Below are 72,089 nucleotides of genomic sequence, written 5' to 3' on the forward strand. Positions count from 1 at the left end.
TAAAAGATATAGATATATGTGGGAATATAAATGATAAGTGGTTGCATTTTATGCTCCGTACCACTTTGTTTTAGAACGGATTTCCGTTATTCCCTCTATCTTTTTTTTTTTCTCATAATACCTTCATCCTTGATATACATGTATTATGGCTTTAGTTTCCCTTTTATTCCTATTCTTTATTCAAGTTAGGATTCATGCTTCTCTTAAGCCAAAAATAATGTCTAGATAGTTAACTAAAGATTAACATTTGCTAAAGAAAAATTTCATATGTCATATTTAATACCTTAATACCTAAGTTCATAAAACATATAATTATTTAAATCTCTTAATCATGGCATATTATTCAAGACTTCTATTTCAACAAGCAAAATATAAGCAAATCAACATGTAGAGACTAAAACATTGAACTAAGGCAAAGAAGTTGACCTTTTTAATGGTTAAATTTTTTTTTTTTTAAAAGATGAGTGAAATGAAGATATGACTCCCTCATGTATGCATAAAGAATATAGGCACATAGGATGAGAAATGCAAATCTAATGTGCTAATAACCAGTACGGAAATAAGATCTCGTTTTTGACGACTGGACCTAAAATTCAGCGTGAATAACATAGCAATAATTTGCTTTGTACTCAAACATTTCCGACATTGTCGTCGACCGTTCCTTTTGGATTTTACAGTCGGCTATTTTCTCTCGAGTCCCTAATTTTTTCCTTGGAATGAAAGAATTTCAAAGCGGGATATTTCTTATTATTATTTTTGTTTTTGTGTCCTTACTTTTTGCCTTGGAACAGATGGTCCCAAGCAGGATCTTATTTTCATTAATTACAAATTTTTTGCAATCCCACGCTTACTTTCAAATAATGCGAGAAATGTGAAAATTCAAAGGAATCGCAACCCCCTTATAACTCCCTTTTCTTTTGGGTATCAATTCACTATAAACGATTGCATTATGTTATTCAAAACGAATTAGAGGTCCACTCTCAATATCAAGATCAAACGTCCATACTGAAAATTAGCTCTTATTAATGCATGGCTGAAACGAAAATATCACGTGATGCATGAATGTCACAGCATATGAACAGTTTATAACACGCAGGGAACGTGTTGACGCACGTTTTTATGGCCCCGCCTGATCCAATGATGATACGAGGATGTGGAATGAAAGGTTAATGCTATCTAGAAGTCTTTTAATCCAAGGATTAAAATTAAACCAATTTTAAAGTGTCTGACTGGGTCAGAGCTGCGTCACGCAGCTGTGAAGGTGCGTGACGGCACTATAGCTGCGTCACGCAGCTCTAATGAAACTCAGATTTGCATGTCGCCGTCAAGAATGACGACATGTCGTTTTATGCTAAACGACACGTAGTTGTGGTACAACAAGTGAGCTGCGTCACGCGTCTGACTAGTTCTGTCACGCAGCTATGCTCTGTGCCCTACTTCTATAAATAGATCTTTTAATTCACGTTAAAAACAACTTTGGAAAACTTTGGCAAACGTTTTGAAAACCCTAAAACGTATTGTGCTGCTACATTCTCCTCCAAAAGCTCTTTTGAGTTCGTTTGAAGGAGAATTTGCCTTTAGAGATCAATTTTAGGTGAATTAAATCAAAAAAAGAGAGAAAATCAAGAGAGAAAAGAGTAAACACTTAAATCCTTGGTGACAAAGCTACTGGATCGCCTTAACCGTCGTTCATTAAGCCGTTTACAATCCTCAATCTGAGGATTAGGTAATTCCTTTATACTTTTTGTGTTTTTATTCATTGATTATTTATTTTATTATTGTTTTAGTGGTTTAATCTTAATTGAATTGTATTCTATTCGTTTTTGGTCATTCGAGGTTGTCCCAAAATATATTTAAATAAAAAAACGCTTTAAACAAAGAATTTAAAACAGAATTCGGACCAGAGCAGTTGCGTCACGCAGCCAGTAGATCCGTAACGGAGCTGGCAGTTGCATGACGGAACTGTTCATGTCCAAAATTTCGTTTCTTTACCTAGAAGAGCTGCGTCACACAGCTATCGGCTGTGTCACGCAACTGTTCTTCCAAAGAACAGCTGCGTGACGCGACTTTTCTAGGGTTTCTGAAACAATTTTTATTCTTTCGAAAAAATAATAAATTTTGTGCAAAAATAAAATTTAATTTTTCCAATAAATCCGAAACTGACCAATTGTGAACAGATTGCAATTTAATTAAGTTTTGAATATTAAAATGTAAATATGCATGATTTTTGGGTTTATAGGTTTAATTTCAAATCGGGTAGAATGTATTTTAGGTTCGGTTTGTTGCCCGCCTTTAACCATAAGGCAAGAGCGGGTCTTTTATTTGTTTGATTTAACCACTTTGGTTTGGATGGTTTGGATGATTTGGATGATTATGGATGCAATGATTGGTTTTGATTGGGGCGATTAATTAATTTTCCATATAAGAACTCGGTTCGATTCATTCGGGTTGGGTTTAAGTAAATAAATAATTTGGCTTTTCTAACTAAAATGAATTAGAAATCATAGTTTAAAAGAGGCCGGTTTTTCCGGGCGTCGGCTTCCAACGGGCCGGCGTACCCAATTCCCTTACCCAGAATCGCCTTGGTGTGCCTGACCAGTTTTCTAAATAATTTGGCCTTAAATAAAGTTGGGTTTAAAATGGAGTCATTTTTATAAAATAAAATTGGAAACGGTCCCATTGCCGAAAAAATGGGCGGCGACTCAAAAATATTTTATAAGACCGATTTATCGGCATCGTATCCAAAAAATGTTTTGTCACCACTGTTCATCATAAGATCACTTTTCCAAACAAAACATAAAAGCGAACGTTTTTTGGGTCGCTCAGGGGCGATGCGAAAACAGATTGGCGACTTCACTGAGGATGCATCCACTAATCCCCGGTTATTTTTTTAACTAGTTGGTTGCAATTAGGAATTAACTCTAAACCTACGTTTTCTAAAATTGGAAATAAAATTGGTTAGAAAGCAGTGGAAAATTCTTTAATCGTCCTTGTTTGTTTATTTGTTTTCCTTTATTTTTCTAAGTTCTTGCATTCATACTGCATTTCTCTCTTCTCACCGCTTTCTACCCAAATTATCCCTTGGTATCATTGCAAACTTTGGAGGTGGATCCAGCCTAAACCTTGCGTTTTAGGCACATCCATCCGAGAATTAGCAATTTTACCAACCGCAAGCCTTGTTGATACGGATTCGCCACCACTCAACCATACAGCTCGAGGAAGCATGGGGAGCATCTAAGTTTCTCACATTGATGGAAGCACATGTTGAGATCAAATATGAAATTCCAGCATATGGCATGCCCTGGCCATACTAGAGCCTAACTTTGGCGTAATAAGTTAGCCCATTTTTGTTAGTTTTGAGTTGTAATGTTGTTAATGGGTTGGGCCACCTTTTAATTTTTATCCTTAGTTGGTTTGGATTAATTATTCCTTCTCCTCAGTTGGTTTGGATTAATTATTCCTTATCCTTAATTTGTTTGGATTAGTTAGTCCTTATCCTTAGTTGGTTTGGATTAATTACTCCTTATCCTTAGTTGGTTTGGATTAATTACTCCTTACCCTTAGTTGGTTTGGATTAATTATTCCTTATCCTAGATTTATTTAGATTTAGCTAATCTTTAGTTGATTTGGATTAGTTAACCAAATCCTTAAGTTGTTTAGATTTGCTAGTCATATCCTTAGTTGGTTTAGATTTGCTAAATCCTACTCCTTAGCTAACTCTAAATCCTTTAAGGATCTGGACCTCTTAGATTAGTATAAATAGCTTGTTATTTTGTAATTATTCACATTATTATTCAATCAATGAAATAGACTTCTTCTTCATGCTTTTGGCGTGTCCTTGCTTTAGAGAGAGTGTGAGATTGCATTCTTCTAATTGCATCAAGAATCAAGGTAAACTTATCAATTCTTTGTGGCGTTTATCTTATTCTTCTACTCTATTATTGGTGTTCTTGCTTCTTTTAAGCTTTGGGTGCCATAGAGGGGAATTTATTTAGATCTTTGATCTCTTCCAAAACTTGTCATAGAGTTCATGGAATTTATTTCCATTGGGTTCCGCGTCACTAGTACCTTTAAAGGTGCGTCAAAAGGAGTAGGCCCATGTGAAAGCCCGAATCCTATTTGCGGAACCCGGACCTTGTAAGCCCAATGGACTAAAGCCCATGCATGTAGTTGAAAGCCTTAGTCACTTCCCCATAAGGAAAACCCGAGTCTGTTTGCTGTTTTTCTGTCGCATTCATTCCGAGAGTTTGTTTCGCCAATCTCAAAACCCCCTGCTGGTTGTCGAGATTAGACCAAATCCTAGGAAACAAATGTCGGAATTTCTACCAAACGGAACTCATGTGTGGGAGAGATAAAGTTGGAAGGCATGCATTTTCCCAACTCCCGTTCCCCTGCGTGTTATAAACTGTTCATATGCTGTAACATTCATGCATCACGTGATATTTTTCGTTTCAGCCATGCATTAGTAAGAACTAATTTTCGGTATGGACGTTGGACCCTTGATTTTGAGAGTTGACCTTTAATTCGTTTTGAATAACATAATGCAATCGTTTATAGTGAATTAATACCCAAAAAGAAAAGGGAGCTATAAGGGGGTTGCGATTCCTTTGTATTTTCACATTTCTCGCATTATCTGGAAGTAAGTGTGAGATTGCAAAATTTGTAACTAGTCACAATAAGATCCTGCTTGAGACCATCTGTTCCAAGGCAAAAAGTAAGGACACAAAAAAAATAATAAGAAATATCCCGCTTGGAAATTCTTTCATTCCAAAGCAAAAATTAGGGACTTGAGAGAAAATAGCCGACCGTAAAATCCGAAAGGAATGGTCTGATACGGATCAAGAGAGCAAGGTGAAGGATCCTCTAGCTCTACCCGTGGGACCAACCACAAGAGCTCGTGCAACCAAGCTACGAGCAGCCTTGAATGCATTTACTCAAGAACAAATCACATTAGAGCTTCAAGATCATAATTATGCAAGATGTGAGATTGAACTTGAAGAAACGCCAAAGCTTGTTATGATGCTTGAGGCATGCAAAGAGGCTGCCCATTGATGCATTCTACATGAATCTATACTTAGGCAAATTTAGGAGGATGTTATTTTATTATGAGCTTAAGTATGGGTTGTGTAGGGCCTCTGGCCCATTTGTCCTGTTTTTGTTTAAATTCTATTAGTGGACTTAATTAATTAGTGTAAGGCTGGTTGGGCTTATTTTCCAGAGTTGGGCCAGCCCTAGATTAGTTTATGTTTAAGTTAGGCTTGTTTTAATTAGTTAGTTTGGACTTATATTTAATTAAGCCCATTTGGGCCACATTATGTTTAGGCCTGGGCTAACTTAAGTTAATAGCTAAATTAGGGTTAGCTTAGGTGACGCGGAACCCAATGAAAATAAATTTCATGAACTCTATGACAAGTTTTGGAAGAGATCCAAGATCAAACTAAACCCCTCTCTATGGCACCCAAAGCTTAAAGAAGCAAGAACACCAATAATAGAGAAAAAGAATAAGATAAACGCCACAATTAGATTGATAAGTTTACCTTGATTCTTGATGCAATTAGAAGAATGCAATCTCACACTCTCTAAAAACATGAACACGCCTAAGCATGAAGAAGTAGTCTTTAATTCATTGAATAATTGATTGTTAAAAAATTACAAAATAACAAGCTATTTATACTAATCTAAGTGGTCCAGATCCTTAGGGGATTTAGAGTTAGCTAAGGAGTAGGATTTAGCAAATCTAAACCAACTAAGGAGTTGACTAACAAACTCATAACAACTTAAGGATTTGGAAATCTAATCCAAATCCACTAAAGATTGACTAAATCTAATCAAAATAAGGCTAATTATTCAAGGGTGGCCGAAATATTGGAGGCCCAACCCATTAACAAAGCAAAAACACAAAATAAGCTAACTAACTAAATGAGAGGCAGGGACAAGCACGGCCAGGGTGTGCTATTTGGCACGGGCGTGCTTCAATGTAGGAGTTCCCTCGTGAGAGTCAGAGGGAAGCACGGCCTGGGTGTGCTATTTGGCACGGGGGTGCTTCAATGTAGGAGTTCCATCGTGAGAGTCAGAGGGAAGCACGGCCTGGGTGTGCTATTTAGCACGGGGGTGCTTCAGAGTCAGAGGGAAGCACGGCCTGGGTGTGCTATTTAGCACGGGGGTGCTTCAGAGTCAGAGGGAAGCACGGCCTGGGTGTGCTATTTGGCACGGGGGTGCTTCAAGGCAGTTGTTTTCCTCAGCAAGTCAGACGAGGGCACGGCCTGGGGTGTGCCATCTAGCACGGGCGTGCTAACTTAGCATGGCCTAGGCATGTCCTGTGTTGGAAATTCAGGCTCTAACTCAACATGTGCTTCTATTAATGTGAGAAACTTAGATGCCCTCCATGCTTCCTTGAGCTTTATAGTTGAGTGGTCTCGATTTCGTATCATACCCCCTTTCCTCAAAAAGATTCGTCCTCGAATCTTAGTTAGAAGTTGAGGTATCCATGCTCCCTTGTTCTCCATGGTTGCTCCATATTTCTTTGCATGACTTCTTGTAGTTGGTCCACTAGGAAGCATTAATGGATTTTTCATGTTGTTCTCCTTGCCCCCTTGAGTTCCATGGATGAGCGATGGCGGATTCATATCATTCCCCTTTTCCTCGAAAAGGTTCATCCTCGAATCTGCATTAATGTCAAAAGGAGACAAATTACTAACATTGAAAGCAATGGAAACATCATACTCACCTAGTAAGTCTATCTTGTAGGTGTTGTCATCAATGTGCTCCAAGACTTGTAATGCTCTATCTCCATGTTTATCAAACTCAATCTTCCTTTGGTTGGGAAACTTTTCCTTGCGAAAATGTACCCAAACCCAATCTCCAGGTTTAAACACATCATGCCTTTTTCTCTTGTTGGCACGGTTGGCATAGCTTTTGTTCTTCATGTTCATATGAACCCTAGCCTTAGCGTGCATCTCCTTCACTAATGTAGGCTTTTCTTCACTTTTATGAAATCCCTGCAACAAAGAAACAAAACTAGAAGGTAGAGAAGAAGTGTTAATGTTAGTCAAACTATGCAAAAACTCCTTAAACCGAATCATCAAGACTGGTCTACCCTCTCTCACACTGTTTGGGATCTCTCTCTTTTTCACATACATAATTTGTTTCTCTCTTTCACTCACTATTGGGCCATTAATTTGTTTTGTATCTTTTATGGCCTCTTTTCCTTCATCCTTACTCTTTTCACTCTTTTGTTCCGTGGCTTCTTCCTCCTCTTTTTCTTTACTCTTTTCACATTCTGGTTCTTTTGAACTTGAAGCCTCATTCTCATTTTCTTTCAAGGTCGAAACCTCTCTTTCTCTCTCAATTATCTTCCGTTGATCTTCATATACTTCTCGAGATGATAATGGATCAAGAACCATCTTTCTATCCTCAATTGAATATTGGCAATCCTCTTCTGGAAACACATCTTCAAATTCTTGCAAAGGATTAACAAACACACTTGGCAAAGATGGTTTAGGATCATTGATGGTTAAACAAATTTCTTTGCACAAAGGCACAATTATAGGTTGAATTTGTCTTTCCTTTTCTTCTCCCTCTTTCTTTTTATTTTCACTCAGTATATTTTCACTCATTTTATTTTTACACTCTTTTTCTTTATTGAGAGTTACAAAACTCATCTTTTGATTTCCATATTGATCTTCACACACTTCCTTTGAGGAACATGATCTTGGGCTAGTCATCCATTCATCCTTTGTGAATGAATACCTATTGAGGTAATCCATATTTTTCCTTCCTTGCATCCTTCCTGAATTATTGTTCAAATTCCTAAAGTAACAATTAGGATTATCAACCTCCTCACCTTTAGGCATTTGAAATCTAGTTGGTGTAGTACTTGGACGAGCTCTTGTTGTATTAGAGCGTTGGGCGGCTTTAATCTCCTTCAAACCCTCCCTCATATCTTGGAAGAAACTGTTGAAGCTTTTAAACTGTTCTTGGATTGATTCCATTACAAGTTTTAATTGGGAATCATCTATTTGACATTCACCCTCACTATTATCTGTACTCATGGTTAGTATTCAAAAGAGAAAAACACAACAAGAATTTGAGTTAATGGTAAATCACTCCCTCACGTGTTTACACTCTTGAATCTCTCCTTGCAATTCTTCCAATTGAACTTCAGAATCTTAGTTCAACCAATTCAACTCAAAGCACGTTTAGAATCAAGGAATAAAACTTAACAATGAAAAGCAAGCACAAATTCTAGAAAGAAGACTCAAAACGTTATGGACAGTAGCACAAGAACACAAACAATGCACTACTTTAATGATCAATTAGAGTGTAGTGAACAAGCAAATACACCCTAACAATGTAATAGAAGCAATAGAAAGTTCACACAAAAACAAGAAACTAGAATTTAAAAGACAATATTAGGATATAATGTATGAATTTAGCTTACTACAAAGCAAACCAAATATGGACCTAATTAATTCTACCCAAAAACAAAGCAAGCAATCAAAGAAAAACAAAAGAAAACAATGGACAGAATAGTGCAGGGGCGTGCTATAAGGAGCACAGGCGTGCGTGTATTGGTCTAGTCCAATAGATGGAAGGTAAGACCTAGCACGGGTGTGCTTGAGGTGTAGCACGGGCGTGTTGCCTTGTATCCCTTTTAATGCAACCCAATTTAGGTAGGATTCTTAGATTTGACAAGGATTGTAGTAGATTTTGCTCAATCTCAAAAAGATATGGTCAACTAATTTTTGTTATCTTATCCACAAGTAGTTAAGATTGGATTTTATCACAAGATTGTAGTGGATAAACTAAATCCCATAAAATATGGTCAAATCCCTTAGGATTAGGAACAATCCCACAATGTATGGTCAAATCTTCTAAGGATTAGGAATAATCCCACAAAATATGGTCAAATCCCACAAAATAAGGTATAATCCCCTTTGGATTAAGATCAAATCTTTTGGTTGCAGGAACAAAATCAAGATCCACACACACAAATTCAATGGTGGACGAAATTTTCTATACTCTTTTTTTTTTTTTTTTTTAATCAACAAGGTCTAAGATCTAACTTCCAGAATTGAAACAAGAACGAAATTTATGAATTTTAATTGAAGCAAAACGAATTGAAACTAAACAAAAGAAAACAAACACACAAAGAAACAAGATGAAGAAGATAACAAACACAAAAACAAGAAGAACAATAAAACAAATAAACATAAACCCTAGAACTAAGATAAATAAGAATTTACCTTAATCTTTGGCTCTGATACCAAACTGACGCGGAACCCAATGAAAATAAATTTCATGAACTCTATGACAAGTTTTGGAAGAGATCCAAGATCAAACTAAACCCCTCTCTATGGCACCCAAAGCTTAAAGAAGCAAGAACACCAATAATAGAGAAAAAGAATAAGATAAACGCCACAATTAGATTGATAAGTTTACCTTGATTCTTGATGCAATTAGAAGAATGCAATCTCACACTCTCTAAAAACATGAACACGCCTAAGCATGAAGAAGTAGTCTTTAATTCATTGAATAATTGATTGTTAAAAAATTACAAAATAACAAGCTATTTATACTAATCTAAGTGGTCCAGATCCTTAGGGGATTTAGAGTTAGCTAAGGAGTAGGATTTAGCAAATCTAAACCAACTAAGGAGTTGACTAACAAACTCATAACAACTTAAGGATTTGGAAATCTAATCCAAATCCACTAAAGATTGACTAAATCTAATCAAAATAAGGCTAATTATTCAAGGGTGGCCGAAATATTGGAGGCCCAACCCATTAACAAAGCAAAAACACAAAATAAGCTAACTAACTAAATGAGAGGCAGGGACAAGCACGGCCAGGGTGTGCTATTTGGCACGGGCGTGCTTCAATGTAGGAGTTCCCTCGTGAGAGTCAGAGGGAAGCACGGCCTGGGTGTGCTATTTGGCACGGGGGTGCTTCAATGTAGGAGTTCCATCGTGAGAGTCAGAGGGAAGCACGGCCTGGGTGTGCTATTTAGCACGGGGGTGCTTCAGAGTCAGAGGGAAGCACGGCCTGGGTGTGCTATTTAGCACGGGGGTGCTTCAGAGTCTGAGGGAAGCACGGCCTGGGTGTGCTATTTGGCACGGGGGTGCTTCAAGGCAGTTGTTTTCCTCAGCAAGTCAGACGAGGGCACGGCCTGGGGTGTGCCATCTAGCACGGGCGTGCTAACTTAGCATGGCCTAGGCATGTCCTGTGTTGGAAATTCAGGCTCTAACTCAACATGTGCTTCTATTAATGTGAGAAACTTAGATGCCCTCCATGCTTCCTTGAGCTTTATAGTTGAGTGGTCTCGATTTCGTATCATTAGGTTATTTATATTGTTGTAAGAGCTGCACGGCAGCCACTTTTGATTTTTAATAGAAACAAACGTGTTTTCTTTGTTCTTCAAGAACAAACGTGTTCTTCATCCTCGCATGAACAGAACCGAATTTTCCTTAGTAATTAGGCTTGTGAGTTCTACAAGATTAATTGCGCCAAGAATCTCAGAGTTGTTTTCAAGAGTACTTGAAGGTAAGTTTCTGATTCTTGTTCTAAATTCCTTGTTTTTCTCTCTTCAAGAGTACTTGGGGGTTAAAGGGATTGACGGGTACTTCCGTGATTGCATGCTTTTCGCTAGATTTCCTTGTTGATTTGCAAGAGTACTTGTTAATTGGCTAGGGTCGTATTACGGTCGACGACAGATAATGCCAGAAATGTTTGAATACAAAGTAAATTATTGCTATGTTATTCATGTCGAATTTTAGGTCCACTCGTCGAAAACGAGATCTTATTTCCATACCGGTTATTAGCACATTAGATTTGCATTCTTCATCCTATGTGCCTCTATTTCCCATGCATACATGCAAAACCTCCTTTAACTCAGGTCCTTTTATCTATCAGCCAAAATTGATCCGTCCCGGGAAACTACTTCGAGAGTTTGGCACCGACAGCCTGGTCAGAGCGTCACCCAATCCCCGAGCGTGCTCCGATTAGTTTTGTGGTCAGTTCAAGTTCGTCTGATCCGGTTCCTGATTTAGATCCAGTTGTAGTTGAGATGGCTGACGGTAATGTGAATGAGACTGGTTTTTCTCCGGCCGAGTTAAGGGCTATAACTGATATGATAGCCACTGCTTTTGCTCAAGAGAGGGCGCAGAATCAGGTCCCCCCTTCTTCAAGTAATCAAACGCCTTCCCCTGTAGTTGAGGAAAGGGAGGCTCCAGAACCCACTTTGGGTAACCAAGCATCAGCTAGTAATGATGCTCCAGTTGAGAACGATCTGATTAAGTAGTTAGCAGAATTAAAAGATAAGGTGGAGAAGATGTCTATCTCAAAAGAAAAAGATCCAGTCATCAATTTTCATATGACTGAGTATGTCCTGAAGCCCACAAGCTCTACTTCTTCCAAGACCTTCAAACATACTTTATTTGAAGGAGATAATGACCCGAGGTCCCATTTGTCTGAGTTCATTCTAGTTGCCCAAATGAACCGATACGACGAAGAGGATGTGTTGCGAGCATTTCCTCAGACATTGTACAAGAACTATCGGAAATGGTATGACGGTCTGGATCTGGGGATACAGAGGGCTGGATTGAATTTTGAAGAACCGTACAACGAAAAGAAGAAGAAAAGTCAAGGGTTCGATAATTACCGGTCTTCCTACAGTGATCGTAACAGAAATGTTGGTCATGCAGCTACAAACCAGTCAGGGAGTAGCAATACAGTTGGGGCTGTTAATGAGAAAAGGAGAAGGGAATTCACTGATTTGGGTAGGCCTTTAAGCACAGTCATGAGATCCTGCATCGAGAATGGCGTATTGTCAAAGTTGCCAATTAATCCATCTAAGCCTATTCAGGGTAGGTTTGTTGATCAAGACTGTGAATATCACCAGTGTAAAGGTCATCCTACTGATAATTGTTTCAGGCTCAAACATGATATATTTGATAGATAGTGGGAAGATCACTAAGTCTTCGGAGCGCAGTAAGCCGACGCCCAGAAACCATTAAAGTTAATTTATTGAACAAGCTTTTAATCCTGCTTTTTGTTTTTCTGAATGTTGTTTTAAGAACAATATGGATGGATTTCCTTTACTATTTCAATCAATGGGAATGAATTTTGATTACTTGTTTTCTTATTTTCCTGATTGTCGTGTTCATGGCATTGATTATACCACATGCATATTTGGCATAAATGCATTGCATCATTTTGCATTTAACCTAAGCACCACCGAAAATCCCAAAATAATCGAAATCGGATCAGAATTTAAGCTTGAGCTCAGAAAGGAACTCAAAATGTCTCAAGAGGAATTCAGAAGTCTTTGCCTGGAGTTTTGCTAATATGCCGGGGATCAACAAGTCAATTGCAAAGCATTTCATCCCTACCGATTCGAATATCAAGCCAATAAAGCAGAAAAGAAGATGGGTCAGACTAGAGTGGTGAGACAAGATGAAGGCTGAGGTTCAGAAGTAGCTAGATGCAGGTTTCTTGGAGGTAGTGCATTACCCTGAGTGGTTAGCAAACATAGTCCCTGTACTCAAGAAGGATGGGAGACTAAGAGCCTGTGTCAACTACAGAGATTTAAACAAAGCCTCGCCCAAAGATTACTTCCCTCTTCCACATATGAATGTTCTGATCGACAGTGCTGCAAGAATGAGATGAATTCCATTACGGACAAAAAAGAGAAAAAAAAAAGAAAAATAAAAATAAAAATAATATGATAGTTAAAAAAAAAAAAAGAAGAGCCGAAAGTGAGTTTTCCAAAAAGTCCGTTTTATCCATTGACTACCAAACAGGTGGCTGGATTTATCGAGCGGAACATTTTCTGTCGCTATGGTGCTCCTCATCACATAGTTGCAGACAATGGTTTTCACTTTCGAGCAGACGTCATCCTGGAGGGAAATTCAGGCCCAACTGGCATGGACCGTTCGGAATTCAGAAACTGTTGGCCAAGGGTGCCACTGAATTGGCCACTACGGAAGGGAAGCCTTTTAAACGGATCGTTAATCAAGACCAGATGAAAAGGTTTTATTTCTGAAATGATGATTTCGATCAAGAAAAAAAAAAAAGAAAAGAAAAGAAACAAGGGCTAGGTTGAAAACCCGAAAGGGCGACCTAGGCAAGAAATGAGCTCGCTAGGTTGAAAACCCGTAAAGGGCAGCCTAGGCAAAAGTTAGAGTTTATAAAAAATAAAAAATAAAAATTTTTGAGATTAACGCATGGTACTTAGTTTAAATGCGAAATCTATGCCATGCATTTGTGACATACTTACGACCGGTTGCTCAATGTCATCAACCTGACTAGAAGGAGAATAGGCAAATGAGTAGTTAGAATGAACGACCATTGTATTAAAGTAGTTTCTCTTTACTTCTATATGATGTTGAAAGAAGTAAGATCAATAAAGAGCTTGATTTTCAAATTTTTCTTCCCTTTTGTTTCTGGGGTATGATTGTTGATTACAAGACCTTCCTCTCTGCCTATTTGGTCAGAATTGGCTCATTCGTTTTGAAGATTTTTGGCTGTTGATCCTGCCCGGGTATTGGATTCTCTTAGACAGCGATCAGGAGGTCAAATGCTATTTTCCCCGGTGGTTTCCTTGGATGGATCGATAAAGAAAAACTATGAATAAAATTCTTAGCACTCAAATAGGTTCATGCATACATGAAGGAGTTGCATATTTTATCTCTTTCTGAATGTTGCAGGTGATAAAATGGTCACCACATCTTTTTCAAAAATGTAAGTGTCTGTCCTCGGTTAAATAGCCCACTTTATTGTACTTTTATTTTTTTAATCCAAGGGCAGGAGGCCCAGGTGCTAATCCAGCAAATAATTTCGAAAAAAAGTATTTGTTGTTATCTTTTGGTGTCTTTAAGTGCAGCAAACAGAAACCAATAAAGAGGGAAATGCTGGGATTATTCATTGTAAAAAAAAAAATGTGTGCATACAAATAAAAGAAATGTAAATAATATTGTAATGTACTCAAAGGAGTTACAAAATATACAAAAAATGCAATCAAAAAAGGAGGGAGAGAAGCCTAACGTCGCCTCCGACTGGGACCCGCTGTCGCCCGCCTAATAGAAGATGGTGGAGATGGTGGAACATCGTCAGACGAATCATCATCATCATCCTCCTCCTCTTCATCTGAGGAGTCTAAGGGAATCCCCTCAACCTCTAGCCTGGTACGGAGCCTGCATTCTCCATCTGGAGACGAGAAATGGCAGCGTCATGGCGGGTCTGATGTCTCCGTAGCCTACCAGTCTCTAACTCCTATGGAATGAAAAGGGAAGAAAGATAAGAGGAATACACAAAGCAAGAGAGCAAAAAGTAAAAGAACCATACCATCCCGTGGTGCTCCGGGTACAATCTGGCGATGTAGGCTCGGGCGAAGCAGAATCTCTGGTACAACTCCTGATACCTCTGAGCAGGCACCTACAAGCAAAAACAAGGCATTCAGTGAAGAATCCTCCAGGTAAGTATTTCTAACTTAGTAAATTCATTTTTATACTTACATGTGTTGCATGCTCAGGATCCAGCCGTAGCTGTGGCGGCATCTGCCTGAGATCAGCTGGAATAGCAAGGGTCGGTCCGAACCCCAGAGAAGGATCTAAGGAAACTTCCATACCCGGAGGGAAGGGGACATCACTTGGCACAATACCAGTAGGACCGGTAGGAACGTCAGCCTCTGCCTGCACCCTATAGAATGCAGGAGTCCGATGCCTCCTCCTATCCTGCAATGAGTCGGAGAAACCCGGTTAATCACTCGGTCAAAATTTTGGGAAAATCAATGATGAGGACAAAAGAGTTACCTGAGAATACTCTCGAACATTCGGAAATCTGGTCCTCAATCGGCTAGAGAGATAGGAGGCATAGTCGCCAGGCTCCAAGTAATCATCGGCTGGGAAGCCACCATACTCTAACAATATGTCTTCTGGAGTCATCCCATCCAATGTGCACATGTGGCGAGGGGGAGCAACAGGCACTCGCCTCTGGGCTGTGACGATATGGATCTCGAGGAACCTCTCTCTCAGATAATACCGGTCCAGCCAATAGCCCCGAAGTAAGACTCTAGACCGGGTCAGGGCCTCCGCGCGGACAAGGGGAGCATAGGATGTCCAAGCATCCCCCTCCCATGGAGTCAGGAAGAGCTGCAAAAGAGAGAAGTCAGCCAAATGGGCAGTAAAGATAAGAGGGAAGATGATACTCGGAAGGTTCTTTATACTCACATCAGCTAAGGCCCTATCATTAAGATAGCACCTCCAGTAGTGCGGATCCTCCAAGCTGGAATAGGTATGATAGCGATGCACCACATATCGAGGAATCCGTCGGGCCTCACTGCGGGTATCTCTCTCCGGACCCCCAGGGTAGATCCTGTACTCGTATGCCCAAACCTGTAACAATTTCAAAAAAAAAAAAAAAGAGAGAGAGAGAGAGGTTGAGTGTCAATTGGGCTAAATGATAAATACAAGGAAAATTCCAGAAGGACAGATATCTTACCTCGAGGGGACGGAGGAACTACCAGTTAGACTCACCACTACCCCTAGTCCATACATCCAGACCATGGTAGAGGTGAGCCAGTGCCAGTGAAGCCCAATCGTAGGTGCCAATGAGGCTCAGGTCCCGTAAGCAAGCCAGTACGGCAGGGTCTTCCTTGTTCTGGGAGGTGCAGAGGAGCTGTGAGGATATGATGTAGAAGATGAAGGACCTCGTTGTCTGGTCTCTCTCCTCTCTGGTATACGCTGGGGCAGCAGGCCGGACATCCTCAGGCAACTCCCTCCAAGCTGCAAGCCTCGCTCGAATCCGCTTGGCCCAGAATTTATACACCACCTCGTAAGAGACGTAGCCCTACGCAGTGTACCTGGTGCATGTAGTAACACCAAGTAAGGTGGCTACGAGCTCGGCTCCCAAAGTGGCCGTCTGATACCGAGCATCTAAAGGAACTGCATCGCCGTCAAACCCAAGCCCGGTAATTGCAGTATAGTCGGCGGGAGTCAACGTAAGCTCTCCGAAGCCGAAAATGAAGGAGTGTGTACAGTCGTTCCACCGCTCCATCAGGGCATAGTAGGTGGGAACCGGGGCTGAGTCCTACGGAGGCCCGATGCGCAATCGCCAAATCCAGCGGCAATCACTCTCGACTGCATGGGAGGGTCTAATAAATCCCAAAAAGCAGAAGCATCAGTCGAGGACCCGCCGGCCCGGGCCTTGCTCAGATCGACCTGTGTAAGAAATTTATTCAAATAAAGAGTTAAGCTAACAGTTGTTTGTTTTGTTGCAGGAAAATAAAGCCCTCTGGTCAGGCACAGCTGCGTCACGCAACTGTAGACGCGTCACGCAGCTAGCAGCTGCATCACGCAACTGTTCTTCCAAAGAACAGCCGTGTCACGCAACTGTCGAGAAGCACAGGGAAATCACACCCATTTTTCATTCGTGTTTTTACATCGCCTAAAATCAACTAGATTCAACATGGCATGTCATTCCAAGACAACAATCAAGATCTTATGATGCACAAAATAGTTGGAATCAAGGTTCAGAACCGTTGGAGGAACGAATAGATGCGTCACGCAACTGTTCAACAAGGAACAGCTGCGTCACGCAGCGGCTCAACAAAGAACAGCCGCGTCACGCATCTCCTTCCTGCTTGACGCGACTATCGCAACTTTCAGAAGCCAAAAACGCACCAAATCGAAAGAAAAAAAAAAGCTTACCTCGCTTTGGAAGCCGCGCATCTCATCGGTCTCATGTCGAATCGAAAAATCGGAACCCGGCACCGGAAGAAACTAAAGCGGCCGCGTACCGGGGGTAAGCGCGTTACGACTCACAGGAATCCGAGCACCCTCGAAGATTGGGATGTCCAGAATTACACCGAAAATCTCCATCTCGGGTGTATAAGCGGAAGCAAGAATCTTGGGAATTTGGGCCACGAAAGCTGGGATTCAGAGAATAGCTTAAATTGTAAGTTTAGAGTAAAAGTTACAAATGAAGAGTGAAAAGCTTATTTATAAGGAAAAGGGGCCAGTGGGCCTAAGCCCATCAAGAGCCCAACCAAGCCCAAGTCAGCTTCTCTAGGCAATTTGGAGTCAGTATGCGGCTCGTATACTGCAAATAAATTTTGTCTACTCGCCACACTGGGGGCAAAATCATCAGATACCCTCAGGTAAGTTTTTCTTTCAACACCGCATCAGGAAGGGTATACCTGAAAATTTGGGACTAGAAAAATTTGGCAATTTTTGCTAAAATTTCAAAATTTTTTGCAATGGACAAAAAATAAAGTTTTCAAGGTTTGCTTAAAAGATAATATTTTTGGTTCCAGAGTGGAATTCCAAACTAGGGGCAAAAATAAAATCTTTTGCCCTGATGCAAAATTTCAAATTTCAAAGTTTATGGTTATTAATGCATGGGGGCATGTGATGCTCCAACATCTAATGAAGGCGAGATCTGTTTATACACAGAAATTGCTCTTTTCTCTTGAAAATATTTTCAGGTCAACCGGCGATGGTTTCACGAAGCCGTTTGGTCCCACCGAGCTGTGATGATGTATTACGAAGCTGTTTAGATCCTTTTTCTCAATTCGTAATGGTGGATTACGAAGCGGATCGAGTCAATCCTTTTCCTGGTTAATGATGGTGGATTACGAAGTTGATCAGGACAATCTCAAACCCTCCAAAGCCGATCAGACTGAGCTGAGGAGGTGAACAACAAAGCTGATTAGACTGAGCTTTGCTGTTTAGATCTTTTTCTCAATTCGTGATGGTCGATTACGAAGCGGATCGAGTCAATCCTTTTCCTGGTTAATGATGGTGGATTACGAAGTTGATCAGGACACAATCTCAAACCCTCCAAAGCCGATCAGACTGAGCTTTGCTGTTTAGATCTTTTTCTCGATTCGTGATGGTGGATTACGAAGCGGATCGAGTCAATCCTTTTCCTGGTTGATGGTGGATTACGAAGTTGATCAGGGCAATCAAATCAAAACCCTCTGAAGTCGACTACACTGAGCTGAGGAGGTGAACCACAAAGCCGACTATACCGTGCTTTGGACTCTTTTCAAACCCTCTGAAGCCGACTACACTGAGCTGAGGAGGTGAACAACAAAGCCAACTACACCGTGCTTTAGACTCTTTTCAAACCCTCTGAAGCCGACTACACTGAGCTGAGGAGGTGAACAACAAAGCCGACTACACCGTGCTTTGGACGCTCTTCAAACCCTCTGAAGCCGACTACACTGAGCTAAGGAGGTGAACAACAAAGCCGACTATACCGTGCTTTGGACTCTTTTCAAACCCTCTGAAGCCGACTACACCGAGCTGAGGAGATGAACAGCAAAGCCGACTACACCATGCTTTGGACTCTTTTCAAACCCTCTAAAGCCGATTACACTGAGCTGAGTAGGTGAACAACAAAGCCGACTACACCGTGCTTTGAACTCTTTTTAAAATCCTTCGAGCCAATCAGACCGAGCTTCAGAGGTGACTTTAAGGCCAATCAGACCGTGCTTTGGAGATGATCACAAAATCCTTCGAGCCAATCAGACCGAGCTTCAGAGGTGACTTAAAGGCCAATCAGACCGTGCTTTGGAGATGATCACAAAATCCTTCGAGCCAATCAAACCGAGCTTCAGAGGTGACTTCAAGGCCAATCAGACCGTGCTTTGGAGATGATCACAAAATCCTTCGAGCCAATCAGACCGACCTTCGGAGGTGACTTCAAGGCCAATCAGACTGTGCTTTGGAGATGATCAACCAAAAATCCTTTAGGCCGATCAGACCGAACCTAGGAGGTGACTTCAAAGGCAATAAGACTGCGCTTTGGAGTTGTTTACCGATCCGACTGGAGCCAACAAAGCCGATCAGACTGAGCTTTAGACGTGACCAGATGATCAAGACAATTTCAATCAAAATCCTTCGAGCCAATCAGACCGAGCTTCGAAGGTGTCTTCAAAACCAATCATACCGAGTTTTGGAGATCGTTACCAATCCGACTGGAGCCAACAAAGCCGATCAGACTGAGCTTTGGACGTGACCAGATTCAATCCCAGGTTGAAGGCGCATCAATGGGCCACTTTAACATTAATCGTTTACACAATTAATGATAAAGTGGGGGGGGGGCAAACTGTTGACGCGTGTTTTTATGCCCCCGCTGATCCAATGATGATACGAGGATGTGGAATGAAAGGTTAATGCTATCTAGAAGTCTTTTAATCCAAGGATTAAAATTAAACCAATTTTAAAGTGTCTGACTGGGTCAGAGCTGCGTCACGCAGCTCTGAAGGTGTGTGACGGCACTATAGCTACATCACACAGCTCTAATGAAACTCAGATTTGCATATCGTCGTCAAGAATGACGACATGCCGTTTTATGCTAAACGACACGTAGTTGTGGTACAACAAGTGAGTTGCGTCACGCGTCTGACTAGTTCCGTCACGCAGCTAACGGCTGTGTGACACAGCTATGCTCTGTGCCCTACTTCTATAAATAGATCTTTTAATTCACGTTAAAAACAACTTTGGAAAACTTTGGCAAACGTTTTGAGAACCCTAAAACGTATTGTGCGGCTACATTCTCCTCCAAAAGCTCTTTTGAGTTCGTTTGAAGGAGAATTGCCTTTAGAGATCAATTTTAGGTGAATTAAATAAAAAAAAAAAGAGAGAAAATCAAGAGAGAAAAGATTAAACACTTAAATCCTTGGTGACGAAGCTGCTGGATCGCCTTAACCATCGTTCATTAAGCCGTTTACAATCCTCAATCTGAGGATTAGGTAATTCCTTTACACTTTTTGTGTTTTTATTCATTGATTATTTATTTTATTATTGTTTTAGTGGTTTAATCTTAATTGAATTGTATTCTGTTCGTTTTTGGTCATTCGAGGTTATTCCAAAATATATTTAAAAAAAACGCTTTAAACAAATAATTTAAAACAGAATTCGGACCAGAGCAGTTGCGTCACGCAGCCAATAGATCCGTAACGGAGCTGGCAGTTGCGTGACGAAACTGTTCATGTCCAAAATTTCGTTTCTTTACCCAGAAGAGCTACGTGACACAGCCGATAGCTGCGTCACGCAACTGTTCTTCCAAAGAACAGCTGCGTGACGCGACTGTTCTAGGGTTCCTGAAACAATTTTTATTCTTTCAAAAAAATAATAAATTTTGTGCAAAAATAAAATTTAATTTTTCCAATAAATTTGAAACTGACCAATTGTGAATAGATTGCAATTTAATTAAGTTTTGAATATTAAAATGTAAATATGCATGATTTTTGGGTTTATAGGTTTAATTTCAAATCGGGTAGAATGTATTTTAGGTTCGGTTTGTTGCCCCCCTTTAACCATAAGGCAAGAGCGGGTCTTTTATTTATTTGATTTAACTGCTTTGGTTTGGATGGTTTGGATGATTATGGATGCAATGATTGGTTTTGATTGGGGCAATTAATTAATTTTCCATATAAGAACTCGGTTCGATTCATTCGAGTTGGGTTAAAGTAAATAAATAATTTGGCTTTTCTAACTAAAATGAATTAGAAATCGTAGGTTAAAAGAGGCCGGTTTTCCGGGCGTCGGCTTCCAACGGGCTGGCGTACCCAATTCCCTTACCCAGAATCGCCTTGGTGCGCCTGACCAGTTTTCTAAATAATTTGGCCTTAAATAAAGTTGGGTTTAAAATGGAGTCATTTTTATAAAATAAACTTGGAAACGGTCCCATTGCCGAAAAAATGGGTGGCGACTCAAAAATGTTTTATAAGACCGATTTATCGGCATCGTATCCAAAAAATATTTTGTCACCACTGTTCATCATAAGATCACTTTTCCAAACAAAACATAAAAGCGAACGTTTTTCGAGTCGCTCGAGGGCGGTGCGAAAACAGAACGGGAGTTGGGAAATGCATGCCTTCCAACCTTATCTCTCCCGCACACGAATTCTATTGGTAAAAATTTCGACATATATTTCTGAGGATTTGGTCTAATCTCGACAACCAGTAGGGTTTTGAGATTGGCGATATAAACTCTCGAAATGAATGCAACAGAACAATAGCAAATAGACTCAGGTTTTCCTTATGGGGAAGTGACTAGGGCTTTCAACTACATGATGGGCTTTGGTCCATTGGGCTTACAAGGTCTGGGTTCCGCAAACAGGATTCGGGCTTTCACGTGGGCCTACTCCTTTTGACGCACCTTTTAAGGTACTAGGCTTACGGTTGGTGAAATTGCTAATTCTTGGGTGGATGTGCCTAAAACGCAAGGTTTAGGCTGGATCCACCTTCAAAGTTAACAACTATACCGAGGGCTAATTTCGGGTAGAAAGTGGTGAGAAGAAAGGAATGCAGTATCGATGCAAGAACTTAGGAAAATAAAAGAAAGCAAATAAACAAACAAGGACGATTAAAGAATTTTCCGACGGCTTTCTAAACAATTATTTCCAATTTTAGAAAACATAGGTTTTTAGAGTTAATTCTTAATTACAACTGACTAAAAATAACCGGGGATTAGTGGGTTCGTTCCCCAGTAAAGTCGCCAATCTGTTTTAGTACCCCCCCGGGTGGACTCGAAAACATCCCTGTTTTATTTATTATTTTTTATATGTTGTTTATTTTGATGTGGAAAGTAATCTTATTATGAAAAGTGGTGATAAAACATTTTATTGGATACGATGCCGATAAATCGGTCTTATAAACAGTTTTTGAGTCGTCACCCATTATTTCGGCAATGGGACCGTTTTCAATTTTATTTTATAAAAAGTGACTCCATTTTAAACCCAATTTTATTTAAGGCCAAATTATTAAAAAGACTGGTCAGGCGCACCAATGCGATTCTGGGTAAGAGAATTGGGTACGCCGACCCAATGCGATTCTGGGTAAGGGAATTGGGTATGCCGACCCATTGGAAGCCGACACAGTGAAAAACTGGCCTCTTTTAACCTACAATTTCTAATTTATTTTAGTTACAAAAGCCAAGTTATTTACTTACTTAAACCCAACCCAATTGAATCGGACCGAGTTCCTATATGGAAAATTACTTAATCGCCCCAATCATATCTAATTATCACATCCATAATCATTAAAACCAAAACAATTAAATCAAATAAATAAAAGACCCGCTCTTGCCTTATGGTTCAAGACGGGCAACAAACCGAACCTAAAATACATTCTACCCGATTCAAAATTAAACCCAAAAACCAAAAAAACCAAAATCAAGTATAATTATTATTTAGCATCTAAATCACATTTTATTATTATTTTTTAATTTAATCCTAAACATGCAAATTACTAACAAACCCATAAATTTAATTTCATTTTTCATTCGACCTAAAATTGTAAAATCCATACAAGTAAATATGCAAAATTACATTTTAGTACTCTAAACTTAATTAAATTGCAATCTGTTCATAATTGGTCATCTTGGGGTTTATTAGAGAAATTAAATTTTATTTTGTGTAAAATTTATTATTTTCTTTAAAAAAAGACAAATTATTTCTGGAATCTTAGAATAGTTGCGTCACGCAACTGACGCAACTCCCAGATCTGTGACGGATCTAGTAGTTCCGTGATCGAACTATCCCAGAAACTCCAGATCCATTAGAAACTCATTTTCAATCCACAATTTGGAAAATAGAACACTGGATAAAATAAAATTTGAGTATGAACAGATCCGTCACGCATCCTCGAGATCCGTTACGGATCCGTCAGTTGCGTGACGCAACTGCTCGGGCCCAATCTTATTTTTCAAATGATACGAACATATCCGTCACGCATCTTCTAGACCCGTTACTGATCCGTTAGCTGCGTGACGCAACTGCTCTGGCCCAGGTTTATTTTGCAAATGATTTGTTTAGATCATTTTTTATTCATTTTTTATCCAAATATGTTTTAAGACAACCTCAAATGACCAAAGATGAACAGAATACAATCTAAAGAAGTTTAAACTACTAAAACCACAAAAATAAATAAAAAGTACAAAGAGAGGTTAAAGTAGTTACCTAATCCTCAGATTGAGGATTATAAATGGCTTAAACACCTTAACAAATGAGAGTTAAGGCCTCCCAGAAGCTTTGTCACCAAGGATTCAAACACTTATATTTTTCTCTATTGATTTTTTTTCTTTTTTATGATTTTGTTTTTATCTAAATTAATATCTAATGGCAATTTTTCTTCAAATGAACTCAAAAGAGTCTCTGGAGAAAAATGTAGCCAAAAGTGTGTTTTTCAAACGCCTTAAAAAACCAACCCCCTCAAATGAGAGAAAAAGATGAATTTATAGAAGTAGGGCAGCAGAGGATAGCTGCATCACGCAGCTTACGGCTACGTGACGGATTCGATGGTAGCGTGACGCAGCTTCCTTTCTGGACCATAGCTACGTGTCGCGTGTCGCTCAGACAGAATAAAAAAAATCGTTATGTCGTCATTTTTGGTGACGTCATACAAATCCGAGCTGCGTGACGCAACAGCAGTGCCGTCACGCATCTTCTAGCTGCGCGACGTAACTCGGACGCAACCAGAAACTTAAAATCGGTTTAATTTAAATCCTTGGATTAAAAGACTTCTAGATAGCATTAACCCTTCATTCTGTATCCTCGTATCCTCATCGGATCAAGCGGGGGCATAAAGACACGCGTCAACAATGTGATGCCGTTAAATGACATGAAAGATAAAATTGAAAAATTGAGATCATTGATTATAATGTTGTTAGGTTACCCAAAAGTAGACCATTACTTATAATCAATGACATTCAAGAGACTTATCATTATACTTATTAATATGAATGTATATCCAAAGATAACATCCATATTGTATGGAGCATTATTAAATAATGAAGGAGTAAGAAAAAAACGTAAACTAGATTCCAAAAAGGAGCACGAGCGTGCTGCAATGAGCACGGGCGTGCTATGGACTCCAGAGAGAAGCACGGGGCATGTTGTAATGAACCATGGGTGTGCCCTGACTTCCAAAGAGAAGCACGGGGCGTGCTGTAGTGAAGCATGGGCGTGCTTCTCTCTAACTCGCATAAAGATTCACAAGTTGCTCCGTATCAATAAAAGTCTATTAAAGTATTTTTCTTCTTGGCATCATTATTAATTAAAGCTATGCATTTAAATATTACCCAAAGGTTAATCTAGATGCATAATTAAGGTTGTTATTTGTTTGAATCCATTTGTGTTCTCACAAAGTATTAACATATGAGTATATGTATAATGTTGCAGTTTCTTCTAACATGTTCGCTATAGGCACTGGGCTGATTAAGTCTAACGGATTGAACTATCCTGATTGGTCCGAACAAATCCATTATCAGTTAGGAGTTTTGGACTTGGATTTGGCATTAGTCTCTAAAAAGCCAGCAGCCATTATAGAGACCATCACTGAAGTTGACGAGTCCCATTATGAGGCTTGGGAGCGGTCTAACAGGCTGAGCTTGAATTTAATGAGGATGACAATGGCTAAAAATGTTAACCCATCAATGCCCAGAACAGATAATGCTAGAGAGTACATGTTGAAAATAAAAGAGTACTTCCAATCGGACATAACTGACAAGTCCATTGTCTGATCCTTGATGAGTGAGCTAACGACCAAGAAGTTTGATTGGTCACAATCCATTCATGATCATGTGACTGGCATGCAGAATTTGGCGGCGAAATTGAAATCAATGGGAATGGATGTGAGTGAATCCTTTTTAGTTCAATTTATTATTAAGTCACTTCCTCTCGAGTTTGGTCAGTTCCAGGTGAATTACAACACCCTCAAGGAAAAATGAAACATTCAGGAAATCAAGGCCATGTTGATATAAGAGAAAGGGAGATTAAAGAAATTGAAGGAACACTCTGTCAATCTCACATTTCATAATGGAGCTAGCAGCAGCAACAACAAATCAAGGAAGAAAGGCAAGAAAAGGGACAGAGCCCCAATTAAGGTTAATGAGGGCGAAATCCATAAGGAGTTGAAGTGCTACTTCTGTAGGAAGAATGGTCACTTCAAGAAGGACTGTCCTAAAAGGAAGATTTGGTTTGAAAAGAAAGGTATACTTTATGTTTCAGTATATTTTGAATCAAATCTTATTGAAGTGCCTAATAATACCTGGTGGTTAGATTATGGTGCAACTAGTCATGTGTCTCATGTTATACAGGGTTTCCTTTCGGTCCAACCCGTAAACGAAACTGAAAAGTTCCTATACATGGGGAACAAAATGAAGGCACGAATAGAAGGAATTGGGACTTATAGATTGATCCTAGACACTAGTTGTTATCTGGATCTTGAAAAGTGTCTCTATGTTCCTGAATGTGCTAGAAATTTAGTTTCTGTAGGGAGGTTGGATAATGTTGGTTTCAGTTTTAAGATTTGTAATGGTGTTTTTTCATTATACAAACATAAATACTATTATGGTTCTGGTACTTTGATTGATGGTTTGTATCATTTTAATCTTGATGCTGAATTTATTGAATCCTGTTTAATGTTGAACACACTATAGGTAATAAACGTAGTGCATATAATGAATGTTTTGCTTTCTTATGGCATCACAGGTTAGGTCACATATCCAAAGAAAGGATTTTGAGGTTAGTGAAAGGTGAAATCTTACCTCAATTGGATTTCATTGATTGGGACGTGTGTATAAATTACATTAAAGGTAAGCAAACTAAGCACACATTAAAGAATCCAGCCACAAGAAGCAGTGAATTGCTTGAACTTATACACACTGATATATGTGGTCCTTTTGATGTTCCCTCTTGGGGTGGTGAAAAATATTTTATTACCTTTATCGATGATTTCTCCTAGTACAGTTATGTATATTTGCTGCATGAAAAGTCTCAATCAGTGGATATCCTTGAGATATTCATTAATGAGGTAGAAAGGCAGTTCAATAGAAAAGTTAATGTGGTGAGATCTGATAGAGGTGGTGAATATTATGGTAAATTCAATGAAAATGGACAATGTCCAGGTCCATTTGCAAAGTTCCTTGAAAGTCGTGGCATTTGTGCGCAATACACAATGCCGGGTACACCTCAATAGAATGGTGTAGCTGAAAGGCAAAATCATACTCTTATGGAAATGGTTAAGAGTATGCTGAATAATTGTACTGTACCTTTATCATTATGGATGCATGCATTAAAGACTGCTGCATATTTACTTCATAGGGTTCCTAGTAAAGCAGTTCCTAAGACCCCTTATGAACTGTGGACATAAAGGAAATCTAGTTTAAGGCATCTTCATGTTTGGGGTTGCCCAGCAGAAGTAAGGATAAATAATCTACATGAAAAGAAGCTTGATGCTAAAACGGTTAGTGGATTTTTCATAGGATATCCTGAAAAGTCAAAAGGGTACAAATTTTGTTGTCCTAACCACAGTACAAGAATTATTGTGTCTGGTAATGCTCAGTTTATTGAAAATGGCCAAATTAGTGGGAGTAGTGAACCACGTAAAGTGAATGTGCAAGAGATTCAAATTGAAAATCCAACTCAGGTGGATTTTCCTAATGTCTCTTCTTCGGTTGTTGTTCCACTTGTTGTATCACAGCTTAACAACATGATTGAACAACAAAACAATATTCTAAACCGACAAAATGACCATATAAATGATGAACCAGTAAATAATGAACAATTCACGAATGATCAAGTAGTTTCACAAGAAATAGCATTACGGAGGTCACAAAGGCAAAGAAGGCCAGCTATTTCTAGTGATTATGTGGTTTACTCAACTTGAGCATGATTGTGAATTTAGCATTGATAAGGACTCAGTCTCTTTCCAGAAAGCCATGGAATATGATAATTCTAAAAAGTGGTTTAATGCCACGAAGGAAGAAATGCAATCAATGAGTGCTAATCAAGTCTGGGATTTAGTCGAGTTGCATGAGGGGTCAAAACAAGTTGGTTGTAAATGGCTTTTGAAGACCAAACGGGACTCTAAGGGCAACATTGAAAGATATAAGGCCAAACTTATTGCTAAAGGTTACACTCAGAAGGATGGCATTGATTATAAAGAGACCTTTTCTCCAGTTTCCAAAAAGGACTCTTATTTTGGCTTTGGTAGCTCATTATGATCTAGAGCTTCAGTAAATGGATGTAAAGACAACCTTTCTTAATGGTGACTTAAAGGAGGAAGTATATATATGGACCAACCAGAGGGGTTTGTGGTCACATGAAAGGAAAATTTGGTGTGTAAGTTAAAGAAACCAATATATGGACTGAAGCAAGCTTCCCGTCAATGGTATCTTAAGTTCAATAATACCATCACTTTATATGGTTTTATAAAAAACACTGTTGATCGGTGTATTTATATGAAGGTCAGTGGGAGCAAGTTAATCATGTTAGTCCTATATGTTGATGACATTCTTCTTGGTGCGAATGATATTGGGTTGTTAAGTGATGTAAAGGGTTTTCTCTCTAAGAACTTTGAAATGAAAGATATGGGAGAGGCATCCTTTGTGATAGCAATAGAAATATTCCGTGATAGATCACAAGGACTGTTAGGATTGTCTCAAAGAGCTTACATTGATAAGGTATTAGAGAGATTCAGAATGAAAAAATGCTCCGCAGGAATAGTTCCAATTCAGAAAGGAGATAGGTTTAGCGAAATGCAATGTCCTAAGAATGATTTGGAACGTAAAGAGATGGAATCTATTCCATATGCGTCAATAGTTGGAAGCTTAATTTATGTTCAAACATGTACTCGACTAGATATTAGTTTCGTCGTCGGAATGTTAGGGCGATATCAAAGTAATCCCGAGATAGACCATTGGAAAGCTGCAAAAAAAGTACTTAGGTATTTACAAGGCTAAGGATCATATACTCACTTATAGAAAGTCCAGCCATCTAGAAGTGGTGGAATACTCGGATTTAGACTATATCGGTTGTGTAGATTCGAGAAAGTCTACATTTGGCTACTTATTTCTCTTAGCTGGAGGAGCAGTATTATGGAAAAGTGGAAAGCAGTCTGTCATTGCTACTTCCACAATGGAGGCTGAATTTATGGCATGCTTTGAGGCCACTGTTCATGCATTGTGGTTGCAGAACTTTGTCTCAGGTCTAGGCATTGTCGACAGTATAGCTAAACCGTTGAGAATTTACTGTGATAATTCTGCAGCTGTCTTCTTCTCTAAGAATGATAGGTACTCTAAGGGTGCAAAGCACATGGATTTAAAGTACCTATCTGTGAAAGAAGAAGTGAATAAACACAAAGTGTTAATTGAGCATATCGGTACTGATCTGATGATAGCGGATCCGCTAACTAAAGGCTTACCGCCCAAAATCTTCACTAGCCATGTTGATAGGATGAGCATTATAGATAAGTCCTTGTTAGCATGATGTTTAAACTTGTATATATATATATATGCATATGGTTATTTTGCTCATATTATTGTGACACTTGGGAATTCAATTAAAGATGTGTTTTTGCTTATTTATGTGTTATCCATATTATAGATGTGTACAATAATGGTTTGGGTGAGATAACAATAACATTGATTATAACAATGTATTGTTTGTTGAATCGTTTCTCGATTATAGTTATTATGGATTAAGATGATCTGTGATGTATTAAAGGAATCATGTCGATTAATGACTTGTGACCGCCATAATCCGATCACTTTAATTCTAATTAAGGTTAACATGATACATTCAAGAAATGCACATGGGCCAAGTGGGAGATTGTTAGATTATTTTAATAATCTGAGTGGCCCATGTAATTAAAGGGCTGGTTCTAATTAAGGTGGCCCAAGATGATGGTTATTAGGCTTAATGGGATGAGGACTAGTTAGGGTTTTAATACCCTTCCTCTACCTTATAAAAGAGAAAGTAAATCAACAGCGAAGGTTAAGAAAAGAAAACAGAGAGTGTGACGGCTACCTCAAACACATACGGTGATAGGTTATTTGAGAGAGCATGAAAAGAAAAACTCTCATGCTATTGATAATTCTCTGACCATTAAGAAAGCACTTACGGACAAAAGGCCAGAGTGAAGAAACATAAATCTGCTGTTATGGTGAGAATCGAATTGCCGCAACGAGGTAATCAATAGCTATGGATCAAGGTATGCTTCCGGTTATTGGGTATTCTTATTAAGCAAATTCTATGAACTATAAGATCTAGGCTATATATTTGAGTAATGGAGTACAGAAACTCTACCTCAAAAGTTTATTTAACATGTACTCGATGCACAAAAACATTTGAGTAATGGAGTTTCCTCGTTTCGAAAACGTTTCGAAAAAGGAAACGACTTGAAAACGTTTCGGACCCATTTTCGTAAATAGAAGAAATAGGACACCCGTTTATCTTATATATATACATTTCTTCAATTAAAAACATTAAATATAAAAACAGATTGCAAATCCAAATCAATTTTAGATGATTTACAAATCTGATTTGGAAAAGGAAAACAACGTAAGTTGATTATATGCAAATCTGATTTGGATAACGTAATTTGATTATATAAAATCGGTTCCATACCTCTTCAACAATTATTACATACCTCTCTAAATTCAATTAAAGAATAAGAACAAAACAAGAACCTCAAGAAGCAGTAATAATCAATCAGCGGTTGTGCAACATAGTTCTTCTCCTTTTTGAAGAGGTTACAGGTATGAATCTCTTCCTGTGTCGTTTTTTTTTTTTAATGTAGAAGAAATCATAGAAACCCAAAAGAAAATGAGAAAGAGAACGATGGAAACAAGATAGTGGAACCCGAGATGTAGAGAGCAAGAGAATGAGAGAGGAAGCCGAGAGAGAATGAGAGAGAAGTAGAGAGGTAAAGTTTTATAAAGGTTCAACCTTGTATTGTTTGAAATTTAATAGCTAAATTACTGTAAGTAATCTTAATTCTCTTATACCATTAGATTTGTCACTTTTACACTGGACCATTAGATTCAAAGCTGGTTTAATGATTATCTGAAGATTTTGCATAATAAGTTTTATATTAAAATAATAAATATATATATATATATATATATATATATATATATGTATATGTATGATTAATTTTGCCTTTTGATATAATTGTGCAAATCTAATAAAGTCCCATAAATATATTTTGAAGAGACTTAAAAATACAAGAATGTGCTCATACGAAATATTATTAAATTTATAGCTTCTACAATCTCATATTATGTAATTATACTAAATTATTAAGCAATTTTTGTGGATTTTAAATGTTAAAATTACATCTTTTAAAAAAGTATCATATTATTATGTAACTAAAATCGCAAAAAAAAAAATTATAAAGTATTGCTTATCAAATTTTCAGTTATAGTTATATTTTAAAGGCTCTTTTTAATATTAGATTCATACTTAAAATATTTTTATACTACAAAACTTATGCAAGAATTATTTATTTTAGAACATCAAATTATACAAATTCAAAATATATAATAAAATGTCTATCACAATTTTTTTAAATAGCTTTAATTTAAAACTCAAAATTTAGTTTTCATTTCTATTAATTTATTTCAATATGAAATTATTTTTTATAATGTCGTATATTTCATATCATACTTTTATTTTCCGTATACTAGTAAAAGCCAAAATTTAAATTAATATGGGTATTTAATTATTAACTTAAATAACAATAATGTGGAAATTGAGTTCTCACTAATCAACTGATCTAAGAAAAAAATTTATGGAGAAACTATTATAGTAATTAATTATAAACCAAAGTATTTAAATATTAGTGTATTTGATTATAAAATTTTTAATTTCAACCTATTAATTGTTTATTGTCAACAATATGTTTATATTTTGATTATTTATTATCATAATTAATTAATTTATTTTTAAATATTTTAATATTTATTATTACTTTTTAATAGGAAATATATAGTTTGTCTTCATGGATTCTTCAAATTCTAATTCTACTCAAGTAAGTACCACTAGTAGTGTCTCTTCTTCAGAAACTAAGGAGGAAGAATATAACCCTTTGTAGAAATATGTGACAAAATTTGAGAAAATTGGAGATGGAGGGGGTAATTGTAAATGGATATGTAATTTTTGCGGTGAAGAAAAGTAGGGACTTACACTAGGGTAAGAGCTCATCTATTGACAACCACTAGTAAATGAATTAGTATTTGTAGAAAGGTCGGGAGTGATAGTGTTTCTGAAATGAAAAAAATGGAGGATAAGGTTGCAAATAGAATTACTAATTCGCAACCTAAATGAGTTCCTTTACCTACTACTTCCGTTCCTTCCTTGTTTATAACAGAATTGAGTGTGATAAATACATTAAAGAGGACAAGAGTTAATGATTCTCCACTTGCTAAAGTTTTTGACATGCAAACTAGAGCTCAATTAGATGCAGAGATTGCTAGGATATTTTATATTGGAGGTCTACCATTTAATTTTGCTAAAAATCCTTATTATGTAGGTTCTTATTCATTTGCTGTTAATAATGCTTTGAGTGGTTATGTGCCTCCAAGTTATAAAAAATTGAGAATCACATTACTTCAGTAAGAAAAGACAAATGTTGAGAGGTTATTAGAACCTATTAAAAGTACTTGATCAGAAAAGGGTATTACTGTTGCCTGTGATGGATGAAGTGATCCTCAGAGGAGGCCTTTGATTAATTTTATGGTTGTTTTTGAACCTATCCCTAAATTTGTCAAATCTGTTGATTGTTCTGGTGAAGTGAAAGATAAGCATTTTATTGCTAATTTGATGAAGGAGGTAATTGATGAGATTGGTGACGAAAAAGTTGTACAAATCATTACAGATAATGCACCTAACTGTAAGGCTGCTAGAGAAATCATTAAGGGTATGTGTCCACATATTTACTGAACTTCTTGTGTTGTACATACTCTTAACCTTGCTTTGAATAATATATGTGCAGCCAAAAGTGTGAAAAATAATCAAGAGACATATGATTTGTGTCATTGGATCACTGAAATTCATGGGGATGCTTTGCAAATCAAGAACTTTATAATGAACCATTCCTTAAGACTTGCAATGTATAATCAGTTTAGCACTTTGAAGTTGCTTTAAGTTGCTGATACTCATTTTGCCTCCATTATTTCCATGCTTAAAAGATATAAACTTATTAAGCGTGCTTTAGAAGCAATGGTTATGAGTGAACAATGGTCATAATACTGAGAAGATGACCAAGGCAAAGCTAGATTTGTTCGTGAAAAAGTGGCAGATGAGGGTCGGTGGGAAAAGGTTGATCATATTCTTGCTTTTACTGCTTCCATTTATAACATGATTAGAGTTTGTGACACAAACAAGCCATTGTTTCATCTGGTTTATGAGTTGTGAGATTCTATGATTGAAAATGTAAGAAAGGTTATTTATGAGCATGAAGGAAAACAATCAAATGAGTTTTCTACTTTTTATTATATGGTTCATCAGATTCTTGTTGATCGTTGACAAAGAGTAACACTCCCCTTAATTCTTTAGCTCATTCATTAAACCCAAAGTATGTTACTCATTTAAAATTCATCCTGCTTCCCATCCTCTTTTTACTTATTTTTTTCCTTTAATTTTTTTCTTCATGGTGAGAAATGGCTTTAAAAGGGAGAAGGTAGAGAGCCTCCTCCTATGGATGGAGAAATATCCACTGAAAGAATCAAGTGCTTTAGGAGAATTTTTTTTCTAATGAAGATGATTGTAGTAGCCCAAATGATGAATTTACTAATTTTTCTCTTAAAAGTGGTCCATTTGGGGATCCAGATTCTATTGGGAGTAGGTATAATATGGATCCTAGGAAGTGGTGGACATGTTATGGTTCTAATGCACCTTTACTTCTAAAGTTAACTCTTAGAATGCTTGGACAACCTACTTCCTCCTCTTGTTGTGAAAGAAATTGGAGTACTTATTCATTCATTCGTTCATGTAGAAGGAATAAATTATATCCAAAATGTGCAAAAACGTAATTTTTATTCATAACAATCTTCGTCTGTTGTCAAGAAATACCTCCCAATACACCAAAGGAATTGTCCGCTTTGGATCAAGCCAAATCCCCCATACAAGATTGGCAAGACCCGCACGGTTTTGTCCCGCAGGTGAAATGGGAAACTTCCCAGGAGGTCACCCATCCTAGGATTTCCGTTAAGCGAGCACGCTTAACCTTGGAGTTCTTCCAACTCTCTAGCCATTCCACCAAAAGGCGCCTCTAATGATTAGTTTCCCCCTTTTCGATATATGATTCGATTCATTCCTGTGTCCCGCATTCCACTACCCTAGCTAGCCTGCCATCCTAGAAGTTAGTTAGGAGCTTTGCTCTACCCGCCCTCTTAGGATCGCTTTGCCGGGTCGGGATGTCACAGGGCCACCAGCTTCCGCATGGTTCGTCCTCGAACCATACATCTACTGGAGGGGGTCCGGCTCTGATACCAACTGTCACGCCCCGACTCTAATCACCAGAGGAATTGTCCGCTTTGGATCAAGCCAAATCCCCCATACAAGATTGGCAAGACCCGCACGGTTTTGTCCCGCAGGTGAAATGGGAAACTTCCCAGGAGGTCACACATCCTAGGATTTCCGTTAAGCGAGCACGCTTAACCCTGGAGTTCTTCCAACTCTCCAGTCATTCCACCAAAAGGCTCCTCTAATGATTAGTTTCTCCCTTTTCGATATATGATTCGGTTCATTCCTTTGTCCCGCATTCCACTACCCTAGCTAGCATGCCATCCTAGAAGCTAGCCAGGAGCTTTGCTCTACCCGCCCTCTTAGGATCGCTTTGCTGGGTCGGGATGTCACAGGCCCACCAGCTTCCACATGGTTCGTCCTCGAACCATACATCTACTGGAGGGGGGTCCGACTCTGATACCACTAAATGTAACACCCTCCGCCCAGTCCCGTGAGACCCGACGATGGATGCCACATTCGGTGCCGGAGACACCGTCTTAACTTAACATACAAATCATAAAATAAGATTATGAATTAGAAGTAATTGAGTATTCATATGTAAACAGCTGGGAAGGTAGAGTGACAGCAAATTGCAAGAAAACTCTAAAAAAATTTATAAAGGCATCAAGATATTGTAAGATGCTTCCAAGCAATTCAGATGAGTTTAAGGTTAGAGAAGACCTCATTGCTTTTTGCCAACTTTATATGCAAATTCATTATGACATTCACTTATATTTAATATTATCCTTTTATGTGCTTTTTATTTAAAACATGCTAAGTACTTTTGTTGTGTACTTCAAAGCTTAAACAACTACAAGAATACCGGTTTGAGTGTTTGACTTTCACATGACAAGTAAAGAAAAAATGTGTTATATACAAACATTATGACGCGGAACCCTATGGAAATAAATTCCATGAACTCTATGACAAGTTTTGGAAGAGATCCAAGATCAAACTAAACCCCCCCTCTATGGCACCCAAAGCTTAAAGAAGCAAGAACACCAATAATAGAGTAGAAGAATAAGATAAACGCCTCAAAGAATTGATAAGTTTACCTTGATTCTTGATGCAATTAGAAGAATGCAATATCACACTCTCTCCAAAGCAAGGGACACGCCTAAGCATGAAAGAAGAAGTTCTATTTCATTGATTGAATAATAATGTGTCTTTAATTACAAAATAACAAGCTATTTATACTAATCTAAGAGGTCCAGATCCTTAAAGGATTTAGAGTTAGCTAAGGATTAGGATTTAGCAAATCTAAACCAACTAAGGATATGACTAACAAAAATCATAACAACTTAAGGATTTGGATATCTAATCCAAATCTACTAAAGATTGACCAAATCTAAACAAATCTAGAATAAGGAATAATTAATCCAAACCAACTAAGGATAAGGAATAATTAATCCAAACCAACTAAGGATAAGGAATAATTAATCCAAACCAACTAAGGATAAGGACTAACTAATCCAAACAAACTAAGGATAAGGAATAATTAATCCAAACCAACTAAGCATAAGGAATAATTAATCCAAACCAACTAAGGATAAAAATAAAAGGGTGGCCCAATTTATTGTGGCCCAACCCATTAACAACATTACAACTCAAAACTAACAAAAATGGGCTAACTTATTACGCCAAAGTTAGGCTCTAGTATGGCCAGGGCATGCCATATGCTGGAATTTCAGATTCCATCTCAACATGTGGTTCCATTAATGTGAGAAACTTAGGTGTTCTCCATGCTTCCTTGAGATCTATGGTTGAGTGGTAGCGATTCCGTATCATTCCCCCTTTCCTCGAAAAGATTCGTCCTCGAATCTTAATTAGAAGTTGAGGTATCCATGCTCTCTTGATCTCCATGGTTGCTCCATATTTCTTTGCATAACTTCTTGTAATTGATCCACTAGGTAGCACTAATGGATTTTTCATGTTGTTCTCCTTGCTCCCTTGAGTTCCATGGATGAGTGATGGCGGATTCGTATCACATTAGTGGACAAAAATAATTTTAGGGGGCAAATTACCCCCTTGCCCCCTTCCTTGAATCTTCCTATGGTTGCTTGCACTAAAAATTCACAATACCATTAAAAATAAAATTTTTAATAATATTGTTGAATATTTAATTTAATGATATGTTTTAATAATTTTAGTATATGATAATTATATTTGATGATGTTTGGTTGGAGGTAAATAGATTAGGAAAGTGTTATTTTGTGCAACTTCTTTCACAAATGGGATGTAATAAGTACCTTAGAGAGGCTAGGGAAGTCCAACTTCTATTAGTTAAGTAAAAAAAATTTACCAATTTATTTTATTATCTAAATTCACTTAGAATTATTTTAGAGGTAATATTGTAATTTACAGTTTGAGAAAAATTAACTTCCTATAAAGTTAATTTGCATACTAAACACATTTAAATTGTACTTTCTTGATACAAAATCACTACCACTCAACCATAAAGCTCAAGGAAGCATGGGGAACACTTAAGTTTCTCACATTAATGGAAGCACATGTTGAGATGGAATCTAAAATTCCAGCATGTAGCATGCCCTGGCCATACTAGAGCCTAACTTTGGCATAATAAGTTAGCCCATTTTTATTAGTTTTGAGTTGTAATGTTGTTAATGGGTTGGGCCACCAATAATTTGGGCCACCCTTTTAATTTTTATCCTTAGTTGGTTTGGATTAATTATTCCTTATCCTTAATTGATTTGGATTAATTATTCCTTATCCTTAGTTGGGTTGGATTAATTATTCTTTATCCTTAGTTGGTTTGGATTAATTACTCCTTATCCTTAGTTGATTTGGATTAATTATTCCTTATCCTTGTCCTTAGTTGGTTTGGATTAATTATTCCCTATCCTAGATTTGTTTAGATTTAGCTAATCTTTAGTTGATTTGGATTAGTTAATCCTTATCTTTAAGTTGTTAAGATTTGTTAGTCTTATCCTTAGTTGGTTTAGATTAGCTAAATCCTTATCCTTAGCTGATTTAAATTAATTATTCTAAATCCTTTAAGGATCAGGACATCTTAGAATTAGTGTAAATAGCTTGCTATATTGTAATTATACATTTTTTTTAATCAATACAAAGAGAATTTCTTCTTCATGCTTTTGGCGTGTCCTTGCTTTAGAGAGAGTGTGAGATTGCATTCTTCTAATTGCATCAAGAATCAAGGTAAACTTATCAATTCTTTGTGGCGTTTATCTTATTCTTTTACTCTATTATTGGTGTTCTTGCTTCTTTAAGCTTTGGGTGCCATAGAGGGGGGTTTAGTTTGATCTTGGATCTCTTCCAAAACTTGTCATAGAGTGCATGGAATAAATTTCCATAGGGTTCCGCGTCATTTCTCAAAAATAATTTCCTTAGAAATGTACTTCCTGGAAAATATAATCCCTAAAAAGTAGGCAATTTTGAATCAAAAGAGGCCTTAATATTAAATTTATTAAACCATATTCTATAATATATATAAAAGTACGAATGAGAGGGGAACATTGGGTTCCTAAAATGCCCCAACTAAGTTTATGAATTGACAAAAATATCATTATTAATCCTATTCTAATTATGATATCAATTTATTATTTTTATTATATTAATATTATAAATTTAATTTGATTCTAATTAGGAATTTATCCTATCATACCACTATATATATGTTTAGTTTTAATTGCTTTTGGTTATCAAGAATTTGTTGCTTTTAACTATCAAGAATTGTTACTTCAAGCTTTTGCTAATTTGAAATTATTGAGTTTGCAGTCATGTCTTCTTATTGTGGTAAGTAAAACTTTAACTCTCTCTTTATTTACAAATTAATAGAATATTTTTTATTTATAATTCTTATAATTTAGATTTATAGATTTAAAAATTAACTATAATTGTTGAGTAATCGTGAATAATTACAGGCTTACAAGCTTTTCCTCCTGAATAGCTGTCACGACCCATTACCTTGGATCGGTCCGGCACTAGGACCTAGGTAGACTTAAAGCCACCAAGCTCGTAGTAGCCTAAAAATATACTAAACAAATACTATATTCAATAGAAATGGCCTCAGGCCCAATATCATCAACATTCACAAATTATATGTCTTGGGCTCGCTTGGCCTGTGTCATCATACTCGATGATAAATCAATTTTCAACATTCTCTAGGCTCATATCAATACGTTGCATAATAGAAACTTCAATAAATAATATATCATTAATCTTTAAATTTATTATACACGACTATTGTAATTGCGGAACCATCTAAGAATTTAAAATTTCACCTCAATACACCAAACAAACAAAAATTAATCTAGGTTTCGTTTTCTACATTTCCTCTAGATTCGGGTGGCATAAAATCATGAGATACAGGGAGACTTGTAACCTAAAAAAAATATTAAGGCAAGAATGGGCGCCTAAACTCAGTGATTTAGTTAACCCTCTCACCCCACACAATCACACAAATGCGTAACTAAATCAATCTAGTCATCCGAGTAGTTATATGATCATGCAGTTTATCACACAATAACAAAACAACAACAATCACAAATATTAACACCTTCCCATAAGCACATCACATGGAAATTGGTCAGTGGCACCACCAAAACCCCCGGCGAGCGGTCCTCACACATGGTCCGCCCTCTCATCATGTGTGCACCAGGCAGCTGATCCCCCATACATGGCCTACCGGTCTCAACCTCACTTGACCAGCCCTCTCATTTTTTACACTCTCTTTTCTTTTCCATACCAATAGGAAGCCACTCTGTAATTTTCCATATCATATATCATTAAATGCACACGGAGGCGCCGATCTCCCCATATATGGTCTACGGTATCATGGCCGACAGTGTCATAAACTGCCCTTACAAACCCAATGGTTACCCACTTCATCCCACACAGCAAAGCAAACATGAATCACATCACAACTCATCAAGTCAATTCCAATAACAACAAATAATGCAACACAAAATACAATTTACTAAGTAATGCATGTTTAGCATTTAGCCACATATGCATGGATGTAAATGCAGGTGGATAATGCGAATTATCTAACACTACTCACAGTTTCTTATTGTTCTTAACAGGACTCTCTTTATTACTGCCCCCTTTCAGCTTTTGTATTGACGTTCTGGAACTTTATAAGCATCTAGAAGGGAAATTCTAAGTAAGAATTCTAATCCAAGAAATTTAATCCTTATTCGCTTGATAATTAAGGTCGTTATTTAATTTATTAAATTATATAATTACAGTAACCTTGTTTATTATGTTTATTTTATTTATATCATTAATATAAGTGTCGTTGGTAAATTTAATGTTTTATAATAATGATAATATTAATAATATTAGCAACATTAGAAATGAAAATAACATTAATCGATGGTATTAGTTATACTAACAATTTTAAGAGTTATTTCCATTTAATAATATAACTAGTCTAGTTCTTTAACAATTCTCTATTTCGAAAATCCGACAGTATTCTCTCTATATATTGGATTGTCCTTGTATTCACACATTACAATATAAGTGATTTATAACACCAATGCATTTTAATTGTTAATTTCCTTTCACAATTTACTTAACCATGATCACTTGTATAAGGTATTCTAACTCAATATTTAAACAACATTCATGTATTAATGTGATTAATAGCTTGAAATTTAAGCATTTCTATTTTCTGTGGAAGTCTTTATTGTCCATTAACCACATTGAAGTCTGATTCCTTATAGGATGCTCATATATCTCAACTATGTGTAGTTAAATTTATAAAATTTCAATTTTGACTAATTCGATTAATTTTACATTTAATCAAATAATTAATTCAAGTTTTGGAATTTATACCTAAAATGAGGAATTAGGTCTTAGAGCATACCAATTGAAAATTGGACTACAATTCCACGATCTGCGCAAGGAGAAGGTGATTCTGCCTCTTAGGCCCTTGCCGGAGCATCGCCGACTGGTCATTGACTGTCGGCCGCTGGCGTGCACAGGGCCGGAAAATAGGGCTATGTCAAAATTGAGTGATTTTCACATCCCTTGGCTCGAAATTTATAGGGAACACAAATATGATGTCAATTTGTGGAGTCACTGCGTCAATTTGCTGAAAACAGCTCCGACAGGCACTGTGCTGGTCATTCATGGTTGCTCCCCAAAAATCCAGTGAAATCACGAATCAATGAAGGGGAAATGTTCGTGTGGAGGAGAGGAGTCGATCGAGACCATCCCCAGCACTTGAAGTCGACGAAACGGTGAGGTTTTGCTGGAAAACTCCATCACACGGTGACACGACCTTCCAATCGTGATCTCTCTCGATTCAGGCCCTCATCACACGAACCAAGGCCACCGGAGTGATTGTCTCGTCGAGCTCTTGAGCTTAGAGTCCTCACTCACCGTAAACGATGGTCGTTTGGCCGGAAAACGGGAAGGAAAGAGAGAGGGGCTGTCGACGTCGGGAAAGGGGAGGGAGATGAAATTTTTTTTCTTTCTCTCTCCTCATTTGATTGGATAATAAGGCTTGGTTTGGTCCAATTCGGATTTGGTCCGATTCAATAGAAAATTCTAGATTTCTCAACCTATTCTACTTGTTTGATTTATTTTAATCGGTGTAACTTAGATTCTAGAATATTTCTTCAATTTACTCAATAATAATAATAATAATAATAATAATAATAATAATAATAATTAAGTTTAGAATAATTAATTTAAATAGTAGGCATACATATATATTTTTACTAATTAATTTACTATTTAACGTCCAATAATAATCTTTGAGTAGTTTAGAAAATTCTCGATTTGAGTTGTGATAATATGCTTTGGGTTTGCGACCAATTAACAAATTTGGACTCGGATTAAAATTGTTTGGCATTTATAGCCTATACAGTCGAAAATTGAGATTTCTGATTTAATAGAAATTCAAAAGTTCTGAAAATAAAATTACGGGGTGTTTCAATAGTATTATCATGAAATCTTAAAGAGAGAGACCTTCTAATTAGAAAAATTTTAATTTTATTTATCGATTAAGATTATATAATAATTTTAATTAGATTGATTATATTAGTTTTCTTAATCATATTATTTTTATTAACTAGCAAATCTTGTTTCATTATTTTTCTGTTGCTAAGAGTTGACAAAGGGTTCTACAAACATGTTAGAAACGGAATAATTTTCCGTTTCTAAAACGATGACACAAATAGATTTTTTTTATTCTGTTGAAGAGGTCAAATAACGGATTAGCAACGAAATATTTATCCCGTTTCTAAAGTTGTAACCAAAATTCAGAAGCTGTTACTGCATATCTTCTCCGCCACATCTTTTGGTATGGTTGCATTTTCATTTCTCTTTTCTTCCTTTCTTTTATTTTATATTTTATTAATAAAAATTTAAATTTTATTTGGATTACAAGATTAATATTTGTCAAGATAATATCTTTTATTTTTTATTTTTTTTAATTTCAAGTATTTTGATGGAAATAAGATGGCCATGAAAATTTTAATATTCAAATTTAATATAATAAATTATAATTTTTTTTCATGTATAGAAATTTCAAATCTATATATATATATATATATATATATATATATATATATATATATATATATATATATATATATATATATAAGTGTGAATGAGGGGGAATGAGAGGAACATTGAATTCCTAAAATGCCTGTGTACACTTTTTAATTTTATTGGTTAATTGAAGAAAATTTTAGTCTTATTCTTATTAGAAAATTCTTAATTTTATTGATATTTTTAGTTGATTAATTAAAAATATCGTTAAAAATAATTTATTCCTATTCTAATTAGGAAACTTTTGGAGTTCCTATACATGTAAAATTACTATGATTTAATATCTTATAATTTAAACATACTATAATATAATATAAGATATTAAATTTATTATATTGGTGGCTCTTTTTTATTAATACTATAAATTTAATGTTATTCTAATTAGAAATTTGATTTTAATTCTACTTTAATTATGATTTCAATTTATTATTTTTATTATATTAATATTATAAATTTAATTCCACTCTAATTAGTAATTTGTCCTTTTAATACTGTTCTAATTAGAATTTTATCCTATCATATCACTATATATACGTTTTGTTGTAATTGCTTTTGAGTTTTAGCTATCAAGAATTTATTACTCTTGACTATCACAAATTTGTTGCTTTTAACTATCAAAAATCATTACATCAAGCTTTGCTAATTTGGAAATATTGAGTTTGCAATCATGTTTTCTTGTTGCGGTAAGTATAATCTTAATTTTTCCTATTTATAAATTAATAGAATAAATTTTATTTATATTTATTAAGGATGTTCTAGCAACTATAGAAAGTTTAATCTAATTCTAAATAGAAAATTATTAAAGATTTTAATTTTATTGTTGAAAAATAAAGCTAATTTAATTATTAAAGATTTCAATTTCCTATGTAGATATAAATTCTATAGAATAATAAATTTTATATATATATATGTGTGGTAAAAATATAAAACTCTAAGAATTTTAATTTTATTGGTTGAAAAATAAAGCTAATATAATTAATAAGGATATAAATTTTCAATTTAAATATAAATTCTATTAGATAAAATAATAAATTGTATTACATATTATATAAGATATATATGAGTAAGAATATAAAATTTTAAGAATTTTAATTTTATTGATTAAAAAAATAAAGATAACTTACTTTTGGATAAATAAATTCGTTAGGTAAAAAAAAAAAAAGTAGGGAATAAATATTATTGACTTTTGTGAATATAGTTTGTATTAGTTAAATGAAATTTGTATTCTCTTAGACAATTAATACATGCAAAATGTTAGGTAATGTTAAATAATATTTAAAGACAAAATGTAATAAACTAATCAAATATATAAGATTCCTAATAATAATAAACTAATTAAATAAATTATATATATATATATGTTTTATTAATGTTAAATCAAATATATATTAGAAATCGTAATCAAAAAATCTATACAATCTTAATTAAGAATGAAACTCCATCTGTAGAAGTTTTGATTGAATCTAATATTAAATCAATTATATTTATAATTTTATTGCAAAAGCACTTAACTATTTTATATTAAAAATCTAAAAAAATTAAATTAATTAATTATAAATTGAATTTTTTTCCTTCGTATTTCTTTTTTTTTGTTTTATTAATATTGTTAGTTACTTTTTACTTTATCGTTCTCTTGAATGGTATTAATTATTATAAGTAAATTTCTTGATCAATTTTCAATTAGTATAAATTTGTAAATTTTTTTAAAAAAATTATTTAAATTATGATTGTAATTTTTTTAACATTTGACAATTCTTTTTTTTTAAGTTGTTGCATATTTTTAATTTAAAAATTTATTATAGTTTGATTTTAATATTATATCTATTATCATGATAATAAATAAAAAATATTTAAATTATAACTCAATTGAAAATTTAATCTATCAAATAATTATATTTTCTTTGACTACCAACAATGATTTTTTTGCTTTTATTTATTAATAATTCATTGAAAACTCTCTACTATTAAGAGTTTTTTTACTATTGCTATATCAAAAACTTTTCACCTTGTTATTATTAATGGCTGAGGTACTAATTTTAACTTTTGATTTTTTTTTTTTTGGTATACTACAACAACAAAATTTTTGAATTTGATTATCAATAACTTATATGTGTATTTATTTTTATATATGACGAGATCTAAAATCAAATAATTATTTATGTTCAACCTTTGTAACTTTTTTTTTTTGCAAAAAAATCTAGTTTAAAAAATTATTAAAATTTTTCATTAAATACTAAATATGTATGATAGTAGTTTACACCTATTTTTATATATATACTAATTATAATTTAAAATACTAAATTTTTATATTTTCTTTATAAAAATTAATAAAAAATATATAAAAAATAAATTATAAATAATTATTTTAATTAATATGTTCAACGAGTAAAAATGCACAATTTTCAACACTAGTTTATATAAAAATCCAAATCTAATTACCGATCTGACGGTACATTTTCTTCTCTTGCCTCGTTGCTTTGCTCTTACGTCATCGTTTTTGGCTGGATAATAATAATAATAATAATAATAATAATGGAACTGTCTGCTTGCTTGACTGGAAGGTTTGATCTCAAGAGATGATCGGCAAGTTGAGAAGTGCGAAGGCCAGGAGACAGAAAATAGAGTCTAGTGATTACTGGGTTGGAGCTAACTGAGAGAGATGGATATAACAGAGGTATCGATAATACATCATGTGGGAATTGTACTGCTTTTGCTGTGGTTGCTTTCTCTCTTCAATCAATGCCATCCAGTCGCTTACTTCATTTCTTTGATATATCTTTTCGCGGTATGTAATCACTCAATTCTTTGAATTTCTTGATTCTTGTTTTTTTTTTTTTCTTTAAATTTTTTTGTTGATTTCTCTTTTTAAAGGTCCATGAAAGATATGTTATGAGATTGAAGAGGAAATTGCAGTTCCATGAAAGAAAGCAAGCCAATCAGAAAAGAGTAATTTTCTTTCTCAATTAAGTTTGGGTTCAAAAAGGAGTATATGCTTTTTAATTTCTTTTTCTTTTTCTTTTTTCTCTTCAGATGCTCTCTGATTCTGAAACTGTTCGCTGGTTGAATCATGCCGTGGAAAAGATATGGCCCATATGTTTGGAGCAGATTGTATCGCAGAAGATTCTTCTTCCCATAATTCCTTGGTTCTTGGACAAGTATAAGCCCTGGACCGCTGTATGAATCTTTCTTTCCTCTCTCTTATTTATTTATTTTTAATTTTAATATATGCTCTTTCCTCTTCGTTTAAATGTCATATTAGAGTACTGAGACATGGATATGATACTTTGACTCACTAACTTATCCTTTACAAAAACTGAAAAATTGTCCTTCACATTAGGTTGCAGATCAATAAATATTTTGAACAATACCTGCTGACTCTGACCTCCATATTCAATATTCATTCCCAAGTCCAAGTAGCAAAGATGCCCTTATGGTATTTAAAAGCCAACCTTTTAGCGTTGATGCAAAGTCAATTTTCCCCATTGAGATTTCTGCTTCTTATATCATCTATTTTGTGTCGAAACAACTTGAGAACAGAGGATTACTTGTTTTGAATATCATTTCGCTAATCTTCTGGCTTGTTGACCTGCCGTGCGTTAAATTAAATCCCTTGGAAATTTAAGTTCTCTCACTAACTTTTCTAATTCAATTTATGGATTGCTTGTGCTGAATGTGCAGAAAAAGGCTGTGGTTCAACACATGTATTTAGGAAGAAATCCACCAATTTTCACAGAAATGAGGGTTCTTGGCCAATGCGCCAGTGATGACCACTTGGTATTATTATCAACCATGTGGATCTCTCTCTTATTGTAAATTTTGTCTAGACAATCTGTTTGCTTTTCAAGGTAGAGTTTGAATGTGAAAAAATGCAGGCACTGGAGTTGGGGATGAATTTTTGCACAGCGGATGATATGAGTGCAGTACTTGCTGTCAAATTAAGGAGAAGGCTGGGATTTGGAATGTGGGCAAAGTTGCATATGACAGCTATGCATGTTGAAGGGAAGGTATGGAACTGAAATTTACTAATTCCATGATTGTTATATATGTTAATAAAATGCAACATGGACTAATTATAACATCATAATAACAAATTTTAAACTTACAAATAATTGAGCCTATTCCCCTCTTACTTTTCTTAACTATCAATATGAAAATTTTTCCTTTTGTTTTCAACACTTCCATTGAAGTGCAATACTTTCTAGTGGTTGACACGTGCTCAGGACAGACTAGTGCAGGAGCACCCAAGATGAATTAAGAAATTTTCTTTTGGTTTGCTTCTTTATTTAGGATTTAGCTAAATAGGAATGCTATTCATTTTAGGTTAGCTAATTTGGAATATTTTTCAGTATAGAATTAGAATTTGTCCTTTCTAATATAAATAGGACAGCAGCAATTGATTTTAGGGATTGTTTTTTATCTATGAATTCAGAATTTTAATTCTAAGGGTTTCTTTGAAATCGATATGTTATTTTGTTCCAACCAAAATCATCATATTCTAGCCTAATTGTTGAGAGTTAATTTGCCCTAAATTCTGCCCCTGCGTCAAGTGGTGTCAGACCGCAAAAAAGATCCTGAACTGCTACAGTATTTTCCCCCCTTTTCTGTTCTGTTCTAAACCATGTTTGGTAAAGGGAGAGATCTAAGTAGAGGTAATCAGTCCCAACAAATAGAGATGGCTGAGATATGGCAAATGATTGAGAATTTGACCCGGGCTGTACAAGCCTTGCATTGTCAGGAACCCGTGAAAGCCCGAATGGAGATTCTGGAAGGCAACCACAAACAACTCAAGGTTCAAGAGGATCTTGAGATTGACGAAGCCAAGGACGTAAACCCTTTTCATGAAGCTGGACCCGCAAATCGAGCGACACGAAGTGGACTACATGCCCTTGATTTGAATGGTGAAGAGATGAAGATTGAAGTAGCTGATCTTCATGGAGAGTTACATGCAGCATATTATTTAGATTGGGGAATAACAACATTGATAGATGTTGATGACCCTATGGAGAGTGAAAAGGAGAAAGAAGTTTCATATTTTGATGATGAAAACACTGAAGGGAGCAACAAGGACCTTATGGAACCAATCTATGATGAGTATGATGATGAACAAGAGCAAGAAATTGACCTAGTTTCTACCTAAGGAGAAAATACTGCCATTCAGCAGGTTCTTACCCCTAAAATAGAAGAACAAAAAGATTGGAATATTGAAGGTGGGAAAACAAAGGAAGATTGTTATTCTTCACAAAAGTATTTGCTCGTGGATGTTGATAGCGTAAAACTGCCAAAAGCAGATTGTTTGAAGCAAGTAGCCCGTGAAGTTGAAATACATCTTCAAGCAAGAAGGCTAGTGCAAACACGAAAAATTCTTTTTGTTGAACCAACTTTGCTTGCTTAGAAAAATGATGGATTATTTGAATGGCTTGTGATGTTGGTTGCCTTGCAAAAGCCTTAAGCACGTGGTATTCTAAGGAGAAGTTTACACAAATTGATCCTATTCTCATGGCTGAACTAAGCTTTTGTCGTCGAAGCTGAGTTCTTTTCAAACTCGAGGAGAATGATGCAGGAGCATTGAAGACTAATTAAGAAATTCTCTTTTAATTTCCTTCTTTATTTAGGATTCTTAATTAAATTAAAGAATGTTAATTAATCAGGAAATAATTTCAGTTTTCCTTCTTTATTTAGGATTTAGCTAACTAGGAATACTATTCAGTCTAGGTTAGCTAATTAGGAATATTTTTCAGTATAGAATTAGGATTTGTCCTAACTAATATAAATAGGATAGCAACAATTAGTTTTAGGGGTTGTTTTTTATCTATGAATTCAGAATTTTAATTTTAAGGGTTTCTTTGAAATCGATATATTATTTTGTTCCAACCAAAATCATCCTATTCTAGCCTAATTGTTGAGAGTTAATTTGCCCTAAGTTCTTCCCCTATGTCACAGACGCTTAACAAGTTTATGGTCCTTTAATAAATCTTGTCGCTTACCATGAACCAACCTTTTCTTAACCTAGGTGTGGGCTAGGATTTGGCCTAAAATGTGGTATAAGATCTTTTTGGCTTGCTAGGGCATTGGACTTTGATACCATTACTTTTTGTCATTGGGCTTGGGGAGAGTTCTCCAATTTACAACATCACAACATCAATTTTGAAATTAATACTAATTAGTCCTTTACAATTAATGAGATTATCCTATGCTAAAATGGCTTTAGCCACCTTGGTTTTTCTCACTCGACTCCTATTCCCCTCTTTTATTAACCCAATAGTATAGGGTTCTAGTTGGTTTCAATAGAAATTAAGCAATTGCAAAATTTTCTCTCTTACAAATTGAACTTCACAATAATAACAACTACTAGTACTAAGCTTTAATCTCAAACTAGTTAAGGTTGGATATATGAATTCTTTGTTCAATTAAGCACTTAAAGTAAAATATAAAATAGGAAAAATATTTTTGTGAAAAATATTTTGGAAAAGAATTTTTTAAAAAATAATTTATTATATTAGTAAATAAACAAAACATAAGACTAATAACAACTAAGCCTTAAACTAGTTAGGGTTTGCTGTATGGATTTTTTGCTCCATTTTGTATTGTTTATAGCTAAATCCTCACTAATATTCATATATCATAGATCCTTTGAGATAGCATCCCTCTATATAGTTTTAGGTCTACCTCTTTCCCATTTAGCAATCTCCACCTACCAAAGTATCAAACTTAAGAACTGAGACACATAGGGGTCTAGGTAACACATGATTGCACTTTTTGTCTAATGTGATCATTCCTGATCTTGTTCAATCTTGTATGACCACATATCTATCTCAACGTCCGCATTTCTACAACATTCATCTTATGAACAAGTTGGGATTTTGGTGCGCAACATTCACTCCCATATAACATTAACGGTCTCACCGCCATCCTCTGAAACTTACCTTTCACCTTATATCTTCCTCTCACATAGCACACCTATAGCACTCTTCCATTCATACACCCTATATGTATTCTATGAATAACATATTCATCTATTGGACCTCTCTTTTGAACATAAAGCCTATTGAATTGACTGCACTTAAGCACCATTGCACTGTCAAATCTAACCTTTCCTCCCTTCTTAAGCCAAACTGAACTTCACAACGTCATATAAAAAACATTAATTTTATCTGTACAACATGACAATGTTAAATAGAAAAATATACTTTTCTTTTGCTTTTCTTGTGTATCTCCTTTTCTAAGGTTTTGCTTTGGAAATTTTGTAATCTGCCATCTTCAATTATAATTTCTGCATTTTCAGACTCTTGTTTTATTATTATTTTTTTGATAGTTATTGACAAATGACTATAATCTCTTTTTCATGAGTACATAAAAATTGAATGAGTTATTCGTCAAGCATGACTTGACGTGACTCATATTGATATGCCTTTTTCTTTTTCGAATTTCCATTAGAACTTAAAAACATTCTTTGGTTATATAGCTTTACCTAATATTTGGTGTCTCTATTTTTGTTTATCTTTTTCTATGCTAACTTTAGGATGTTTGAACTTCTGAATATTTGCTTTGGAAAGTTTGCAACATGCCATCCTCATATGAATTTTTTTTTTTATTACATTGACCATTTGCTTGGTTCATTCACCTTTGAAATGGAATGGGAATGGATATGAATGTCTAAATTCAAAGAATCATATTCCAAATTTATTTTTTTTAAAATAATTAAATGGAGTTTGTTGCAAGAATTTACGTACACATGTATCATTTCAATATAAGTTAAAGTTTTTACGCATAAAAATACCAAAACTGTTTTGGGTTCCACATGGACCAAATGAAGTAATGGAATTCTATTTCAAGATTGCATTACAAATTCCATATGAGACAAATATGGTCGTTAGTATTGTTGAGGAGTTGTTCCATGGTAATAGAGCTCTTAACTCTAGCAAATTGCATACAAAAAATCGGATGGAACTTGTGGAACTTTGGATCTTTTGTGTCTTACATGAAACCTAAGATGTTTTCATTATTTTTTAATTCTTGGAATTATTGATGAACTTACTATCCTAGAATGTGACATCTCTTGGTCCACCCATTTTTAATAACCATCTCTTGAATTGCCGTTTCAATAATGTTACTTGCAATCTGATTAGTATTATTTTCAATTTAGTTGATTGCCATCTTTGTTAGGTCTTGATTGGAGTGAGGTTCCTTCGCCATTGGCCTTTCCTTGGTCGTCTGAGGGTATGCTTTGCTGAGCCACCTTATTTTCAAATGACTGTCAAACCTATTTTCACTCATGGGCTTGATGTCACTGAACTTCCTGGGATTGCTGGATGGCTAGTAAGTCATATTTGGGCAATTTATCAGAAAGATTTATTAATGTTTCATCCCCCTCTCTCTCATGGTCTCGTAAATATAGAGGATGTTTGATTTGGCTACTTATTTTTAACTTCTGATTTTAAAATATATTTTTAGACCTAGAAGTCAATCTAAAAATAAGTAGTTAAGTGGTTGGCCAAACTATTTAAAAGTTTCTTTTAGTTTAATTGTTTGGTTAACAAGTACTTAAAGTAACTTAATTTGTTTAAATAACAAATCCGCGTATATTAATTGAATAGGAAGTCTTAGGGTTTTCCAAAATGAGATGATGTTTGTATTTTAAAAACTATTAAGATAATATATATATTTTTTACTTGGTCAAAGAGTGATGTTAAAATAAGTAGATATTCAAAAACAAGAAGTAGCTTACTTATGGCTTTTGACTTATTTTAAGTTTTTTTTTTTTTTTTTTTTCTTTTAACTTCTTGTAAGCCAAACTAAACGCTATTCTACTTAAAAGTAGGTTTGATTTTCTTCTAAGCCTAACCAAGCATCCTCATAAATGGGCGCACACTCAAATCCTTTACCAACTCATTAACTCTATCCAAATCTTACATGCTGTCTTTCTCATTTTTAGGATAAGCTTTTGTCAGTTGCTTTTGAGCAGACACTTGTTCAGGTAAAGGTGCTTTAACTGTGATGACTATCAAATTGATTCTGAACCTTGTTTTTTCCTTAAAAGATCTGGACAACTGCACGAATACACAAATTTTGGCTTAATGCATATTTGTGTCTCCTATTTTACCAAACACTTCAGTTCTTGTGTTCTATTAAATTGAATGCTTTAGTTGTCATACAGGCTACATTTTTTATTTTTTTTTGTTCCTTTTCAACCAAAACTACATTGTTTTGGACTTATTTTGCTAATAAAAACCAAAGTGCTGAGTTTTATAATATTGGACCGAATTGTTTGATTTGAAAATGAGGACCAAACTATGTATTAGTTTAAACCTCATGAGTTTTCTGTGCTAGTCTCTTCATAGTTCCTTCATAATTCCTTAGCCGGCGATGACAGTTTGCTTCATATTTTTTTGAAAATTGACACATGTAATTCTTGCCGTGCTTGTAGCCCAATATGCTTGTTGTGGATGTAGAGAAATTTGCTTCAACACAACCAGGTGATTTAACAGGTATTGTTAATAGGACTTTATTATGAGTTCATGATTTGTGGATTATTTTCGTCATTGAATGCTCTACTATTACAATGCCTTGAATAGAGAAGTTGACTCCTTATTTTTCAATGTTAGGAGATTGATGCTGCATATTGAATATAGTGTTCCTCCAAGTTGAGTGATCATCTATTTGTTTTTCTAAAATCGTATTTTTAGAACTCAGGTTTCAGCTATTAATAGTGGCTTGAAATTATTTTCAGACGCTGGTATTAGCATTTTTCATACTATGTGCATTTTTCAGTTTCATTTTCAATCCACAATGATGAGTATTAATTTCCGGTTTTATTTTTCAGCAAAAATTGATCATGAACTATTTTCATCTTCACTTTTCATCAGTCACTTGGTCATTAGGCTAATTACTTTGCAATCAATTTGTTGCTGCATTATTAGAGTCTCATGCCCAAATAAGCTAAACCTTGGGATTATGTTCAAGCCCAGCAGGACAATATTGGAGATAAGCCAACCAGTTTATGTCCTAGCTAGCGTCTACCGGCTTGTTAATGTTTGGTCAATTTAAGTCCAACATGATTGCACTTGATAGGTGTATTAGGAGATGAATCCAACATTAAATAATAATAAAATAACTAAAGCACTTATAATTGAATATGCGGTGGACTCGACATAAGCCAACTGTTTTTGTGCAAGTCAAACCAATACTTACTCACTTATAAGCCTATGTGTGTGTAGGCCCAGTGGATTTTTAACAGCAAAAATCTCATCTTTAGAGCATTCTAAAGACTTGAACCAGCTCACTTTACCACAGGTAGCACATACAATGCAAGCACAAGAGTACAGAAGATGCCTAACAGACGAGTCCTTCCAGAGAGAAATAGAAAAGAGAGTAAAAAAGATAGACATTGGATAAATTCACACTAGATATGGTCAAATTTCTAAATTTGCAAGTTTAAACAATATCAAGAGCAGCCCATTACTCAGCAGGTCACCTTCATTGGTAATTGTTCGGATCTCTCAGCCACTCCAACCATTAGGAAAGCAAGTTCGGTTTACTAGTACTGGTTGCATGGTCACATTTCATACTCTAGATATAGAAGTGACAAGACAAGCCCGAAGCTAGCTAATGGAGATGTGGTTAAAGCTCATGGAAATGGTTCTATTGTTGTTAAGACTAAGAAAAAGTATTAAAACTTATCCATGGTCTTATTTATGCCTTGTCTAGATCAAAATTTGTTGAGTGTAGCTCAAATGTTAGAAATATGTTCTCTGGTTTTTACGAATAGATATTGCACTATTTGTGGTCCAACTTAGTGTGTGACAGCTTGTGTCAAGATGGTTTCCAAGAGCTTTCCTTTTTAACTTTGATTCTACCAATCAAAGTGTTAATGATATGGAAGACAGAGAATGTTGTGAATGATGAAAATGGAGTCAAGTAAAGAAGAAATTGAAATTAAGTTACGAAGATACATATTTAGGTCTCGTGGTTGCATAAATTCAAGGAAAGGTTCAGTTGCTGTTCCTGGTCCGAAAAATAATTTCCGTCTTCATTCACAAGTTGAGACCAAATTCTTGCTAGAAAGCTATAATTCTGATTTATTTGAATCCAAAAATTATGAAGAAGCTTCAAGAAACTTCAAGAATCAGAGTTTGGCAGCAAGGTTTGATGGAAGAGTTATCAATGATAGATTAAAATTTGGAAATCAAGCTTGAGCATTGCAGGTCTAAGGGTCAAGCTGCTAACATTCTAACCAAGTCTTATCTAAGGAAAGATTTGAATTTATAATGGAATGCTTGGAGCATCAAAGAAATTCCTCAAGTATTGAAAGTTGAAAATTTACTTAGGTATTATTTAGCTAGTTTGACTTTTGAATGGGATTTTTTTTTTTTTTTTGGCTGTAAGCTTGTTGTTCCAGCAAGCATTTGGGTTAGGTGGCAGGTAGCGGTTGAGTTTGAGTATTCAAGTAAACTACCCATGATTTAGTTATGGGGTAATGCCAAGCATGGTCAGGCAACACTGTCATCCCTTTTATACTTTCTATCTTGTAATTAGATCTATAAAAGAAATCAATGAAATTGTAGCCCATTTTGAAGCTGTAAATACCAGAACCTATTTTGTGTGAGTGCATATATGCTATTTTTTGAGAATAATAGGCTCTACCATTTCTCAACAAGTCATACAATGTTGAGTGAACTTGAGGATGACAACACGCGATACAAAATTATGATTTACTTTACTGTGGATTGCAAGGTTAAATATTTCTGCTAAATGCATGAAACTTTCCTAATTTTACTTTTTTACTTGGTGGTTCATTTGATTTATTTGCTCTAATTGCAAATTGTTCATCAAGTTTTGAAAGGCTTAAAAGTAAGAGGAAAAGGGCAAAATTCATTCAGAAAATGGATAAAAAAAGATTATTAAGTGCACTGCAGCCTGCAGCAGCATTATTTTCTTATCAAACGGGAACAATTTTGGAAAGCTTTATGCAGTCGTTTGAAGTTGGCGTATGATTGCTATTACACGTGATTAGGATGTCTGCCAAACATATCCTCGTTACGTGCTTTCTCTTGGTAGGGTTAGGTATTTTGCTTGTTTGATCTATTTAGGAGGTCATATGTAATATCGGAGGTTTATATGAAGGCTTTCATGTAAAGTCTTTTCTCATCAATGGATTACTAATTTTTAAAAAGTGCAAACAAGAATTTTATAAAAATAGCGTTTTGGTTTGAGCATTTGATGATTCATTTGGATTACATGAATCGGGCTCTCCATGCGACTGAGCAAAGTTTAATTGATATGAATTATCATTCTGTTATAGAAAGACTAATGATGGTTTTGATGTTTGCTAATACCTTCTATTAGCTATTCTAGAAGTTACTGTTATGTGGCAAGCTTAACTGTGTTGTGTTACATGCAAGCTGGATGGTTACCTTTGTTAGTGATTGTTTGCTTGTCAGAAAGTTGGTTCTCTGTGGATGAGAAGGAACCCATTGCTTATGCCATAGTTGAAGTTGTGGAAGCATCTGACGTGAAACCATCCGACTTAAATGGTTAGCTTTTTAGCTGTTGTCTTTTCATCTCCTCCTTTTCCCCCCCAAGTAATGCTGATGGTTAGTTTGATTCTATTTTTCAGGATTGGCTGATCCATACGTGAAAGGACAACTCGGACCTTACAAGTTCAGGACAAAAATACAAAGAAAAACTTTGGCCCCAAAATGGCATGAGGAATTCAAGATCCCCATTTCCACATGGGAGTCCGCTAATGTGCTAGCTATTGAAGTTCGTGACAAGGATCATTTTGTTGATGATTCTCTTGGGTTTGTCTTTTTACTTCTCATCATTGCCTATTTATATTTTCCTGTTATATCATAATTTTCTGTCATATCATGATCTGCTATTACATACAGGCATTGTACCATTAGTATCAATGATCTCAGAGATGGTGAGAGACATGACATGTGGTTGCCTCTCCAAAACATTAAAATGGGAAGACTGCATCTTGCAATAACTGTTCTTGAAGAAAATATGAAGGTAATTTCTGCAAAATTCTAGCAAACAACAAATGAAATATGAGGGTTTCAAATGTTAAATTAAAACATCCTGCACTTGTCTAATGGGCTATCCAAATGGTACCTGTAATGAATTTGTTCAGGGGGTTACGAATATTTTCAATGGAGAAACGTTGAGTAAGGAAGAAATACAAGATTCCTTTGTAAGTGAGATTGGAAATAGAACTTCCTTTCCATCATCCACATCAGACAAATTTCACAGTGTGGATAATTTTGAGCCTATCAATGTTGAAGGGCAACAAGGGACTGGCATCTGGGTCCATCAACCAGGAAGTGAAGTGTCACAAAAATGGGAACCCAGAAAAAGCAAGAGTGGGAACCTTGATAATCAAACCCAGGGAGTTCATGATGATTCAGTTGGTGACACTCATTCAACAGGTCCTGGGTCCTTTAACAACGACAGTAGCAGTGCTGATGAAAATGCTGAGGGTAAAAATCGAATGAACAAAGTCCGGCAGGGTTTACGCAAGATTAGCTCGGTGTTTCATAGAAGTCCCAAAAATGAGGATAGTTTGGGCAGTAGTGGGGAGACTGTTAAATCCCCTTATGCAAACATTAAAGCAGTTAATCAGAAGGAGATTGGTGTGAATTTCATAGTGGAAGACAGACTTTCTGGGACCACAATGAATAAGAATCTGAAGGAAGTTAATTCGAGTCCTGAGGGAAGTGGTCCAGAAAGCCCAGGAAAGGGAAATGTCAAAGACATGGCGAAGGGTATCTTAAAACATGCTGAGAAGTCTGCTCGTACCATAAAGCATGTACTTTCTCGTAAAGGGTCAAGAAAATCTCGAGGAAATCCATCTGATGTGACAGAACTAGAAATTTATCCTGGGTCCGACTCTTCAGATGATGAATCTCTTACACCGTCTCAAGTTCAAAGAATCCCTATTGTTTCCAGTTCCACACACTCCCATTTTGCCAATGACGATTCTGATAAAACCTGGGAGAGTGGTGTCCAGGCTGGTTCAAGTGAGTTTGTGAAGGACACTGAAGGCCAAATGAAGAAGGTGAATGTGGAAGTTCTGGAGAGGATAGAGGAGACAAGGTGAGCTGCTCCTATGGTGGTACCGGACTGGACTTCTCTGGAGAGAGAAAAGGGTAGCTTAATCCAGTTGAAATGCTGCAACTCTTCATTGTACATAAATCCGTACAAAGTTATCATTGACAGGTTTGGAGAATCTTGATACAGCTAAACACACTGTATTTGTTAATTTGAGACCCGATTGAATTTGTTCTTATTAGCTGTTGCGTATAGCGTCTATAGAAACATGCTTTCTTTTTGTAAATTTCGTAAGATTCTTTTTTTTATTATTTATTATTAGATTATGTTGGATGTATGTAACTCTAAAATTCGGAATTGTGGGATTATGTATTTTAGTTTAAACTGGACAGGGAGTTGCAGCTTTTCTTATTTCCATTTAAGATTTAATATAAATAAATAATATTTTCTATTCAGATTTTATGATTATATTCCCATGCAAGAAATAAAAAATAGCAAATTATTATCAATTTATTTTAAGTGATGTTATTTTGTATTTTTTTACAAATTTAATCCTTGCATATACACGATGCGAACCAAAAAAAGAAATCGTATGCACTCACTCTCTCGCGTAATTTATTCGATACAGAAAGGTTGCACAGCCATTGCTACTAAATAATTCATTACTTTTTTCTTCTAATAAAATCAACTTGCATAATATTAGGGCTCAATTGATTCGGCAGTGCATACCAGTTTGTTGATGCTGGTCGAAAAATCAGCCCCAAAACTGAGTCCCCAATTCGCAAGAGCTTACGTGTGAATATACAGCATAGATAGTGACAAGAGGGCCATTTAGATCCGGAACCCATGAGACCTAGATATTGAATACGTATATGATATTTTTTTATTTTTCTATTTATTTTCTAGAAGGTGCACATTATATAGAGGGAACTCTTAGGATGCTTATAAATAGGGAAAGCTATTATTGTAATATACATAAATAAATCCGTTTATCTCTTACGTTCAAATCACCTTGTATTTCTTTTCTTTTCGGGTTAATTATAAATTTATGTCTCAATTTTACCAAAATTTCTATTTTAGTGTTTGAACCGAAAACTTTTGAAATCAAGTATCTTAAGCCTTTAAAATTTTAAAATTTTACAATCAAGTGTTTATTGCTTACATGGCTAGCCTGAAGTCCAAATAGGACGGAAAAACAGTAACACGCTGTAAAGTAAACTGAGATGGACAAAATTTAGTTAGTTGACTGCAAATGACGTGTCATGCTGAATAAAAAAATAAAATGACAATATTACCTGAATTTGACAACACGCTCCCATCTTCAATCTAGGGTTTAATACTCCCCTATTGAAAGAGTGAGGCGACGAAATCATGAGAGAGCAGAACCCTGATGAAAACTCTAGTTTGCAGCAAACCTAGGAAGTAAAATGGTCTCCCCTCTCTAATCTCTCCTTAATATTACACTCTATAGTTCAATATAAAAGTACCCCTCCTTTTTATGTTTGAGCATTTAAATCTCGTCAAAACCCCCTTAGAAGAGCACAAGGATTACTAAATCTGACTTAAGCTTCTGTTTAAACCCAACTGGAGTTGATAATCAAAGAATCGAAAGAGTGAGTTATCCTCTCTTTCTTCCTTTTTCTTTTTTCAACATAAAAACACACTTTATCCTCTCCCTATCTCTCTGTGATTTAAATTCAGTTTGTAGCCGAGCATTTGAATTGAGGTTGGGTAACACCATTATCTCATCATCTAAGTGGGTTGTTGGCTCATGGGCCAAATATTTATTTCGAGATTTTGATGATTAAAATAAAATAAATAAATTTAAATTATATTATTTGTGCTAATAATATTTTTATGCAGATTATATAAGGAAGGTAATAAATAAACAAGGCAAGTCCTACAATTTCAAGGATCATAAAGACTATTGAAGACCTTAGTGGTTAGATTTTTAGGATTCATTATAGTATAGAGAGAACATTCATTTATAAGCACAAAATTAATTTCTTCTCTCTTTATCAAAAGAATTTTTCGAAAATAACTCTTTAAAAATAAAAAACTTTTTCGTTTCTTGATTATCTTACCTAAAATGGAAAGAGATCTTGTCTCAATCGTTTTTAGTAATAAATATCTTAGAAAAAGCTTGTTTTAGTTTTTCAAAAATTATCCTCATAAAGGTTTGAAATTTATTCACTTACCTAAATTAAAGAGACTTTGTCTCAAACGATTTTGGTAATAAGAATAAATCGAAGAAGATTTTTATGCTCTTCATTTTCAGAGACAAAATTTTTAAAGAGATCCAAAATCTTGATTTTGTCTTGTTACCTAAACAAAAAGAGATACTATCTCAAATCGTTTTTGGTAAATATTTATTTCGAAAAAGATTTTCTTTATTTTTGAAAAAGATTTTCTTTAATCTTGTTTTTAAAGGAAAGTTAGATTTTTTTTTTTAAATTCACTTATTAAAAAGAAAGAATATTGACTCAAAAGATTTGGTAACAAAGATTTCCGTATCTTCTAAAAATGAGTCAATATTCTGATTTGAAAATGGGATTTTACTTTCTCAATATGGGATTCTCATTCCTCTCTATAAAAAGGTATTTCGTCTTTAACAGATGTGGCGAAAAGAGTTTTCGTTTTAAGAGTATTCGTCTATTGATCATATCTTTTATCTCTCAAAACTTACTCTCTACCCCCTTATTTCTTTTCATCTTAATACTTTACGTTTTATCTTTAAAAGAGAAAAGAAATTTCATAACAACTTCTTTTGAAAAAAAGTTCTGATTTCTAAAATGATTTTTTAATCTTATAAACTGTTTATCCTGTATTTGTATTTGCATTTCTATCTGTCTATTTAGATTCTGTAATCTTTAGTAGACAAGTTTTTTATTTGATAAACTTTTGTGTAATAGCTTAGGTAAAAAACTATTGTAAAATAGGTAATCAAGCAACCTTCTCCATGAGAGAGATTCTAATGTCTTTAATTGAGTTTTTGTTCTCTGCCAAGAACAGAAAGGGTTGAGTTTAACTAGAACCTTTGAAAAATCTAGTGGGACAAAGGGTAGATATAGGAGTTGATCTATTGCCTTGTACTGTTAGTTTGTCTCTACCCTTGAAAAGAGATAACATAGTTGAGGATCTCAAGATAAGTCTTGGAGAGTGGATGCAGGCGAGTTAGTGCCGAACCACTATACAGCATTGTGTTGATCTTTTTATTTTCTGAAGTTCTGCTTAATACTATTTTACTCACACTTCTGTTTATATTTTAGAAATGCTAAAGTTGTTAAAGGTTTTGATGTTCTAAACTGAAATAAGCTTTATCTTTTCTGAACATTAGAACTCTAGACTTCTGCTCAGTGAATATACCAAGTTCTAAATTGTTCTTCTATTTTCAGTATATTTCACCACTTGGGTTTCTAATCAGTTTTCTAATATTGATTGAACCTTTGTGAAGCAGTTCAGATTTTAATAACTGTCTCTCACATAATCTTTTATATTTATCTAAACTTTATGAGGAAGTTCTAAACATAATAGCTTTCCTTCATAAAGTAGTTTTGATATTGCATAAGAAATTGTGAAGCAGTTCTAATCAATAACTGTACTCTGCAAAGTCTTTCTATTTTCTGCATTAGGGCATTGTGAGGAAGTTCTAATCAATAACTTATTCTCACAAGTGCATTACTTTTCTGCTGCAACAGAATTCTGATTTTTGTTTTTAAGTTAAAATTTTTTATTTTTAGAAAACCCAATTCAACCCCTTCTTGGGTTGTGCCATACATATTCGAGACCCACATGGGCTAGAAAGCAATTGATCTATTCAATGTTCAAATTTAGTGTAGTTGTTCCTATGCAGCTATACGAACTCTCGGTTATCATATAATTTTCTTGTTTTTTCTTTAATTTATTTTAAAAAGAGAAAAAACAAGACTATTTAAGTAATTTCAGACCTCTAGTCATGTGTTTTGCATGTGACATTCCCATGGTTAACCCAGCTTCATCCTAGTCAGCAGGACTCCATGCAAAATGTCAGCCCAGATGAGTTACGTGGCTGCTTCAGTGGCCACATAAGCAAGGTACACTTATTGTAAAATTTTAAATGGTTGAGACACTTGATTACAAAAGTTTTTCGGTCAAACACCAAAATAGAAAAATTTACCAAATTCAGACACTAATTTTATAATTTTCCCAAAGTTTTTATAATAATTATTCAACCAAGTAAGCAGTACATTGTGTGTATCTTGTGATACAGATCCACTATCACCAACCACCTATGGAGCTCAAGGGAACAAGGACCACAACAATGGCAATCCATTAGAACTTCCTATGGGACCAATTACAAGGAGCCGTGCAAAGAAATATAGAGCAACCATGTCCTTATACATTCAAGAACAAGTTACACAAGAACTCCATGACCTTGCCTTCAACAAGTGCTATGAAGAACTTGAAGGAACACCTAAGTTTCTCACATTAATGGAAGCATATGTTGAGTTGGAACCTGAATTTCCAACATATGGCATGCCTAGACCGTGCTAGGTTAGCACGCCCGTGCAAGGTGGCACGCCCCAGGCTGTGCAAGCCTCTGCCTCTCGCGAGGAAACTGATACGGATCCATCATCACTCGTCGCTGGATCACAAGGAGGCATGGTGAACGACGAAGGAGATCCATTGGTGCTTCCTATTGGACCGATTACAAGGAGTCGTGCCAAGCGATATGGGGCAGCCATATCATTATTTGTTCAAGCCCAAATAACACAAGAACTGCATGATGTTGCATTCAACAAGTGTTGTGAGGAACTTGAAGGCATTCCTAGGCTTCTAATGTTGTTGGTGGCTCTTTAAGTGGAGGAAAGCACGCTGCTACAGTAACGTGCTACAGGAACTCAGAAGCGCTACAGTGCTACAGGAACGCGCTACAGGAACTCAGAAGCGCTACAGTGCCGCGCCAATTAGTTTGACTTTGCTACAGTGCTACAGTTAGGCGTGTTTTATTTGTTTTATGCTTCATTAAGCCCTAGTTTCTTGTTTTAGTATAAATATCTTGTATTCCATGTAAGAACACAACTTTGAGATATTGAAAACTTCATCTGTTCAAGCTTTGCTTGTTCTCCTTTGCATAGAGTGATAGTGAGAGATTGCTTCCTCTAATTGCATCAAGAATTAAGGTAAGCTTATCAACTTGTTTGTGGCGTTTATCTTGTTCTTTGCTCGATTACTGGTGTTACCGTTTCATTATAAACGTGGGGTGCCATAGAGCGTTTAATCTCGATTATTGGTGTTTCCGTTTCCTTATAAACGTGGGGTGCCATAGAAGCGAACTTATATCCCATTCTTTGATCCGATCCGTATCAGAAACTCTTACCCTGTAGCACGCCCCAGACCATGCCCACCTCTGCCTCTCACGAGGGAACTCTTACATTGAAGCACGCCCGTGCCAATTGGCACGCCCCAGGCCGTGCCCGCCTCTGCCTATAGTTAAGATTAGCTATTTTATTTTGAGTTTTAACAATGTTAATGGGTTGGGCCTCCTATAATTCGGCCACCCTTGATTATTTTATCCTTATTTTGTTTAGATTTAGTCAATCTTTAGTTGATTTGGATTAGTTATCCAAATCCTTAAGTTGTTAAGATTTGTTAGTCATATCCTTAGTTGGTTTAGATTTGCTAAATCCTTATCCTTAGCTGATTTAAACTAACTAATCTAAATCCTTTAAGGATCTGGACCCCTTAGAATTAGTATAAATAGCTTGTTATATTGTATTCATAAAACATTCAACAATTCAATGAAATAGAATTTCTTCATGCTTAGGCATGTTCCTTGCTTTAGAAAGAGTGTGAGATTGCATTCCTCTTATTGCATCAAGAATCAAGGTAAACTTATCAATTTACTTGTGGCGTTTATCTTATTCTTTTACTCTATTATTGGTGTTTCCGTTTCTTTATAAACGAGGGGTGCCATAGGGGAGGGTTTAGTTTGATCTTTGATCTATTCCAAATCTTGTCATAGAGTTCTTGGAATAAATTTCCATAGGGTTCCGCATCAGTTTGGTATCAGAGCCAAAGATTAAGGTAAATTCTTATTTATCTTAGTTCTAGGGTTTGTGTTTATTTGTTTTCTTATTGACGCGGAACCCAATGGAAATAAATTCCATGAACTCTATGACAAGTTTTGGAAGAGATCCAAGATCAAACTAAACCCCCCCTCTATGGCACCCAAAGCTTAAAGAAGCAAGAACACCAATAATAGAGTAATAGAATAAGATAAACGCCACAAAGAATTGATAAGTTTACCTTGATTCTTGATGCAATTAGAAGAATGCAATCTCACACTCTCTCTAAAGCAAACACGCCAAAGCATGAAGAAGAAAATCTCTCTTGATTAATTCATTGAATAATAATGTGTATAATTACAAAATAACAAGCTATTTATACTAATCTAAGAGGTCCAGATCCTTAAAGGATTTAGAGTTAGCTAAGGAGTAGGATTTAGCAAATCTAAACCAACTAAGGATATGACTAACAAAATCTTAACAACTTGAGGATTTGGATATCTAATCCAAATCAACTAAAGATTAGCTAAATCTAAACAAATCTAGGATAAGGAATAATTAATCCAAACCAACTAAGGATAAGGAATAATTAATTCAAACCAACTAAGGATAAGGACTAACTAATCCAAACAAACTAATGCGACCCTAGCTAATTTAACAAGTACTCTTGCAAATCAACAAGGAAATCTAGCGGAAAGCATGCAATCACGGAAGTACCCGTCAATCCCTTTAACCCCCAAGTACTCTTGAAGAGAGAAAAACAAGGAATTTAGAACAAGAATCAGAAACTTACCTTCAAGTACTCTTGAAAACAACTCTGAAATTCTTGGCGCAATTAATCTTGTAGAACTCACAAGCCTAATTACTAAGGAAAATATGGTGCTGTTCATGCAAAGATGAAGAACACGGTCTGTTCTTGAAAGAACAAAGAAACAAACGTTTGTTTGATTAAAATTCAATAATGGCTGCCGTGCAGCTCTTACATCAATATAAATAACCTAAGCTAAACCTAATTTAGCTATTAACTTAAGTTAGCCCAGGCCTAAACCTAATGTGGTCCAAATGGGCTTACTTAAATACAAGTCCAAATTAATTAATTAAAACAAGCCTGACTTAAACATTAGCTAATCTAGGGTTGGCCCAACTCTGGAAAATAAGCCCAACCAACCTTACACTAATTAATTAAGTCCACTAAAGAATTTAAACAAAAACAGGACAAATGGGCCAGAGGCCTTACACAACCCATACTTAGCTCATAATAAAATAACATCCTCCATAATTTGCCTAAGTATAGAACCATGTAGAATGCATCAATGGGCAGCCTCTTTGCACGCCTCAAGCACCATAACAAGCTTTGGCGTTTCTTCAAGTTCAATCTCACATCTTGCATAATTATGATCTTGAAGCTCTAATGTGATTTGTTCTTGAGCAAATGCATTCAAGGCTGCTCGTAGCTTGGTTGCACGAGCTCTTGTGATTGGTCCCATGGGTAGAGCTAGAGGATCCTTCACCTTACTTCCTTGATCCGTATCATTCCCTCCCTCCTCAAAAAGATTTGTCCTCAAATCTGAATCATAATCAAATGGAGAAAGGTCAGAAACATTAAAGGTAGCAGACACGCCATACTCACCTGGTAGATCAATCTTGTAGGCATTGTCATTTATCCTCTCCAACACTTGAAAAGGCCCATCACCTCGGGCAGCAAGCTTTCCCTTCCTTTGGTTTGGGAATCTTTCCTTCCTCATGTGCACCCAAACCCAATCTCCAGGTTGAAATACCACACGCCTCCTTCCCTTGTTGGCACGGTCGGCATAGCTTTTGTTCTTCATGTCTATATGAGCCCTGGCTTTAGCATGTATCTCCCTGACCAATTCAGCCTTCTTTTCACCATCTAAGTTAGCAATTTCACTCAAAGGCAAAGGAGATAAATCAAGTACAGTCAAAGGATTAAAACCATACACAAGCTCAAATGGACTATAACCACTAGAAGAATGTATAGACCTATTATAAGCAAATTCAATGAAAGACAAACAATCCTCCCAGGTTTTCAGATTCTTACCAACCACCGCTCTAAGCAAAGTACCAAGAGTTCTATTGACTACCTCAGTCTGGCCATCCGTTTGGGGATGACAAGTAGTAGAGTACAGCAACTTCATACCAAGCTTGCTCCATAAAACACGCCAAAAATGAGAAAGGAACTTGGCATCACGGTCTGAGACTATGGTGCGTGGCACCCCATGCAATCTCACAACCTCCCTGAAAAACAACTCAGCAACATGGACAGCATCATCACTCTTATGGCATGCAATGAAATGTGCCATCTTACTAAACTTGTCCACAACAACAAAAATACTATCCCTACCACGCTTTGTTCTGGGCAATCCAAGCACAAAATCCATAGAAATATCAGTCCAGGGCAAAGTAGGTACAGGTAAAGGCATATAAAGACCATGAGGCATAGATTTAGACTTAGCTTGCTTACATGCAATGCACACACCACACAATTTCTCTACATCTCTACGCATTTGTGGCCAAAAGAAATGTTCAGCAAGTATATCATATGTCTTAAGAATTCCAAAATGCCCCATAAGTCCCCCCACAATGTGATTCTAACACAAGCAATTCACGCATAGAACATTTGGGTATACAAAGTTTATTTCCCTTAAATAAAAACCCCTCATGCCTAAAGAACTTGTTAAAGGCCCCATGTTCACATGCACTCCAAATAAGACCGAAGTCATCATCATCAACATACAAGGATTTTATATGCTCAAATCCTAACAACTTAGCATTAAGAGTAGTAATTAAAGCATACCTCCTAGAAAGTGCATCAGCCACAATATTTTCTTTTCCTTGCTTGTATTTAATCACAAAAGGAAACTGTTCAATGAACTCAACCCACTTACCATGTCTCTTGTTCAACTTACCTTGTCCCTTGAGGTGCTTTAAAGACTCATGGTCAGTGTGTATGACAAATTCTTTGGGTAGAAGGTAATGTTGCCATACCTCCAATGCTCTCACTAGAGCATATAGCTCCTTGTCATAGGTTGAGTAGTTGAGTTGCGCTCCATTGAGTTTTTCACTGGAATAAGCAATAGGCTTTCTCTCCTGCATCAACACGGCACCAATGCCTACACTAGAAGTGTCACACTCAATTTCAAATGTTTTGTTAAAGTCAGGTAAAACTAAAATAGGAGCAGAACAAAGAATGGATTTTAGAGTATCAAATGCCCTTTGTTGCGCTTCCCCCCATTTGAACCCAACTTCTTTCTTTACCACCTCTGTGAGTGGGGCTGCTATAGTAGAGAAGTCCTTTACAAACCTCCGGTAGAAGCTTGCCAAGCCATGGAAACTCATCACCTCAGATATAGATTTAGGAGTTGGCCATTCCCGAATTGCTTTAACCTTCTCCTCATCAACTTGAATCCCCTGTGCACTCACAACAAAACCAAGAAAAACAAGCCTATCTATGCAAAAAGTGCATTTCTGTAGCTTAGCATATAACTTTTCAGCCCTCAAAGTTATCAATACTAACCTAACATGCTCAACATGGTCATCAATAGATTGGCTATAAATCAGTATATCATCAAAATAAACCACAACAAATTTGCCTAGAAAAGCACGCAAGACATGGTTCATTAATCTCATGAAAGTACTTGGTGCATTAGTTAGACCAAATGGCATAACCATCCACTCATATAAACCATATTTAGTCTTAAAGGCAGTTTTCCATTCATCACCTAACTTCATTCTGATTTGATGATATCCACTCATTAAGTCAATTTTAGAAAAGTACTTACTACCATGCAGTTCATCTAGCATATCATCTAACCTAGGAATTGGATGGCGATACTTAACTGTGATTTTGTTGACAGCTCGGCAGTCAACACACATCCTCCAAGAACTGTCCTTCTTAGGCACAAGCAATACAGGAACTGCACATGGGCTCATACTCTCCCTCACAAATCCCTTAGACAACAGGTCATCAACTTGGCGCTGCAACTCCTTGGTCTCCATGGGGTTGCTCCTATATGCTGGCCTATTAGGAATTGTAGCTCCAGGCACAAAGTCAATCTGATGCTCAATGCCTTTTAGGGGTGGCAGTCCGCTAGGCATTTTCATCAGGAAACACATCAGAAAACTCCTGCAACAAAGAAACAAAACTAGAAGGCAAAGAAGAAGTGTCAAGGTTAGTCAAATTAAGCAAAGTTTCCTTAAACCGAATCATTAAGATTGGTCTACCCTCACTAACACTACTGCGAATCTCTCTCTCTCTTACATACATGTTTTGTTTCTTTCTTCCCTCACTTGTTGTTTCACTCACCAATGGGCCATTCAATTGTTTCTTTTCACTCTTGGCCTCTTTTTTCCCTTTTTCTTTATCTTTATTTTCTCCCTCCCCCTGAATACAATTCTGCCCCTCACTTTCTAATATCCTTTTTTGGTCCATATAGACCTCTGGTGGTGTCAAAGGAGCTAGAACCACATGTTTACCCAAATAGGTAAGGGAGAACCGGTTGGTATACCCATCATGCTGGACTCGCCTGTCGTATTGTCGGTTGGTATACCCAGCTAGCATAGGTACTACATCACAAGTGACCTCATCCTTGTACCATCCAATCGAGAATGGCACCTTCACCTGCTTGTTTACTCTTACAGAACCCATATCATTGAGCCATTGAAGCTTATATGGCCTTGGGTGCTGTACACATGTCAAACCCAATTTCTGCACCATGCTCAAACTAGCTACATTAGTGCAACTTCCACTATCAATAATCAAAAGACATACCTTGTTAAGTACCAAGCATCTAGTATGGAAAATGTTCTCTCTTTGTTCTAAGCTCTCCTCTTGAACTTGCATGTTGAGAACTCGCCTGGTAACTAGTAACTATCCCATCTCAGGTTATAAGACTTCTTCATCAACCTCATCATTATCATTACAGTCTTCAAGTGGCGGCATTGGGTTTTCTTCATCCTCAAATTCAGAATAGGTGTATCCATCTCGAATCACTATTACCTCTTATTAGGGCATTGAGAAGATATATGGCCCTTCCCAAGACACTTGAAACATTTGATGTCTCTACTAGGAGTATTGGAACTTGATCCCTTTGGATTAGTTGGAGCATTGGGCGTGAATGCCTTAGATATTGAATCTGCCCCCTTTTGTGTAGAGCTTTGAAACTCCTTTTTCTCCTCCCTTTTAGGCCATCTAGCACCCCAAGAGTTGCTGTTGTTGTTGGCAGCCCTATATGATGTGGTGCTCTTCCCTTTTCTCTGCTTCTCTAACTTCATAGCCATATTCAGCATCTCCTCCATGGAATCATACCTGTACATTTCTAATGCATCAGCTATGTCCTTATTAAGGCCACCTAGGAATCTAGCCATAGTCACCTCCTCATTCTCCTCAATGTGTGCTCTAGCCATGCACATCTCCCATATCCTTATGGTAGTCTTCTACTGATTTGGCTCCTTGGACGAGTCTATGAAGCTTCTGATGCAACTCCCTGAAATAATGCTCAGAAAGAAAACGTTTTCTCATTACCTCCTTCATATCCTCCCAATTGTGGATAGGTCGTCTTCCCACTTTTCTTCGATTCTGATTAAGTTGATCCCACCAAAACATAGCATAATCTTGGAATTCTAAGGCTGCAATCTTCACCTTTTTCTCCTCAGTATACTTGTTGCATTCAAAGATCATCTCAACCTTCCTCTCCCATTCCAAGTATTCATCTGCATTGTTTCGGCCTTTGAAGGGTTGCACCTTGAGTTTGATGTTACCCAAGTTACCATCTAATGGCGTATCAACTTCTTCTTCATCCTCCCCATAGTAGATTTCATTTCTGTAAACACGGCCTCTACCAATCCCTCTTCCTCTTCCTCTGTTATTTCTACCTCCTCTTGCCCACGAGGGCTCTCTATGCCATTCATCATTCTCTTCTTCATACTCTTCATGCCAAGGTTGTCTAGTGGTGCTCTTTGGAAGTGGTTGCACCCCTCCTCGTGGCATTAGGGTCATGCCTTTCTGTCTTTTGTTCTTGAATCTCTAGCCTGTCATTAAAACTCTCCATAAGCCTAGTGATTCGTCCCATCTCTCCAGAGAAAGCATCTAGAAAGGCTTGTAGCTTTGGGTCTTTAACCTTGAGAGGGCTGTTATCCTTGTCTCTAGATGAATCAGACATCCTGAAATAAGATTGCAAACACAAAACTAAAGGAAATGGTTAGTTTATCACTCCCTCACGTGTTTCTCTCTTTATTTGGCTTTTCACAATATGTGGGTTTCACTCAAGCCTTTTACCACTCTTTCCACTTGAATAATTGCACTTCAGAATCCCAAAGTTGCTACAAAAGTCAAGAGAAAGTTAGGAAAGCAAAGAATATAATCAAGTAATGCACAAACTCTATCAAGAAATCACAATGTTTTGAATGGCAATACAAGACTAAAAAAGGTGTATTGCTAGAAATTAATAAACTAAAGTGTAGGAACAAGCAAATAACACTTTAGCAATGATAAGAGGCAAGGCACTGGCGTGCTGGAACGGCACGGGTAGGTTTTGGACTCCCAGAGGCGTGCACGGGCATGCTATTTTTGGCACGGGCGTGCTTAGACTTCTAGAGAGCTACACGAGCTGATTAGAGAGGGAGCACTGGCGTGCTTCTCCAGCCTACAGTTTTGCCTGGACTTCCAGAAGTGTGCACGGGCGTGCTATGGTTTGGCACGGGCGTGCTTAGACTTCCAGAGAGCTGCACGGGCTGATTAGAGAGGGAGCACGGGCATGCTTCTCCAGCCTGCAGTTTCGCCTAGACTTCCAGAAGCGGGCACGGGCGTGCGCACGGGCATGCTTACGGGCGTGCTTCTCTCTGGATGTGTGAAATCCAATATTTCCTAACTACTACAGCTCTAATTGTTCCACACAAACAAATAATAGATTACTAGAATCAACAAATAGACAATTCTGGACAAGATGAACGAAGTTAATTCACTACAAAGCAAAATTAACTATGGACCTAATCAATCTAATTATCAAAGCTAGTATTCAAGAAAATTTTCCCAAGAACAGAATGCAACTATAGCAGTGCTAGAATATCAATTCACTTCAGTGCACAATTTCAGGTTGTCACAAGTCAATTCTCAAGCTTCATACGGGCATATAGTTTACTAGCATATAATTCTCAGGTCAAACGAATAACAATCCTTCTTCTTTTTTTTTTTTAATGCGAATTTGCAGCAAAATATAAACAAAAATTCCTTTTCCTCTTCGTTTTTTTTTTAAGTCCCTAACCTAGGATAGATTGAAATCCCCAACCACAGTGCTCTGATACCAGATAATGCGACCCTAGCTAATTTAACAAGTACTCTTGCAAATCAACAAGGAAATCTAGCGGAAAGCATGCAATCACGGAAGTACCCGTCAATCCCTTTAACCCCCAAGTACTCTTGAAGAGAGAAAAACAAGGAATTTAGAACAAGAATCAGAAACTTACCTTCAAGTACTCTTGAAAACAACTCTGAAATTCTTGGTGCAATTAATCTTGTAGAACTCACAAGCCTAATTACTAAGGAAAATATGGTGCTGTTCATGCAAAGATGAAGAACACGGTCTGTTCTTGAAGGAACAAAGAAACAAACATTTGTTTGATTAAAATTCAATAATGGCTGCCGTGCAGCTCTTACATCAATATAAATAACCTAAGCTAAACCTAATTTAGCTATTAACTTAAGTTAGCCCAGGCCTAAACCTAATGTGGCTCAAATGGGCTTACTTAAATACAAGTCCAAACTAATTAATTAAAACAAGCCTGACTTAAACATTAGCTAATCTAGGGTTGGCCTAACTCTGGAAAATAAGCCCAACCAACCTTACACTAATTAATTAAGTCCACTAAAGAATTTAAACAAAAACAGGACAAATGGGCCAGAGGCCTTACACAACCCATACTTAAGCTCATAATAAAATAACATCCTCCATAATTTGCCTAAGTATAGAACCATGTAGAATGCATCAATGGGCAGCCTCTTTGCACGCCTCAAGCACCATAACAAGCTTTGGCGTTTCTTCAAGTTCAATCTCACATCTTGCATAATTATGATCTTGAAGCTCTAATGTGATTTGTTCTTGAGCAAATGCATTCAAGGCTACTCGTAGCTTGGTTGCACGAGCTCTTGTGATTGGTCCCATGGGTAGAGCTAGAGGATCCTTCACCTTGCTTCCTTGATCCATATCACAAACTAAGGATAAGGAATAATTAATCCAAACCAACTAAGGATAAGGAATAATTAATCCAAACCAACTAAGGATAAAAGTAAAAGGGTGGCCCAATTTATTGGTGGCCCAACCCATTAACAACATTACAACTCAAAACTAACAAAAATGGGCTAACTTATTACGCCAAAGTTAGGCTCTAGTATGGCCAGGGCATGCCATATGCTGAAATTTCAGATTCCATCTCAACATGTGCTTCCATTAATGTGAGAAACTTAGGTGTTCTCCATGCTTCCTTGAGATCTATGGTTGAGTGGTAGCGATTCCGTATCATTCCCCCTTTCCTCGAAAAGATTCGTCCTCGAATCTTAATTAGAAGTTGAGGTATCCATGCTCCCTTGTTCCCTTGAGCTCCATGGATGAGTGATGGTGGATTCGTATCACTTATTTCTTCTTGTTTCGTGTTTGTCTCATTGTTTGTTAGTTTTAATTTTGAATTTACATCAATTGTGTTTGTCAATTTCGTTCTTGTTCAAATTCTGGAAGTTGTGATCTTAGATCTTGTTGATTAGATTTGCAAAAAAAAAAAAAAAAAAAAAGGAAAAAAAAGGAAAAAAAGAGTAAGAAGAAAAAAATTCGTCCACCATTGGAAAGCTTGTTTGTGTTGTGTGGATTTTGTTCCTAATTCATAGGGATTTGACCTTTTTTTGTGGGATTTGTTCCTAATTCTTAGGGATTTGACCTTATTTTGTGGGATTGAGTTTATCTACTATAATCTCTTGATAAAATCTAATCTTAACTACTTTGTGGATAAGATAACCAAAAAATTAATTGTCCATATCTTTTGAGATTGAGCTTATCCACCACAATCCTTGTCAAAATCTAAATCCTACCTAAATTGGGTTACATTGAAAGGATAAGAGGAGGATTCAAGGTAGCACGCCCGTGCTTCACCACAAGCACGCCCGTGCCCGGTTCTGACTGTCAATTGTCGGACCAAGTCATACGCGCACGCCCGTGCTCGGTTCTGACCTTACAAAAAAAAAAAAAAAAAAAAAATATATATATATATATATATATATATATATATATATATATATATTTCTTTTGATTTTCTTTGATTGCTTGCTTTGTTTTGGGTAGAATTAATTAGGTCCATATTTGGTTTGCTTTGTAGTAAGCTAAATTCATACATTATATCCTGAAATTGTCTTTTAAATTCTAGTTTCTTTATTTTTGTTTGAGCTTTCTTTTGCTTCTATTACATTATTAGGGTGTGTTTGCTTGTTTACTACACTCTAGTTGATAATTAAGTAGTGCATTGTTTTGTTCTTGTGCTGCTATCCATCTCGTTTTGAGTCTTCTTTCTAGAATTTGTGCTTGCTTTTTATTGTTAAGATTTATTCCTTGTTTCTAAACGTGCTTTTGAGTTGGTTTGTTCACCTAAGATTCTGAAGTACAATTGGAGGAATTGCAAGGAGTGATTATAGAATGTAAACACGTGAGGGAGTGTTTACTATTAACTCAAATCTATTCTTGTTTCCTGTTTCTTTCTTAACAATGAGTTTAAGCAAATCTGGAGATGGTAATGGGGATGGAAATCCAATTAAAGATCCTCAATTGAAACTTTTCATGGAAGCAATTCAAGGACAGTTTAGAACCTTCAATAATCTTGTCCAAGACATGAGGGAGGAATTGCAAGAGATAAAAGCTTCACAAAGCTCTAATACAACAAGAGCTCGTCCACAAACTAGATTTCAAGACCATGATAATGAAGAGACTGAAGAGACCAATCTTATTAAAATTGATGGAGACTTGGGATCAATTAAGATGAGGATTCTAGAATTCAAAGGTAACAACAATGCTGAAGAGTACCTTGAATGGGAGAGAAAGGTAGAACAAATCTTTGAATGCCATAACTATTGTCAAGAAAAGAAATCCCATCTTGCTGCTGTTGAATTCAAAGGTTATGATATGTTTTGGTGGGAACAATTGTTATTGAAAAGAAGAAGAAAGGGATTGCGACCTGTACCACCACGGGAGATCATGAAGGAACTAATGCACAAAAAATTTGTTCCTACTCATTACTTTAGGGATTTACACAATAAATTAGCTAGAATGGTGCAAGGAGGGAAGAGTGTGGAAGAGTACTACAAGGAGATGGAGATTTGCATGGCTAGAGCCAAGATTGAGGAAGATGAGCAAATCACCATGTCACGATTCCTTGGAGGTCTAAATAAAGACATTGCTGATGCCTTAGAGATGTATCGCTATGATACCTTGGAGGAGATGATAGATATGGCCATGAAACTTGAAAGGCAGAAAAAGGGGAGATCCACCAACAAGTATTCTAACAACACATGGGGATCTAGATGGCCCAAAGAAGGTGAAAAGAAGGAATTTAAGGGTTCCAATTTCCAAAGGACAGAATCAACTTCAAAAGGTAAAGAGGCTGTCCAAACTCCAATTAAAAGCAACAAAGGTACTTCTAACTCTACAACCCCTTCTAGAGAAATTAAATGCTTTAAATGTTTGGGGAAAGGCCATTATGCATCTCAATGTCCTAATAAAAGAGTTATGATTGCTAAAGATGATGGGAATGTTAGTTCTGAATCTGAATGTAGTGATTATGATGATATGCCTAATTTAATTAATGATGATGATGATGATTCAGATAACTTAATACTTCCTGATCATGGTGAAGCTTTGGTTGCTAGGCGTGCTTTGAATATGCATGTCAAAGAGGAAAGCCTTGAGCAACGTGAGAACATATTTCACACTAGGTGTTTGATTAGTGGAAAAGTGTGTACTCTTATTATTGATGGGGGTAGTTGCACTAATGTTGCTAGTGTAAGGATGGTAAACAAACTGAACTTAACATGTCTCAAGCATCCTAAGCCTTATAGGTTGCAATGGTTGAATAATTGTGGAGAGGTGAAGGTGATTCGACA

At 36.1% G+C, this 72,089-nt stretch overlaps 1 protein-coding gene and 1 pseudogene across 1 annotated transcript; both read left to right on the forward strand.

Annotated features, from left to right (window-relative positions):
• Positions 1-31,629: 31,629 nt before the first annotated feature.
• LOC149494664 (uncharacterized) lies at positions 31,630-33,877 on the forward strand (annotated as a pseudogene).
• Positions 33,878-43,373: 9,496 nt separating this feature from the next.
• Positions 43,374-55,345, forward strand: LOC105635757 (C2 domain-containing protein At1g53590). Its single transcript, XM_012218842.4, has 12 exons — positions 43,374-43,626; positions 43,713-43,787; positions 43,872-44,015; positions 44,520-44,615; positions 44,714-44,845; positions 49,005-49,157; positions 49,774-49,815; positions 50,266-50,326; positions 53,279-53,371; positions 53,455-53,638; positions 53,729-53,852; positions 53,974-55,345. The coding sequence occupies exons 1-12, from the start codon at positions 43,501-43,503 to the stop codon at positions 54,937-54,939; spliced, it is 2,196 nt and encodes a 731-aa protein (XP_012074232.1). The 5' UTR covers positions 43,374-43,500; the 3' UTR covers positions 54,940-55,345.
• Positions 55,346-72,089: the final 16,744 nt, after the last annotated feature.

This window comes from Jatropha curcas, chromosome 7, assembly GCF_041381405.1.
Source record: "Jatropha curcas cultivar XTBG-Jc1 chromosome 7, XTBG_Jcur_1.0, whole genome shotgun sequence".
Classification (NCBI taxonomy): Eukaryota; Viridiplantae; Streptophyta; class Magnoliopsida; order Malpighiales; family Euphorbiaceae; genus Jatropha; species Jatropha curcas.

Bases quoted from the DNA above. Each gene is read 5' to 3' on its own strand.
- LOC105635757 (XM_012218842.4), top strand. From the start codon at position 43,501: ATGGATATAACAGAGGTATCGATAATACATCATGTGGGAATTGTACTG. The intron at 49,158-49,773 runs GTAAGTCATATT...TCTCATTTTTAG, and splicing joins CTGGGATTGCTGGATGGCTA to GATAAGCTTTTGTCAGTTGC. The intron at 49,816-50,265 runs GTAAAGGTGCTT...CCGTGCTTGTAG, and splicing joins TTGAGCAGACACTTGTTCAG to CCCAATATGCTTGTTGTGGA.